This window comes from Natrix helvetica (genome assembly GCF_964273705.1).
Source record: "Natrix helvetica genome assembly, chromosome: 4".
Lineage (NCBI taxonomy): Eukaryota > Metazoa > Chordata > Lepidosauria > Squamata > Natricidae > Natrix > Natrix helvetica.
In genome coordinates, this window is record NC_138550.1 from 333796 (window position 1) to 402694 (window position 68899).

The 68899-nt window shown below is 50.2% G+C and overlaps 4 protein-coding genes across 7 annotated transcripts; 1 reads left to right on the plus strand and 3 right to left on the minus strand.

Annotated features, from left to right (window-relative positions):
• The first annotated feature begins 16252 nt into the window (after positions 1–16252).
• FHIP1B (FHF complex subunit HOOK interacting protein 1B) lies at positions 16253–31205 on the plus strand. 3 transcript variants are annotated; one of them, XM_081952862.1, is made up of 13 exons: positions 16253–16307; positions 16444–16488; positions 24864–25150; positions 25339–25950; positions 26963–27121; positions 27595–27681; positions 27789–27956; positions 28297–28376; positions 28596–28765; positions 28897–29814; positions 30163–30341; positions 30435–30597; positions 30783–31205. In XM_081952862.1, the coding sequence occupies exons 3-13, from the start codon at positions 25010–25012 to the stop codon at positions 31076–31078; spliced, it is 2973 nt and encodes a 990-aa protein (XP_081808988.1). In that variant the 5' UTR covers positions 16253–16307; positions 16444–16488; positions 24864–25009; the 3' UTR covers positions 31079–31205. The 3 variants fall into 3 exon arrangements, with proteins under 3 accessions (XP_081808988.1, XP_081808989.1, XP_081808990.1); XM_081952863.1 differs by lacking the exon at positions 16444–16488 and having other exon boundaries at positions 16289–16307; XM_081952864.1 differs by lacking the exons at positions 16253–16307; positions 16444–16488 and having other exon boundaries at positions 25007–25163.
• Positions 31206–31621: 416 nt separating this feature from the next.
• LOC309392155 (uncharacterized protein C11orf42) lies at positions 31622–35124 on the minus strand (the record flags this gene model as incomplete). Its single annotated transcript, XM_081953161.1, has 3 exons — positions 35050–35124; positions 32171–32876; positions 31622–31755 (listed from the first exon to the last, which is right to left on the minus strand). The coding sequence occupies exons 1-3, from the start codon at positions 35119–35121 to the stop codon at positions 31622–31624; spliced, it is 912 nt and encodes a 303-aa protein (XP_081809287.1). The 5' UTR covers positions 35122–35124.
• A 2595-nt stretch (positions 35125–37719) lies between these two features.
• Positions 37720–43985, minus strand: LOC309392150 (uncharacterized protein). Of its 2 annotated transcripts, none has more exons than XM_081953154.1 (3): positions 43455–43985; positions 42245–42483; positions 37720–41875 (listed from the first exon to the last, which is right to left on the minus strand). In XM_081953154.1, the coding sequence occupies exons 1-3, from the start codon at positions 43844–43846 to the stop codon at positions 39006–39008; spliced, it is 3501 nt and encodes a 1166-aa protein (XP_081809280.1). In that variant the 5' UTR covers positions 43847–43985; the 3' UTR covers positions 37720–39005. The 2 variants fall into 2 exon arrangements, with proteins under 2 accessions (XP_081809280.1, XP_081809281.1); XM_081953155.1 differs by lacking the exon at positions 43455–43985 and adding an exon at positions 42948–43193.
• A 1702-nt stretch (positions 43986–45687) lies between these two features.
• On the minus strand, positions 45688–47137 carry LOC309392161 (leukocyte cysteine proteinase inhibitor 1-like). Its single transcript, XM_081953167.1, has 3 exons — positions 46955–47137; positions 46621–46722; positions 45688–45918 (listed from the first exon to the last, which is right to left on the minus strand). The coding sequence occupies exons 1-3, from the start codon at positions 47018–47020 to the stop codon at positions 45784–45786; spliced, it is 303 nt and encodes a 100-aa protein (XP_081809293.1). The 5' UTR covers positions 47021–47137; the 3' UTR covers positions 45688–45783.
• Positions 47138–68899: the final 21762 nt, after the last annotated feature.

The following is a 68899-nucleotide window of genomic DNA, read 5'->3' on the forward strand; positions in this document are numbered from 1 at the left end:
GCATAACAATGTTTCATTAATCCCATCTTCTAATTTATTCATACATATATACTAGCCAACAGATTGATGCCGGTTATTCAAGAGATTATTCATCATGATCAAGCAGGATTTATTGAAGGCAGACATATGAAGGAGAATGTAAGGCAACTCATAGATTTAATTGACTATCTTGATAAGAATAAGCAGATCTCTGCAGTGCTGGTTTTCTTGGATGCAGAGAAGACCTTCGATCGAGTGAATTGGAACTTTCTAACCAAGACTTTGGAAAAGATGGATATGGGACCACGATTGCGGCAGGCGATTGGAGCAATTTATCAGCAACAAAATGCACAACTTATTATTAATGGAAATTTGTCAACAACTTTCGAGATACAAAAAGGCACAAGACAAGGTTGCCCATTATCCCCATTGTTATTTATTTTAACTTTGGAAGTCTTGTTGAACGCAATTCGGGACTCAAAATCCTTAGATGGCATAGCTATCAGGCAAAAGGAATACAGAACTAGAGCATTCGCCGATGATCTGGTTGTTACCCTTTCACATCCTTTGAAATCAATAATCCAGATGAAAAATATCATAATAGAATTTGGCATGGTGTCTGGGTTTAGACTAAATCAAAACAAAATGAAAATGATGGTTAAAAACATGACAGAGACTCAAAGAAAGAGACTTGTAAGTTTAGCAGGTTTTGAAATAGTTTCTAAAGTTAAATATTTAGGAATACAAATTTCAGAATCAAACACAAAACTTTTCTCAAATAACTATGAAGTGTTGTGGCAAAAGATACAGAAAGATCTTGAAGCGTGGAAAAAGTTACAATTGTCTTTGCTTGGAAGGATCTCAGCAATTAAAATGAACATTCTACCTAGATTTATCTTTCTATTCCAGGTGATTCCGGTGCTTAAGACAGATAAAACCTTGTTAAATTGGCAAACAACATTAAATAAATTTGTTTGGAAGGAGAAAAAACCGAGAGTAAAGATGAAGATTATGCAAGATACACGTGAAAGAGGCGGCCTCAGACTCCCAAACCTTCGATTGTATTATGAAGCTGCGGTATTAACGCATGTAGCAGATTGGTTCGGGAAAACAAAAATGGAATTGCTGAATATAGAAGGCCATGATCTTGTTCTGGGATGGCATGCATATCTTTTTTATGAAGACAGGGTGGATAAAGTGTTCAACAACCATGTTCTCCGTAGTGCCTTGATGAGAATATGGAAGAAGCACCGGCCCAATTGGGATTATAAAATACCGCTTTGGTTGGATCTTGCAGACACCATGGGGATTATGAATATTAAGTCACTCGGGGGTTGTTTATATAAAGATGTGCTTATTGCTGATGGGGCGAATGGAAGTTAAAAACTTTGGAACAGCTGTTGGAAGAAGGAATTACTTTAAATTGGTTACATTACATACAGCTACAGAAGAGATGGGAAGAAGATCGCAGGGTCGGTTTTATGGATAAAGAAGTGGAACTGATTAAGCAGATAAAAGAGACTGGTCCAAAACAAGTTAAAAGAATATATAATGTACTGTTAGAAAGAGACTCAGAAAGTGAATTGGTTAAGGATTGTATGATTAAATGGGCTCAGAATTTTGGTGAAGTGGTTATGTTGGAAACGTGGGAAAAAATATGGGTTCAGAATGTTAAATTTACAGAGTCACAGAATTTAAGGGAGAATTTTTATAAAATGTTTTACTGATGGTATTTAGATCCTAAAAAATTATCATGCATGTACCCAAATGTTCAACCAAAATGTTGGAGATGCGGGTGTCTAGATGCTACCTTTTTTCATGTATGGTGGACTTGTAACAAGGTTAAAGCTTTTTGGATAAAAATATGGTGGGTTATGCAGAATGTATTTAAGAAAAGAATACAATTCACTCCGCAAATGTTTTTATTGGGTATAGCTAAGGATTTTACCAAAGGGGAAACAAAATTGGCCTTGTATATGGTCACAGCAGCTAGGTTGTTGATTGCGCAACATTGGAAAAAAGATTTTTTACCGACAATTGATCAATGGATTCAGAAGCTGGCGGGGTTCGCTGAAATGGCAAAAATTTCAGCTTTCTTAAAAGCTCAGAAACAGGAGGATTACACACAGGAATGGGCAAAATGGATTGATTATATATAGAATAAATACCAGACTAGGAGTTATTATGTAGCCTTTAGGTAAGAATGTTTAGACCGATAGATGATCAGAGTAAATAGTATATGGGATGTTTGGAATTGTTAGAGTGGTACACAGCGGAAGTCAGGGGGGTGGGTTTGTGTGGGAGGTGGGGGAGGGTTAGGGTGTGTATATATAAGCCGGTCATTTTGAAATAAAATAAAATCACAATCTCAAGCACACTAATCCAGAATGTATTATTGCTATTTTGGTTTATAGATATATGATTCGCATGCCGTTATGCACGCAGGCCCCCACCTCTGTGACCTCTTTGTCTCTGTGACTCACCCCCCTTCTATCCAGCAAGCTCCAATCCCAGCTTCAGGAAGGTTCAAATGATATGGAGTTTAAGGGCCCCACCTCTGTGAGCTCTTTTTCTCTGTGACTCACCCCTCTTCTATCCAGCAAGCTCCAATCCCAGCTTCAGGAAGATTCAAATGATATCAGGAAGGTTCAAATGATTTTGTTGAATTAACATTAACTAAAAAGGTTTTTAAATTGGATTTTGAATAAATGTGCAATTCATTGTTATAGTTTTGAATTTTCCTGTTACAAACCGCCCAGTCACATAACCCCCCCTGCCACACCCACCAAGCCACGCCCACAGAACCAGTAGGAAAAAATTTAAATTCCACCACTGGGTGGGGGGCACTGAGGATCAGTTTGTAGCACCAAGGGGATGGTGGACTGAAAAAGTTTGGGAACCACTGGTCTATAATGAGACCGTTCAATTATACTTACCGGTATTAGTTTGCCTAAGGATCAACAAAGTAATTAGGGGGGGGGGATGCTAAGACTTTCGATCAAGTTAAGTGAAGTTGGGTTTTTCTTAGTCAACCTGCATAGGAATGTATTGTGCCATTCTGCTGTCAGTCGGGGGGGGGGGTGTCTTAATTAAAACCTATCTTTCCCTATTTGAGAATCTGTCTATTTTCCGGATTAATTTTCCTGTTTGTTTTTGAAACTTTTAAGCCACGGTCTGTGCTATGGGTTGCAAAAATGATACTAGGGGAAAAATGCTTTGGTTGCGATGACTAAGGGGAAAGTGGGAGAAAGGAAGAATCGCGCTGAAAGCGGAAGAGGATGGTCGCCAAATCCTCCTCTATATGGGCAGCGAACTGACTGAGTTAAATAAAGTTTTGATGGGTACTGATGAAAAAGGAATTTAAAAACTTTATGGACAGTTACTAGAGATTACGTTAGAAGAAAAACAAGTTAAAAAAAACTATGATAGCTTGGGGGGGAAATTTGGGCATGGGATTGAATTAGAGAAGTGGCAAAAATTGTGGTTTCAAAATTACAAAATGACAATGTCAACAGCATATAAAATTTATATAAGATGTTTTACAGGTGGCATCTACCCCCGACGAGAATAGCAAGAATGTTCAAGAATAAATCAGAAAAGTGTTGGAAATGTCATCAGATACCAGGTTCATATTACCATATGTGGTGGACTTGCGCAGAAGCTGAAAGATATTGGACTAAGATTCAAACGTGGTTGGAGAAAATGACACAAAAACATATAGACTTTAAACCAGAGACTTTTTAAATTGGGAATTATACCAGAAATATATAATAGAGACTTGAAATATTTGATTGTAAATGTTTTAACAGGAGCTAGAATTGTATTTGCCAAAAATTGGAAAAATTAGAAAATATCAATGCTGGAGGAAATTATTCAAAAAATTATGGAATGTGCAGAAATTAGTAAATTGACATTTGAAATTAGAGAACAAGAAGATGAACAATTTTACAAGGTTTGGGATTTGTTTTATCAATGGTTAAATTAAAAATCATGGTAATGGAAAAAGTGGGAGGACTTTTTATATTTTAAGAATAATAGACGAGGCCCCTTTGCCAGTGATCGTGAGGCAGCCCCCAGGCTGCTGAAACTGCTGACAGCTTCTACACGCAAGTGCAGGAGAGAAGCATGTCATTTTGGTGAGAGTTTTTAAATCTTTTTTTTCTATTGGCCAGAGAACATCCTAAATTTGGTAATTTAATTTAAAATAAAGGCTGACTAGAGAGAAAGCGGTGGATTTAAGATGGGACTTCCGGTTGTTTCACGAACGCCGCGGGCAGGCTTTTTCTGAGCTTGTCGAATCAATAGACTGTAGAGGTGTTTTTTTAAGATCGTTAACGCCTTGGACACTCCTAAATCCTTAGGAATTTAGGAGGGAGAGATACAGCTGTTGGGTAGAGCCACTTGTGTAGCCCCCCAGAAGGATTTATAGACTTTGGGGTGCGGGCAAGGAGAGCCCCCCTTTGCAGCTGTTGCGAAATGTTTTCTTCTTCCTAGGGGGGGCATGACAGAAAATAATTGAGAAGCACTGATCTACACCAACACCAGCAGATTTGGATGTCTTAGAGCAGAGGCTGTTTGAAAAAGAGTCAGAAGAACAAAGAAAGCAGACGCCAAAAGAGAAGGAAGTTCAGGGTGCTGTAGGTGGATCACGAGTGGACCCCTCTGGATCTCTGTTGAGCTCCTTCTTGGAAGAAGAACCGTCTAAGACCCTCATTGAAATGCCGCTACTTAAGCCTGTGGAACAACGTGTTACTAGATCCATGACTAGACAAATGCTAGAATCTCACAAGCAGGGGGACCCCCAAACACAATGTGCTAAGAAAGAAGCTAAGAAGCAAATTGGAGCCATGGGAGTAAGAGCAGGGCCGAAGATTAGTCTTGTGGAGAGAGATCTTCAGCAAATGCTTTCAACGCTCCAGATCAGACCCAAAGATGCTTAAGCTATTATCTTGGAATGTGAATGGATTGAACTCTCCACAAAAAAGGAAAAAATATTTTATTATTTGAAGCAATTTAATAATGATGTTGTTTGTCTTCAAGAGACTCATATTAGGCTGCAAGACCAGAAGTACTTAGTGAATTCAAAATTGGGAACATTGTATACTGCCTCCAATTTGGTAAAGAAAAATGGAGTGGCGATATATATAAACAAAAGATTCCCAACCAAGGTTATAGAGGCAGATGACAGTGGTAGATTGAATTTGAATTTATTAGCGCTTATAGACCGCCCCCTCTCCCGAAAGGGACTCGGGGCGGTGTACAGTCCATGTCAAAGAACAAAATTAAAACAATTAAAATTACTAAATGGACAATATATATATATACAAATATAAAATAGATGGATAAGAGGAGGATAAAAGATGTGCAGGACTGTATTGCTAATAAATAATTAAAATAAACAGACATTAAAATCCCAATACCCAATAAAATTAAGTCTACAGAATAATCCCCTTAAAAACCAGTAAAAATATAAATGCCAGGAGATAGGCGTTGAAATTATGCCAGGCCAGCCAGTCGGAACAGGTGAGTCTTTAGTTTCTGCCGGAAGGAGCGGAAGTCAGTGGTGGTTCTAATGTCGGGGGGGAGGTCATTCCAGAGGGTTGGGCCCATCACAGAGAAGGCCCTACTCCTTGGCGTCGCCCGCTGGCATTGCCTAGCGGACGGCACCAGGAGAAGCCCCTCCCTGTGAGAGCGAATTGGCCGCTGGGATGTATGTGGGAGGACGCGATCCCGCAGGTAACTGGGCCCTATGCCATGGAGCGCTTTAAAGATGGTGGTCAAAACCTTGAAACGCACCCGAAAGACCACAGGCAGCCAGTGCAGCTCGCGCAGGAGCGGTGTTACATGGGAGTACCTGGTACTCCCCATGACTGCCCGCGCGGCTGCGTTCTGGACTAGCTGCAGTCTTCGGGCGCATCCCAAGGGAAGCCCCATGTAGAGAGCATTACAGTAGTCCAGGCGAGACGTCACCAGTGCATGAGTGACCGTGCGTAGGGCATCTCGGTCCAGGATATATAGCAATTGAACTTAATACAGACTTTGGTGCTATTTTGGTTGTAGGAATTTACGTACCTAACCAACAACAAAAAAGTTTTTATAAGATGCCTCATTTAAAAATCTTAGATTGAAATTTTAAGAGTATTTTAATTATGGGATACTGGAATGGAGTGATCTCTCCAAGGATAGATAAGAGAACAACGACTAAACCCACTACTAAATTACCAAAGGCTTTTTTTGACTTACAAGATGACTTGAAATTAAAAGATGTTTGGAGGACACAACATCCAAATGAGATGGACTTTTCTTTCTACTCAGATAGACATAAATCCTTTTCAAGGATTGATTTTTTTTTGTTAACACCGGATTTACTTCCTAAAGCTAAGAAAACGAAGATATTCCCCAGGACACTAACTGACCATAGCCCGGTGTGGTTAGAAATTGAGTTAGTGAAGAGGCCAAGAAGGTCTTGGAGAGTAAATGAAAATTTATTTAGATATGAAAAAAATGTTGATGAACTTAAAAAACACATGAAGGAATTTTTCAGTTTTAATATGAATAAGGGTACTCCCATTGAAACAGTTTGGGATGCAAGTAAAGCTTACATGCATGTGGTCCTGATACATATGAATTTAAACATAAACAAATTAGACAGAAAAGGAGAATGGAACTGGAAGATGAAATAAAAAATAAGGAACAGTTACTTATATCAACCTCGAAAAATGAGGCGCTCCAGATGGCGATAAAGTTGTTGAAAGATCAATTTCAAATGCTTATAGCAGAACAAACAGCAACCAACCTACAATTTGCTAAACATAATACTTTTGCTAACGCTAATAAACCTGGTAGGTGGTTGGTTTATACCTTGAGAAAGAATACGAACGACAGAATTATTGATAGAATCGAGTATGGAGGGAAAATGGTATATCAACAAGATTTGATTAAAAAATCATTTGTGGACTATTATGCTAAGTTATATGTACAGGATAATATACAGAACAAGTCAGTAGATGATTTTTTGGAAGGAAAAAGGGTTACTAAAATATCTGTGCTTCAAAAGGCAAATTTGGAATGTCTGATAACTGCTGATGAGATTACTTTAGCTATAAATCAACTTAAACTAGCTAAGGCTCCAGGGACTGATGGCTTGACTGCAATGTATTATAAAACTTTACAACTGGAAATGATTGAATATCTTACACAACTATTTTGTAATATACAACAAGGAGGTAAAATACCCTCCTCATGGAAAGCGGCTTTTATCTCATTGATACCTAAAGATAAAGAGGGCCCTAAGAAACCAGAGGATTACAGACCGATATCTCTTCTGAACACAGATTATAAAATATTTGCTAAGGTACTAGCCAACAGATTGATGCCGGTTATCCAAGAGGTTATTCATCATGATCAAGCAGGATTTATTGAAGGCAGACACATGAAGGAGAATGTAAGGCAACTCATAGATTTAATTGACTATCTTGATAATAATAAGCAGATCTCCGCAGTGCTGGTTTTCTTGGATGCAGAGAAGGCCTTCGATCGAGTGAATTGGAATTTTCTAACCAAGACTTTGGAAAAGATGGATATGGGACCACGATTTCGGCAGGCGATTGGAGCAATTTATCAGCAACAAAATGCACAACTTATTATTAATGGAAATTTGTCAACAACTTTCGAGATACAAAAAGGTACAAGACAAGGTTGCCCATTATCTCCATTGTTATTCATTTTAACCTTAGAAGTCTTGTTGAATGCAATTCGGGACTCAAAATTCTTAGATGGCATAGCTATCAGGCAAAAGGAATACAGAACTAGAGCATTCGCCAATGATCTGGTTGTTACCCTCTCACATCCTTTGAACTCAATAATCCAGATGAAAAATATCATAGCAGAATTTGGCATGGTGTCCGGGTTTAGACTAAATCAAAACAAAATGAAAATGATGGTTAAAAACATGACAGAGACTCAAAGAAAGAGACTTGCAAGTTTAGCAGGTTTTGAAATAGTCTCCAAGGTCAAATATTTAGGAATACTAATCGCAGAATCAAATACAAAACTTTTCCTAAATAATTATGAAGTGTTGTGGCAAAAGATACAGAAAGAACTTCAGGTGTGGAAAAAGTTACAATTATCTTTGCTTGGAAGGATTTCAGCAATTAAAATGAACATTCTACCTAGATTCATCTTTTTATTCCAGATGATACCGGTGCTTAAATCAGATAAAACTTTATTAATATGGCAAGCAGCACTAAATAAATTTGTTTGGAAGGAGAAAAAACTGAGAGTAAAGATGAAGATTATACAAGATACTCGTGAAAGAGGCGGCCTCAGACTGCAAAACCTCCGATTGTATTATGAAGCTGCGGCATTAACCCATGTAGCAGATTGTTTTGGGAAAACAAAGACGGAATTGTTGAATATAGAAGGCCATGATCTTGTTCTGGGATGGCATGCATATCTTTTTTATGAAAACAGGGTGGACAAAGTGTTTAACAATCATGTTCTCCGAAGTGCCTTGATGAGAATATGGAAGAAGCACCGGCCCAATTGTGATTATAAAATACCGCTTTGGTTGGATCTTGCAGACACCATGGGGATTACGAATACTAAATCACTCGGGGGTTGTTTATATAAAGATGTGCTTATTGCTGATGGGGACGAATAGAAGTTAAAAACTTTGGAACAGCTGTTGGAAGAAGGAATTACTTTAAATTGGTTACATTACATACAGCTACAGAAGAGATGGGAAGAAGATCGCAGGGTCAGTTTTGTGGATAAAGAAGTGGAAGTGATCAAGCAGATAAAAGAGACTGGCCCAAAACAGGTTAAAAGAATATATAATGTACTGTTAGAAAGAGATTCAGAAAGTGAATTGGTTAAGGATTGTATGATTAAATGGGCTCAGAATTTTGGTGAAGTGGTTATGTTGGACACGTGGGAAAAAATATGGGTTCAGAATGTTAAATTTACACAGTCACAGAATTTAAGGGAGAACTTTTATAAAATGTTTTACAGATGGTATTTAGATCCTAAAACATTATCATGCATGTACCCAAATGTTCAACCAAAATGTTGGAGATGCGGGTGTCTAGATGCTACCTTTTTTCATGTATGGTGGACTTGTAAGAAGGTTAAAGCTTTTTGGATAAAAATATGGTGGGTTATGCAGAATGTATTTGAGAAAAGAATACAATTACTTCGCAAATGTTTTTACTGGGTATAACTAAGGACTTTACTAAAGGGGAAACAAAACTGGTTTTGTATATGGTTACAGCAGCTAGGTTGTTAATTGCGCAACATTGGAAAAAAGATTTTTTACCAACTATCGATCAATGGATTCAGAAGCTGGCGGGGTTTGCTGAAATGGCAAAAATTTCAGCTTTCCTAAAAGGTCAGAAGCAGGAGAATTATACACAGGAATGGGTAAAATGGATTGATTATATACAGAATAAATACCAGACTAGGAAGTACTATGTAGCCTTTAGGTAAGAATGTTTAGACTGATAGATGATCAGAGTAAATAATATATGGGACGCTTGGAATTGTTAGAGTGGTGTATAGCGGAAGTCAGGGGGGTGGGTTTGAGTGGGAGGTGGGAGAGGGTTAGGGTGGAGGGTGGGGTAATATATATGCATAATGAGAAGATGGGATCAATGAAATATTGTTACTTTAAGAGAAATTATATCATGATTTATATATGTTTAATTACTTTAGAAGATGGGATTAATGGGCTATTGCTACTCTAAGAGAAACTTATATTATGATTGGGTGGTGAGGGGTACAATATCTGAATGAGCAATTTACCTTAAGATGGGGGGAGGGGAGGGGGTACAGTATTTGGTACAATATTTGAATGAGGAAATTTTTTAAGTTGGGGGAGGGGAGGGGACATAGTATTTGTATGTGATTTACATTATATGGAGGGGGGGTAAAAAGGGGGAAAATTTGTTTGTATAAAACTTTTTCAATAAAAAAAAAGATGGCCAATTGAAGTTTTTCTTTTTTCCCCTTTTTATTTTCAGAAGCCAGGCTGGACTTTCAATCGCAATTCAATGTTCCCATTTTAAGCCCACATTTTGAGCCCATGATTGAAGATGGCAGGTGAGATCCTGCCGAAACGTTGCAAAGACATTACACGGGAAAAGACCCGAATACAACAAAACCAGCATACCTACACCCGTGAAAATCTACGAATATATATATATATATATATATATATATATATATATATATATATATGTGTGTGTGTGTGTGTGTGTGTGTGTGTGTGTGTGTGTGTGTGTATATGTGTATATATATGTGTATATATATATGTGTATATATATATATGCATATATATATGTGTATATATGTATATGTATATGTATATGTATATGTATATATATATATATATATAATGTTTTCGTAGATTTTCACGAGTGTAGGTTGCAAACGTTGCAAAGACAATCTCAACCTTACACGGGAAAAGACCCGAATACAACAAAACCAGCATATATATATATATATATATATAATAGTATATAATATTATATACTATTATTTCATGAAGATAGGTGAGGCTCTGCCTCCCTTGCCTCCCCTGACCGCACGTCACTGGCATACATGTTAAGGAAAAAACAAAAGTCTCGTACTATAGAGAAGGTTTAGATATGTGTAAGATGTTTTACAGGTGGCATTTACCCCCAACAAGAATTGCAAGAATGTCCAAGAATAAATCGGAAAAGTGTTGGAAATGTCATCAGACACTGGGTTCATATTACCACATGTGGTGGACTTGCATTGAAGCTAAAAGATACTGGACTAAGATTTACATGTGGTTGGAGAAAATGATACATAGACAAATAGACCTTAAACCAGAGATTTTTTTAATTGGGAATTGTACCAGAAATTTACAATAAAGACTTGAAATATTTGATTGTAAACATTTTAACAGCAGCTAGAATGGTATTTGCAAAAAATTGAAAAAATGAAACAATACCAAAACAGGAGGGAGTTATTCGAAAGATAATGGAGTGAGCTGAAATGAGTAAATTGACATTTGAAATTAGGGAACAAGAACATGAGCAATTTTATAAGATATGGGATTTGTTTTATCAGTGGCTGGACAAAAAAACCTGGAAATGAAAAATGTTTCATTTATGTTTTAATTGAAGGAGATAACTGATAATACAATAATGTTGTTACATAGATTAATAACGATACAATGAAAGACTGACATATATATGAATTGAATAATTTAGAATATTTTGTTTTAAAATGAAGGATAAGGATAATAATGAATCTATGTACATTTAATAGATGATTGGTGATATTATGCATAACTCTAAGTAGTGATGTATATTATAAAGATATCTTGTTGATAAATTAATAAGGAAGTAATGAAAGATTGGTATATTTATGAAGTGATTATTTAGAATACTTTGTTTAAAAATGAAGGAATAACATTTTTGTTTGAATGTATGATGTACAAGGACAACAATGAACATAAGCATACTTGATGGATGATTGGTGGGATTATGCATAATTGAAAGTAGTGAAGAAGCACCGGCCCAATTGGGATTATAAAATACCGCTTTGGTTGGATCTTGCAGACACCATGGGGATTATGAATATTAAGTCACTCGGGGGTTGTTTATATAAAGATGTGCTTATTGCTGATGGGGGCGAATGGAAGTTAAAAACTTTGGAACAGCTGTTGGAAGAAGGAATTACTTTAAATTGGTTACATTACATACAGCTACAGAAGAGATGGGAAGAAGATCGCAGGGTCGGTTTTATGGATAAAGAAGTGGAACTGATTAAGCAGATAAAAGAGACTGGTCCAAAACAAGTTAAAAGAATATATAATGTACTGTTAGAAAGAGACTCAGAAAGTGAATTGGTTAAGGATTGTATGATTAAATGGGCTCAGAATTTTGGTGAAGTGGTTATGTTGGAAACATGGGAAAAAATATGGGTTCAGAATGTTAAATTTACACAGTCACAGAATTTAAGGGAGAATTTTTATAAAATGTTTTACAGATGGTATTTAGATCCTAAAAAATTATCATGCATGTACCCAAATGTTCAACCAAAATGTTGGAGATGCGGGTGTCTAGATGCTACCTTTTTTCATGTATGGTGGACTTGTAACAAGGTTAAAGCTTTTTGGATAAAAATATGGTGGGTTATGCAGAATGTATTTAAGAAAAGAATACAATTCACTCCACAAATGTTTTTATTGGGTATAGCTAAGGATTTTACCAAAGGGGAAACAAAATTGTCCTTGTATATGGTCACAGCAGCTAGGTTGTTGATTGCGCAACATTGGAAAAAAGATTTTTTGCCGACAATTGATCAATGGATTCAGAAGGTGGCGGGGTTCGCTGAAATGGCAAAAATTTCAGCTTTCTTAAAAGCTCAGAAACAGGAGGATTACACACAGGAATGGGCAAAATGGATTGATTATATACAGAATAAATACCAGACTAGGAGTTATTATGTAGCCTTTAGGTAAGAATGTTTAGACCGATAGATGATCAGAGTAAATAGTATATGGGATGTTTGGAATTGTTAGAGTGGTACACAGCGGAAGTCAGGGGGGTGGGTTTGTGTGGGAGGTGGGGGAGGGTTAGGGTGGAGGGTGGGGCAATATATATGTATGAATAAATTAGAAGATGGGACTAATGAAACATTGTTAGGCTAGGAGAAATTTATATTAAGAGTTATAGATGTTAAATTAGCTTAGAAAATGGGATCAATGTGTTATTATTAATCTAAGAGAAATTTATATTGTGTTTGTTGGGAGGAGAGGGGTTACGAGTAATCTATTTTAAGATGGGGGGAGGGGAGGGGGCAAAGTATTTGGTATAATATTTGAAAGTGAATTTTTGTGGGGGGGTTGGGGGGTATAGCATTTGTATGAGATTTATATTGTATGGCGGGGTGTGTGTGAAAAGGGGGAAAATCTGTTTGTACAAAACTCTTTTAATAAAAAAAGAAAAAAAGAAAGTAGTGATGTATAAACATAAACAGTGGTAAATTCTTTTACACTGTAAAAATAATCAGAATGAGGTAAGTGATTACATAAAGGTATATTGTTATTAAATAGACAGTCTAGAATGCAAGGGAATTAGGTTCGCTGAAAGGAAAGAAATATTAACCGTAATTGAATACATGATGTACAATGAAAGTGAGGTATTTAGTTAATATTAGATGGAAAATTTGTGACTGTATACGTAATTGAAAATATGGATGCACAAAAGCTTGTAACCAAATGCTGTATGTAATGGATGAGAATTTTTTATGTTGTCTCTTATGTTTAAAAATAAAAAAAAAATTATATAAAAAAAGAATAATAGAATGATATATGCAATACTATAAGGGTTTAGCACTGTTAAACAGATTAGAATGATGTAATGGAATGATGTTGCATGTATGATTTCAATATATAAAATATTTTGTTTAAAATGTAGGAATAATAATTGGAGTTGAACTATTGATGCAAAATTATATTGTATGTATGGATTCAATATTTAGAATATCTTGTTTAAAATTAAGGAATAATAATTACAGTTGAAAAATTGACATATAACAATAATGTACTTGTCTAATGAACAATTTGTGTTTCGATATATAATTGTAAGTGGTGACCATGGAAAGGACGCTCAAAATCTTGTAACCAAACGACATGCTATATGAAATGGAAGAAGGTTGGAAATTTTATTAAATGAAATTCGGAAGGACCAGGGAATAAAAGGTTTAAGACTCAAAAATGAAGAATATAAGGGCCAAGCCTATGCCGATGACTTAGTATTTGTTCTAGAGGACCCATTAGAATCCAGCCTGAAATTAATTCAAAAATTAGAAGAATATGGCGAAGTGGCAGGACTAAAGATCAATAAAAACAAAACAAAAATGATAACCAAGAACATGACAAAAAAAACAAAAAGAGGAACTGGAAATAACAACCAGAATGCAAATAACTAAGAAAGTGAAATACTTGGGAATTTGGATGTCGGCAAAATGTTCCTCAATTAAAGACAATAATTATAATAAATTAGTGATACAAATAGATATAGAAAATTGGAAAAATATTCAACTATCACTCATGGGATGTATAGTGACAATTAAAATGAATATTTTACCAAGAATCTTATTCCTGTTGCAAGCCGCACCTATTAATCAGGGTAAAAAATTCTTTCAAGAATTAAACAAAATAACCGCTAGGTTTATTTGGCAGGGACGAAAAGCGAGGATTAAACTAAAGTCAATGCAAGACAGCAAGGAGAGGGGAGGTTTAGCATTACCAAATTGGGATCTATGCGCATCAGCAGTATCAATAACATGGGTGAAGGATTGGATAGAGCTAAAGAATAAAAGAATTTTGACCGTGGAAGGCCATGATTTGCAAGCAGGCTGGCATACATTCCTATGGGATGATAAAAATAAAACACACAAATACTTTCAAAATCATTTAATTAGAAGAACATTATTGCAAAAATGGCTCAAAATAAAAAAAAATCCACTATGTGAAAATTCCGAATTGGCTATCACCGACAGAAAGGACGACCCATCCAAATTTTATAGATTTGAACAAAATACTAAGATATAGAGACTTAGTTGATAGACAAGGAAACTTAAAAACAATTGAAGAATTGGCAGAACAGAACATGAAAGTTGACTGGCTAACTTACCTTCAAATCAAAACTAAATACAATAAAGATACCAAATTATATGACATTGAAACAGAACCACACGAATTGGATAGAATTATTCAAAGCTCAGATAGAAAGATGATAGGGAGAATATATAAATTTCTCCTGAAGTATAAAATGGAAGAGGAAATTATGATAAAATGGGCACAGAACTTTGGCTAAAATATTGAATTAGACAAATGGGAAAAATTTTGGGGAACAAAGTTAAAAATGGCATTATCAGTTGCATACAAGGAAAACCAGTACAAAATGTTTTATAGATGGCACCTGGCACCAACAAGGTTAGCTAAAATCTCAACAAATACCTCCCCAAAATGTTGGAAATGTGAATAGATACACGGAACATATTACCATTTATGGTGGACCTGTGAGGAGGCTAAAAAATTCTGGGAAAAGATCAAAAATTGGCTGGAGGCAATAACGGGGGTTAAAATAGAATGGAAACCTGAATTTTTAAAATTAGGAATAATGTCTGCGAAATACAAAAAAGAAATCCAGTATTTAATACTATATATAATTACGGCGGCAAGGATTGCCTTTGCCCAGAAATGGAAAAACAAACTAACTGCAAGTGAAGATGAAATAATAAGAAAGGATATGGACTGTGCTGAAATGGACAAACTAACTAAAGAAATTCAGGGAAAATAAGAATCAGAATTCTATCAGAAATGGGATAAATGGTATAGGTGGATGGAGGAAAGAAACAAGAATCAATGAAGGAATATAACAAAACTCAAAAATAATAGTTATGAGTAAAATAAGAGAGTTAAGAATGGTGAAATCCGAATGAAATACAATAGAAGGGGAAATAATATAAGGTGAGCGCTATCGATTGATAATTGCTACTAGAAAGAACAGGAAGCTCCTGTTTGTATTGCATTGTGTAAATGTGTTGTACGTCTAAGTTTTATGTGTGTGTATTTTACATGTTTGTTAATAAAATTGAAAAATTGAAAGAAAAGAAATGGAAGAAGGTTGTATGTGGTTTTTATTTTTGTTTTTTTTAAAATAATTAAAAAAAAACAACGACCCCCCACCCCTCGCGTGGAACCTCGTGACACACGCAGTTAAGAACGACCCCCCCCCTCTTAAGGCTGGGTGGATCCAGCTCCCTCGCCTTGCTTAAGAAAGGTGGCTTCCCGTGAGGGTCGTGTGAGGCTGGGCTGTGTCTGCCACTCTCCAGAGCAGTAACCGGCGGAGCCCCCACCCCCCACCCAGACTCCAGACCAGGCACACAACCCACGCGGCACCCGAAGGCGCCCACAAAACCAGGCAACGGGGACCCCGGAGACAGACCCGGATTTCCAGCCTCTGCCCAAGATCCGCGCTCCAGCTTCGCCGCGTGGAGTGTGGACCTCGCGGGAGAGGAAGGAGGCCGAGCAAGACCCGGGACCCCTCCGGGCAGCAAGAACCCGAGCGCCGCCTTCGGGCCCCGCAAAGCCACCGGCTGAGTGGCGGAGGCCCCCGGGAGGCTCGGAGGGTCCCGGGGCGCCTGCAGAGGGCCGAGGGCGGGGCCTGCAGGTGGGGGCGGGCCGAGGCGGAGACTGCGGCGGGAGGGCTCCTCCTGGCGGGCGGGGCCTGCGCGGGCGGCGGCGCGGGGAAAATGGCGGCGGCGGCAGCGGCGGCGGCAGCCAGGTAAGGCCGCCCGCTGCGCCCGTGGAGGGGCTTGGGGAGCCCCGGCCGCCCCCTCCCCTCCCCTCCCCTCCGCCTCAGGGCCGGGCCTGCGAGCGGGAGCCCAGCTGACCGGCCTCTCTCCCCTTCCCGCCCCCAGTTGCAGCGCCAGCGGGACAGGAGCTCCGCCGGCCCCCCCAGACGGGTAAGCGCGGGCGCTGGGCCGGGGGCGCTGCCGCTCCTGGAGGAGCCCGCCGAGGGTCCCGGGGGGCGGAGGGCCTGCAGAGCGGGGGGCTGGCACGGCGTCGCCCCACCCGCTGCCCCTGCCGGGCTGGGCTGGGCTGGAGGGGCGGCCGTGGCTAAGCGGGCGGCCGTGGCGGCTCTGCTCCGCTGGGGCCCCGGGCTCGCCTCCGCCCTGCCGCAAAGGGGCAGCCCGGTCCTTCGCGGGTGCGCCTGCGGCCTGCTTGCCGCCCGATCGTGGCGGGACAGGGCGGCGGAGGGAAGCCGGGACCCGGGGCTGCCTGCGCCCGAGCAGCGGGGCTGATGGGCGGCTGGGGGGCGTCCGCGTTGGCTCCGGAGCTGCGGGTCCCCCGGGAGGGGAGCCCCTGTGCACCCCGGCTAGGCTTTGGGGCGGGGGGCTTCCGCGACGGGCCGTCTTGGCCGGGGGTCCCTGACCCCGCGGGTGGGTCTCGGCGAGGCTCGCTCCGGGGGCGGCTGAGCCGAGGGGCTGCGGGGGCCTCGGGCGCTCGGCAGGGCGGCGTCTCTCTGCCGACGGGGCTCCCGAGGGGCCGCCGGCTCCGGTGGCGCGGCAGCTGCCCTCATCGGGCTGCGATCAGGCGGCCGCTGCCAGGCAACCGCCGCTGCCCGGGTATCGCCTCTCGGGTGCGTCCATCTGGCCGCAGAGCCTTCCGCAGTCGGCCGGGCATCCTCTTGGCCGCAGAGGGAGCTTTCCGCCTGGGGAGGCCTCTGGGGGGGCTGCGCTGCTTCCGGAAGGGGGGAGGAGGGTCCGTCCAGCGCTTGGGTTGCTGCGCCCAGCCTGCCTGGACATGCCCTGGCTGGCCACTCAGGTGAGGGGGGAGACCTCCAATACCTGCCCCCATGGGTGGCTGTGCTTGGGGGGTCAGGGGAGTTATGCCTTGCCCTCTTTTGGGCCCCCCCCTGGAGGCCAGAGAGCAGCCAGGTCGGGTGGGGGTCTTCTCCAAATCAGAGGGTCAGAAACAGGATGGGGGCTGCTCTGGGGAGGCAGCGTGGAGGATGGGGGGATTGAGGTCATGCCAGAAAACCCCCAAAGTGAAGGCCACTCTCCCTGGACTGAAGGCTTCCTTAGGAGCAGGGCTCTCTTCCCCCTCTTTCCTGGGGGGATTGTCTGCTCCTGACCCCCCTCCAGCACTGCCGGTGCCTCTGTCCGTCCCCGTCCCCCGGTGCCTCTGTCCGTCCCCATCCCCCGTTGCTCCTTCCAAGGTCAGCCAGCCCCTCCGGCAAGCGCCTTGCAAAAGCAGCTAAATTTAGCCCAGAGGCTGTGAAAATGCAGCTCCTCCTTGGCTCAGCAGGTGGGTGGATCCAGGATGGGGGCTGCTGTGCCCCCCCCCCCAGGCTGGAGGTCGAGTTGCTCTCCCTGCCCTCCTGGTGGGCCCCTCCAGGCGGTGTGGAGGGTGCAGGCAGGGCCCTTCTGAGGAGCCGAAGGGCAGCTATCTGTCCCCTACTCTCCCTCAAGCCCTCCTGGGGTTGCCCCTTCTGTTCTGCCCATCTGGTGCAGGGGAAGCCCAAGATTGGAAGGGTGGGCTGTAGGCTCCTGTCTGAGTGGAGCAGCGGTGTGTGTGTGTGTGTGTGGTGGTGCCCTGGAAGCCCCTAGTTGCAGAGTCCGGTGAAGGACTTGCTCAGTGGCTGGGCTTCTCTCTTGCCCCTCCCCTCCCCAACTTGTGGACTTCCTCTTTCTTGGAGTCCTTTTATCACTAGGCGACATCTGTGGGTCACTTGCCCTCGAGTGGGGCCTTGGCAGACCTTCCCCTCTGCTCTCCTCCCCACAGTGTATTTCTGGCTGAGGAGGAGGTTTTTTTTTGGGGGGGGGGACTCCTCCTGCCCTCCTCCCCAGCAAAATAGCTGCAGGCTCTGACTTTCCTCAGCCCCAAATTCACCGCAGGCTGTGGGGCGGGAGCTGCTCCACTCCCAGGGACACCTGTAAGTTCGGCACCACCAAACTTGTGGGGCTGATGGTTTGCACGGAGGAAGTGGGGGGGGGGGAATGGCCTCTAGACTGTCCCTTCCCCCCTAAATATGGGGAAGTGTGGATCACCTGTGCCTTCAGTTGAGAGCCTTCATGCTGCAGTGAAGGGTGGGCTTACCAGGGTGGGGGCCGGGCTACTCCTGCTACCCACCCACAGATAGGGGCCCTCTGAGCATCCTGACTGGCAGCCAAGGGTGGGGGTCTTGTAGAAAGCTCCTCTTTCTGCCCCTCAGCTTCTGCCTGGGGGAACCTGAGGTGACTTGTGCCAAAAGTGGAACCTGGCAATTTTGGGAGGAGAGCTGCAGTTGGCAGGAAGGCAGCCAGGCTAGGCCTGCTGGTTTTCTGCTGGATCTGGGGGAGAGGGAGAACCCATTTGGGGGTGGGGGTGGGGCTGCTGCCAGCATTTGCCCCCCGCCTCATGGGATTCTCTCTGCCCTCCCGCTCCCAGCCTGGCCTTGTGCATCTGGGAGCCTCTGCTGCCCCTTCCAAAAATGAAAGAGCCGCAGTGATGCCACTGTTTGTGTGTCTGTGTCTGTGTGCGTTGCTGCAGTCTCCAGGTGGTTCTGCTGGCCAGTCAGAGGGATCAGGTCCAGAGGGGGCCGGGGCTGCTCTGGAGAACGGCTGCCCACTAGTGAGGCCAAGCTGACCTGGAGGATAGAAGGGGAGGGGGCTGGGGGGGGTCTGCATCTTTTGTGCCCCAGAATTGGGTTGCTCCCAACAGAGGGGTTCATCTGGGGAAGTAACAGGAAGCCCACAAAGACCAACCTGGCATCGTTCTGGCTGCCCTGTCCTGCCGGGTGCCAGCCTCTCCCAGCAAAGTCCCGTTTGAGAGACAGGAGCCACCTGGCAGGGGGAACCCAAGTCCCCAAGGAGGGATATTGGGGTGCTTTCAGGCACTCCCTCCTTGCCCCGCTTTGCTTTGCATGGGGAAGGTCTCCTGGCCTTGAAGGTATCTCGGAGATCATCTAGTCCGACCCACATCAAACAGCATCCCCCCCCAACGGCGCCCTTCCAGGCTCGGTTCGGATGCGGGCAGGGCAGCTCCCTCGTGTGCAATGGGGCTTCCTTGAGCCTCCTGCTGGGTCCCCTCGGACCCTGGGCAATCGTTTTGGAGGCCTCCCCCTCTGCCCCGGCTCCCTCCCTGAGGGGACCTCGGATCGCCTGGGTCCCTCCTCACATGCGCTCCCAGGCCTGGTCCAAGCAGCAGCAGCAGCAGCAGCAGCAGCAGCAGAGGAGAGGAAGGAAGGAGGCTTAGGTCAACCTTTGGTGAGCCACCAAAAGGGCCACGTCCTCTGCATCCTTGCCTCGTGGAAACCCCGCTCCCACCTCTGTTGCTTCCCATGTGAACCCGGTCTTCCTTGAGCCATCGGCCGAGAGCTGGGCATTCTGGAAAAGCGGCCGCTGTTTATCGGCTTGTTTCAGGTTTCCTTTCCCTCTGGGGCACCACGAGGCCCCCCGCGCAGCCTCCCTGCACAACAGCCCTGCGGAGTAGACTGAAGCCCGACTGTCTGGAGCCACTTCCTCCGCCAGGCCAAGGGATGGGGATCCCTTGACCTGATCCTTGACCTGGGATCCCTTGATCCCAGGTCAAGGGGATTCCAGCCCCCAAACGAGCTTAGTTTCTTCAACCCTGTGGGGTATTTCCTTGGCAACCCCCCCCCTCCCTTTGCTCCGACGCCTGGAATGAAGGGAGTCCAGGCATGATTATAGCTCCCCTCCCCCTCATGGGAAGAACTGCAGCCCCATCTGTGGTGGTGCTGACTCAGGGGGGGGGGTTCCCTTGCCTTGCAATGCTGGGCGGGGGGGAACCAAAGGAGAGCAGCTGGAATAGTAGAGGAGGGGGGAGGGGTGGGTGGGTCAGCCCTGGAGGAGGGGGGTCTTCCTGCTGATCCTGGCTGGTCTCTGGAGCAGCCCCAAAGGCGGCCTCAGCAGGCGGGGGGGGGGGGACGGGGCTGCCTGACCGGCAGCAACACAGCAGCCGCTTTTGCATGGGGGGGCAGGGGGGAGTGGGAGCGGTTGGGGGCCACGAGGGAGGGAGGGAGGGAGGGAGGGAGGGAGGCCTCCATGGGCTCAGAGATCCCCATCTTGGGAAGGGGGCCGTTTAGTTGCCGGGGAACCCAACCGCCCCACTAGTGAACCATCACTTCGTGTGCAGGTCAGCATCACTAACTACCCATCCTAGAAGCCACAGCCGAGGGAGGGGCTGATGGGGCTGAGTGGAAGGAAGTGGGCACCACCAGGTACATTTTCCCATCCACCGCAACGAGGCTTTGGTTGGAGGCCCAGTGTTGACTGGCCTTTCTGATTGGGGGCTGATGCCGGGCAGGGCCCCCTTCTGGCCCACTGCCTGGGTGTCCGTCCCCCCCGTCCCCCCCGCCCTTGTCAAGAGCTCCCCGCCTGCCCACCCGGCTGGTTCAGACCGAGATCGGCTGGTGGGCTTCAGTGGTCGGTGTGGGAAGGCCTGGGGCTCGGCTGGGGTTAAGCAGAGATTGGGGGGCTTGGGGAAAGGGCTGCTGCTGCTGAACGTCCGGCCGTTGCAGGGCAGCTGATGGCTCTTGCGGGAGAGGCCGATTCTTCCTTGGAGAGGGCACGGGGGGGGGGGGCGGCTCAGCCACAGTTCGCTGGAGCATCCCTGCAAGGCCAGAAAGCAGGTGCCCCCCACCCCCCCATGAAGGGGCTCTCTTTCTGCCCCTTCATGTCCAGTCAGACGGGGGGGGGGGGGCTTGGAGGGAGGCCATTCTCCTGTCTTGGGCTGCTCCAGCCTCCTTGGGGCTCCTGGCAGTGCCCAGAAGGGGCAAAGTCCACAGATACAGCCAAGCGGCTGCTTCCGCCTTCTCGTCCTGGCCATGGGTGAGTGTGCATAGGGGACGCCTGCCCCATGTTGGGGAGGAGGAGGTAGTCTTGGAAGGGGGGGGCGGTCGGCCCCCTCCATAGGCCTCTGCTGGTGAGGGACGGGGTCTGTCCCAGGGGTGGGAAGGCCCCTGGCCCTGGAAGGAGGTGCAGGGGAGTGGCAGGAGGGCTGGGGATCTTGTGGCACCTTCAGGTGGAGCCCGGCTGTTGGGGGGATGGGGAGAGGCTCCGGGGTGCTGGTGCTGCTGCTGCCCCCACTCAGCACCCCTTGGCCCAGCCCCTCTTTCTCGTGGCCTGGCAGATTCCGGGACGGCCTCTGTCCCTCCCCACAGAGGGGAGGAGTGCCCCTCCTTGGCTGCTGTGCGTGAGCTCTGGGCCGCCCTGCCCTTGCCCAGCGGATAGGGGGCTTCGCTCCCACTGGCTATTGGATGTCTTGCTGGGAGCAAACCCCCCCGCCCCTTCAGCCCTGTGTTTACATCCAGATGGCAGTAGAAGCTGGCCTTGGTGGTAAGGTGGGGGGAGGTCCTGCCAATCCTCCCTCCCTCCTGCTGTGGTGGGATGTGGTTTGGGTCTGGCTCCTTGGGATAATGGGGAGGGGGGTTCAAAACAAGAGGTCCTTTTAAGGGAAGGGGGGGCGCTTTGGTGTTCTCAGCTTGAGCTTAGTTGAATCTTACATTTGTGGCCGTTTTTGGTGCATATGAGAAGCTTTCATGATCCAGCGATCCAAGGCCAACACCCCCCCCCCCCCCGGTCTCCTTTGCGGGGGATGTTTTGTGTTTATTGTGGGGGGGGGGGCTGGTTAAGGATTGGATGCTGGAACAGGGACTCCTACAAGCAGCCTTTACCTCCCGCCTCCATTTCAAGCTTGTGTTTCTACAGGTGTCCTTGAACATTGCAGCTTGTCGTTAAAAGTTACCATACTTAGATATTCCATTGGTCATGCTTTGCAATGGGACCTTTTTTGAAACGCCCTCCTGGGTCAGCTTGAAATCATGCCGCTTTCTGGGTCTTACCTGGAGCTGAGAGGGGCAGCCAATTGGTCTGGCTCAAAGGGCATCTCCCTGCCGGCATCCTTGTGCCAGCTGCCCCCCTCGCCCGCCTGCTGGAGCCGGGGTCCTGAGCCTGGGCAGGCCAAAGAATTGAGATGTAATTGGGATCGGGGCCCGTAAGGCGGGGCTCAGCTTCTCCCATAACTGGGCACACTTGGGCGGGGGGGGGGGGGCAGGCTGGGTGCAGCGGGAGGGCCTTTTGAGGGGGCCTTGCAGGAAGCCCATCCCTGGGGTGGGTGAGGGGAACTCAGGGAATCCCAAGCCGAGCGGAAGGTTCCAGCCTAACCCCCCTGCTTTGAAGCCCCCTGCCTCTCCTCCTTGGGCACGCTTGAAGGGGGCCATGTGCTGAAACATCATCGGTTGGGAAAAAAACACGGCTCACTAGGTCGCCACGATGTAAAAAAGACGTGGAGACTCTAGAAAGAGTGCAGAGAAGAGCAACAAAGAGGATTAGGGGACTGGAGGCTAAAACATATGAAGAACGGTTGCAGGAACTGGGTATGTTTAGCTTAAGAGAAAGAAGGACTAGGGGAGACATGATAGCAGTCTTCCAATATCTCAGGGGTTGCCACAAAGAAGAGGGAGTCAAACTATTCTCCAAGGCACCTGAGGGTAGAACAAGAAGCAATGGGTGGAAACTAATCAAGGAGAGAAGCCACTTAGAACTGAGGAGAAACTTCCTGACAGTGAGAACAATTAATCAGTGGAACAGAAGTTGCCTCCAGAAGTTGTGAATGCCCCAACACTGGAAGTCTTTAAGAAGATGTTGGATAGCCATCTGTCTAAAACGGTATAGAGTTTCCTGCCTAGGCAGGGGGTTGGACTAGAAGACCTCCAAGGTCCCTTCCAACTCTACTATTGTATTGTATCACTAGAAGCCAAGGGAAACACAGGAGTGCAAAGCCAGGACTGAAATTCGCCTGCAAAACCCCAAGTGAAAATGTTTCCCCCCTTAGGCTCCCCCCCCACCGTCCAATCAATTTCGAAGAAGAGGCTTTGGAAACGGCCGCCCTGACTGTCAGCTGGCTGGCATCCGCATTCCTCTCCACCTGGATCGGCCGTGAAACGCTGTGTGGGGCAGGCAGCTCCACTTTCTAAACTTTCCCCTTCCCCCCAAGTGCTCCCCCTCCCTCTCTCCCTCCCCCGAGGGTTCTTGGCAGACTGGCACCGAAGGTCCTGACCCAGATCTGACACCAGATGCTGCATTTTTGCCGTCCTCCTTGGCCCATTGAGTGTGCCCCTGCCCTGCCTGTCCCTTGGCCTGGGTTGGCAGATGTGGGTCATGCCACTTACAGCACCCTCTCAGTGGCACCGCTCTGGGAAGCAGGTCTTGGTTTTTGGCTCCTCTTGCTGCCCTCGTAGTTGGTGGTGCCCTCCTGTCCAGGCCCCCTCCCCATGCCCTCCCCAACCTTGTGGGGAGAAGAGCTGACTGGAGCCAAGGCCAGCCTGCTCTCTTCCCCGCTGCAGCAGCTGAGGGCCTATGGGGCTGAGTCCACATAGGTCCTCTGCTGGCGGTGGCTGCCGATCTTTGCAAACGGGCCACGCTTGCCTCTGAAGGAGCCGAGAGCGTCTGCCTGGCAGGTCCAGATCTCTGCCAGAGCAGCAATGGGGGGATGTTGGCTGGCAGGTCAGGTGGTCCTCTCGGTTCAGGAAGCCCAGCTGGCCCCGGAGGCCGCCTGGCTCCTGGGCACGGTCCCTCGCCTGCACCCATGTGTGGAGGGGCTCCATTTCAGGTCTTGGGAGCAAATCCCTTCCTGCTTCTCTGGGGAGGTTTTGTGGGCAGGGAGGGCCTCTGCCTTGTCAGGACCAGGGACCAGGTTGTGGTGTGCCCTGAGCGAGGGAAGGAGCCCTTCCAGCTGGGCTGAGGCCATTTCAAAGCTTGGCACCAACTGTCAGTAAACCCCGGCCCTGCCCGTTGCCAGAATGACGTTCAGGAAGTGGTTTCTGAGCCTCAGTTCAGCTTGTGATGACAGAACGCGCAGAAGCATTGAAGGGGCCCTTCTTGTGCCATGGGCGCCCAGATGGCAGCTGCCCATCATGTGGCTTTGCTTCCTCCTCCAGCCCTCCCCCCTTCCCTTGGTACCCGAGGAGACCCGGGTGCTCCTTAACAGCAGGCAGCCTTGGGCAGGCCAAAGGGCTGGGGGGGGGGGGGGGGGCTGAGCGCCTTGGGAAAGGCCTGTCTGAGAAACTGGGCTTCCCCAGGGAGGAGAGTCCCAGCCTAGGAAAGCTGGGCTGGGACCGTCTCCCCCACTTCCCCCGCTCGAGGGTCTCTTCTACTCTCCCGAAGGGTTAGGGTCAGCGAAGGCTTGGCGGGGCCTCCCTCCACTCCCGGGGTTAGGAGCAGCTGGTGCTCACCTGCAAAGGTGCCCGAATCATTTGCCTGCCAGTGTGTCTGTCCCCTGCCTTGCTTGCCCCTCAGCTCCCTCACAGCCCTCTTTCTGTCTCTTGTGTCTGCAGCTTGGAACTGCGCCTGTAGCGACATGGATGCCCCAGCCGGGAGACTGGAGGCTTGCCCTCACCTGCTCTTCCTCACGTGAGGCCACCTTTGACCTGCCTGCAGCCCCCAACCCTCCCTGCTGTTCTGATCTGGGAGGCCCCTCCCCATGGAAAAGATGAGCTGGCTGAGCAAACTGAATCCCCGAGCGGCAGCTGGGCCGAGGGCGACCCGGGGGGCCAGCCTGCAGGGCCCGGTGATGGCGGACCCCGAAACCTGCCTGATGGTCTTCAGGAACCACTGGGCTCAGGTGAGTGACTCAGGTGAGTGGCCCAGGTGAGGGGCTTGGGGCAGCCAGGGGCAGCGCGAAGGGCAGCGGAGCACGGGGACCCACAGCCAGCGTGTGTGTGGAGCAGATCGGACGGCTGTGCAAGAGACCCCAACTCAGGGGACCCAGCAGGGGAGGGATCCAGCCCTATACATTCCCTCTCCTGGTAGGTGCTGAGGATCCTGGAGAAGCGTGGGCCCCACGTGGCCCCGGGGGCCACAGATGACCTAAGTGCCGTGCGCAACAACACCTACCAGATGGTGACCCTGCTGGCGGAGGAGCGCCCGTGTGGCGAGCCGGCGATGGGGCCCATCCTGGAGTTTGCGGTCTCGGAGAACGTGCTGGAGCACCTGCTGGGCTGGCACCTGCAGCGGGAGGTGCCCGAGGAGCGCAAGGTGGAGCTGCTGAAGCTGTTCGAGATGCTGATCAGCCAGGCCCACCAGCCGCTGCTGCACCAGAAGGCCGTGGTGGCCCCCCTGCTGCGGCTGCTGGCCCTCTGCGCCGAGCCGACCTCACCCCTGCTGGAGACCAACTTGGTGCTGTTGCTGAATCAGCTCTGCGTCTCCGTGGCCCGGGATCCCCCGCTGCTGGAGCTCTTCTTCCACAGCCCCTCCGAGCAGGGACCCCCCGACCTGCTGCTCTTCTCCCTCCTCATCCCCTTCATCCACCACGAGGGGGTCGTGGGCCAGCAGGCGCGGGATGCGCTGCTCCTGCTCATGGCCGTGTCGTCCGGCAGCCGGACCGTCGCACGCTACATCACCGAACACTCCTACTTCTGTCCGGTAAGGCCGCGGAAATCAGCTTCCGGGTATTTTTTCCCTGCCAGCCCAGGGGACGCATCGGCACCCGTCGCCCTGCTGGTTCGGTTGGGACCCAGCTGCCTTTTGGAGCCTCTCTTGGCTTTCGTTCCCAACCCAACGCCCGCCTGGCGGCCTCCTGTTTCCATTCTTCTTTTGAACAGCTGTCCTCAAGCGGTGCTCTCACCCCCGTTGTTTTTTCAGGCTTCTGCCTTGTTTTGAGCTGAGGTTTTGGTTCTATTTGTTACCCTGTTGCTAGAGAGTGGTGAGCCGGTTTTAGAAGCAAATGTGGGCACCCAGAATTGCAGGCTGTGGAGGGAGGAGAAGAGACTGAAAATGTCAGGCCAGAAATAGCAGAGACGCTGCTCCTTGTCTCGGGCTGCGCTTCCTCCGTGGGCTCCTTCGGCTGACCCTCGTCTGCGGCAGGGCCGGCCAGCAGGCTTGCTGGCTCTGCGCTGGCCTGACTGTGCCCACCTGTCAGCTGCTGCTCAGACTGTGGAGGTGCTTCCCGCACGGAGCCCAGCCGGTTCCAGCAGTCAGCCCACACGGGCATTGGAGGGGTGGGGGCTTGACTGCCCATTTGCCTACCCCCCACTGGGAAAGGCTGCCTGCCCCCTCCCCCTTCCCCAGATGAGTGCAAAGGAGGCAGCTTGGCCCTGCTGGTCCCTGGGCAGCTTCTTGTCCCTGGGCAGGCACCAGGACACTTGGAACGCTTGAGCTGTGTGTGGGGGGTGGGGTGGGTGGGGGGGTGGTAGCAGCTCCCATCAGCATCCTGGATGGAAGTGGAGAGACTCTCTTTGCTGCCTGGGGAGTTTTAGGAGCTGAAGGTCCAGGCGTCTTCATCAGGGGGCCGAGGGTGAGAAAGGCCTCATGGCAAGGCAGGCCTCAGGGAAGCCAAAACTGCTTCACAGAGCAATAGGGCAGCTGTCTGCACTGGGGGAGATGTTCCGTCTCCCCCTCCCCCCCCATCATGACAGCTTCTTCAACCCCCACCTAGGTCCTGGCCACGGGGCTGAGCGCCCTCTACTCCTCACTGCCCCGCAAACTTGAAGTCCGCGGGGACGATTGGCACTTCCTGCGCCGGGAGGACTGGATTGGGGTCCCGTCACTGGTCCTCTTCATGAACTCCCTGGAGTTTTGCAATGCGGTCATCCAGGTAAGGCCTCTGTCCAGTGGGGTGGAGGGGAGAGAAGGCATCCAGGAGCCGCCTCAGCCCCCCAGTGGACCTGGCCCAGAAGGTCTCGCCTGGAGAGCTGAGCGGAGTCTTGGCCTTCAGCTCTTGCGGAATCTGGAGGAACGTGGGAGGAGCCCAGAGGGAGGGTGGGGGGGGTGGGGTCTCTCTTGCTCTCCACGTGCAAACAGGGCTAGCCTTCACTCATAGGTTGGTCTCTGTGGATCCTGCCCCTCCCACGTTTCACGCAGGGCCCCTGTCCACCTTTCTTGAACACCCCCCCCCCTTGCAGGTAGAACCTCAGGCCATTCTTTATGAGCCCCCCTCCCTGATGTATGGGGGGGAGAGGTTGTGGGAGAGACATTTTGTGGGTCTTCCCAGCAGCTCTGAGCTGCTGCTCCTCCTCTCGTGGGTCCTGGCTGGGCAGCCCTTCGGATTCCTGCCCCTTTTTCTGGCAGGTGGCTCACCCGCTGGTCCAGAAGCAGCTGGTGGATTACATCCACAACGGGTTCCTGGTTCCAGTGATGGGCCCGGCTTTGCACAAGGTGAGGGTGAAAGGGGGGCGACGCCCCTGGGAAAACTGCCTCGCTTGTGCTTTGATTCCTGGGCCCTCCAGCTGCGGGGCCTTTGCTGAGCTCCCTCTGTCCGCCAGACGTCCATCGAGGAGATGATCGCCAGCACGGCCTACCTGGACCTCTTCCTGCGCAGCGTCAGCGAGACGCCCCTGCTGAAGACCTTCCTGCGCTTCCTGCTGCTCCACCACCACGACAGCACCACCATTCTGGACACGCTGGTGGCACGCATCGCCAGCAACTCCCGGGTGAGGCGGCCAGCCTGGCAGGGGCACTGGGGGTGGGGGGGTGGGGAGCACGCTGCTTTCCCACGAGGGAGGCCGGGGGGAACAGGGGAAGGCTGAAAACAGGCATTGCTCCCCCGCAAGCCAGTGTCCAGAAGAGGGAGACCCCCATCACACACAGCCCCCCTCCAGGAGCAGCAGCTCAGCTTGCCAGGAGGGCTTCGTGGCTCAGGGTTGCAGAAAGTGTGTGTGTGTGTTGGGGGGGGGGGGGGCTTGTGACCTTTACCTAGTTCAGGTGGGGGGAGGAACTCGGGGGGGGGGGGGCTGCTTCCTCTAATTCTGCCCCTTCTCCTTGTCCCCCCAGCTCTGCATGGTCTCCCTCAGCCTCTTCCGGACGCTGATTGGCCTGCACTGCGAGGACGTCCTGCTGCAGCTGGTGCTGAGGTAGTGGGGGCTCCTTGCAGGGGATAATGAGGGGCTTGCTTTGCCCAGGAGGCAGGAGCTGTTGCCCAAGAAGGGTGGGGCAGCAAGGGAAGGGAATGGCTCCCCAGCCGTGCTGAAGAGGAAGAGGAGCTCCCCCTGGTGGGCCCCTAAGCACCCTGCAGGTGGTGCCACAGCTCTTCAGACACCAGCTTCTCTCCACCCCCCACCCCCCACCCCCAGGTACCTGGTCCCCTGCAGCCATGTCATGCTGAGCCAGAAGAGAGCGGTCAAGGAGCTGGACCTGTATGGCAAGGCTGCTGCCAAGTTCCTCTCGCTCATCCCTCGCTGCTGCAGCCCAGAGAGCCTGCCCGGCCCCGACCAGGAGGAGGAACGGGCAGCCTGGTCCAAGGGTGAGGCTGGGGGCGGGTAGCGAGAGCCCACCCGAAAGGCCTCCCTCCCGGGGCGCCTCTTCCTGCGCATGCAGAGCCCCTCCTGTGGAGGCTTTCTGGCCTTGGTTGACCTTCCTCCTCCATGTCCCCAGGCCAAGGCAGCCCCAGCGTGGACTCTTCCTCCGTGGTGACCGTCCCCAGGCCCTCCACGCCATCTCGCATCTCCTTCTTCACCCGCCAGTCCAGCTTCAGCACGGAGGCCCCCAGTCCCACCCCCCGCTCTCCAGAGACGCCCACGGGAAGCCCCGGTCACCGTCCCGGCAGGTGGGATGAAGTCTCGGAGCTGGAAGGGAATTACCTGGAATACCTGCGGGATGCACGGCTCAACATCGACCTCTGTGTCCAGGCCTGTCACGTCTGGTCAGCTCCCTACGATGGGGAGGAGCCCAATGCCATCAGCTTAGCTCTGCCTCCGGGTGCCTCCTCAGCAGCCAACATGTCCGTCCATCCCAGGGGCCCCCTGCCAGACCCTGCACCTGCCTCCCCCCGGACTAAAAAGAGGGGGGCAAGCCTGGAAGGGGCTTCTGCCAGCCTGCCGCCCAGCACTGCCCCACCAGCGGACACCAAAGACAAGCACCCTCTGCTTAACGGGGCCCACGTGGACACTGGCATCAAGAAGGGCCGCTGGTGCCCCCCCGAGGGCCCCTTGGAGAACGGGTCAGTCCCGTCCCCCAACCTTTGGGAAGGCGCCTCCTACCTGGACTTGCTCGCGGATGAGGGGTTGAGCCAGGCCCCTCTGGAGAATGGGGCGTCGCTGACGGCGGAGGAGTTCCACCAGGAACTGTGTCAGCTGCAGGACGAGATGGCTAACGGGGGCCGAGCCGAGGAAGACCCTGGCGTGGATCCCCCACCTGAGCCTGAACCGCTTTCCCGGGAGGAAGAGGAAGCCTACCACTGCTTTTCCTCCTGCCCCGAGGGCTCGGCCCCCGCCCCACCTGCCGACCCCTTGTCCCAGATCATCATCAGCCCCCCCCGGGCCTCGGGGCAGCCTCCCAGCCAGCCATTCACCGGTGAGTTTCTTCCTTCCCACCTCAGACAGTTGGCATTCCAGGGAAGGATCTGGCAAAACTTTGGAAAGTCTGTTTCTGAAACGGCCCTTGTGATGGAAGCTGCTGCCTGGTCATTTGGCCGGGGGGCAAGATGGGGTCTTCTGGATTGCTGCCAATGAGCAGGTTGAGGGCGGTTCCAGGCCCATGTGGGGGAGCGGAGGAGTCCTTCCCGTCTCAGGCTGGCTCTCGGGTCCAGTGTAGGCCAGCCAAGAGGCTGGATAGCTCCCCTTCCTAGTCCTGGGCAGCAGCCCAGGGCCTGGCGTTGCCCACATCTTGGTCCACCCGCCTGATGGCCTTCTGTGTCCGCAGGACCCTTCCTGGCCATCCTGCTGGCCAAGCTGGAGAACATGCTGCAGAACTCGCTCTATGTCAACTTCCTGCTGACGGGGCTGCTGGCTCAGCTCGCCTGCTACCCGCAGCCCCTCCTGCGCTCCTTCCTCCTCAACACCAACATGGTCTTCCAGCCCAGCGTCAAGTCCCTACTCCAGGTAGCGCTGCAGCTAGGGGGGAGGGGGAGGGGCGCCCCCGCCCTCCCCTGCGGAGGGTGGCTGAGGGCCTGGCTGCTTCTCCCCCTCCGGCAGGTCCTGGGCTCCGTGAAGAACAAAATTGAGGGCTTCGCGGACAGCCAGGAGGACTTCCCCTCGCTGCTCTTCAAGGCCAGGAAGTACCTCATTGCCCGGGCCAGGCCGGACGCCCCGGATGCCACCAACCCCCTTCCCCCCTTACGCCGTCCTGAGGCCCTCGGTGAGCAACGCTGGGCATGGCTGGGGATCTGCCCATGGGCACTGGGCAAGGAGGAGGAAGGGCACCTGGGGGTCGCTGGGTGTGGGTGTGAGGGGCTCCCCCGGGACAGTTGCCTTGGGGAGGCTCAGCCTTTGTCCACTGGCCCTAAGGCTGCCGATCCTGACCCCTGCTCACTCTCCCGCCAGTGAAGAGCCGGAAGCCCACCATCGGGGAGCTGATCATGCGCCACACCAACAGCCCCACGCGGGCCCGCCAGGCCGCCCAGCTGGCCCTGCAGCATGTGCGCGAAGGCCAGGTGCTGCAGGCACTCTCGGGGGGCTCCCTCTTCCGCGGCTCTGCCGAGAAGCAGAGCGAAGCGCTGCGGGTGAAGAACGCCGTCTACTGCGCGGTCATCTTCAGCGAGTTCCTCAAGGAGCTGGCGGCCATCGCCCAGGCCCACGCGGTCACCTCACCCTTCCTGCTGGAGCCTCCCCTGGAGTGACACGCCCACCACCTCTCCTGCCCGTTGGGGGGGGCACCCGCAGGGAGGCCCCTCCCTTTTTAAAACTCCATACCAGGAAATGGACCTTTTTAATTTATTGGGAATGAATGCTTTTTTCTGGAAAAAATTGTTTGTTGCAATATATATATATATATATTGCCACCTCCCGCCCATCCCGATGGGGGCCTTGGGTGAGGACGTCTCCATGGCCAGCCCTCTGTCCAGCCCTTCTCCCTCTCTCTGCCCCCTGACCTCTGGGAGGGGGGGGCACCTCAAGTTCCCTAACCAGGCTTTGGGCAGCCGTGCTATGGAAGCCCCTTCCCTAGGGCCAGGTTGCCAAGGATCCATGCTGGGCCCCCTCACAGGGCTGGGCTTCCTTGCCCTCTGGGGGCCGGAGGGGCCCTGCTGTCCCCCATGAAGAAAATGCCCTGCCTGTCTGGACAACAGGCCCCACCCCGAGCCAGGCCAGAGTTTGGGCATTGCTACGTGCGAAAAAAGGCCATTTATTGCTGGGTGAGGGGTGGGGTGGGGCTGCCGTCCAGGTCACTCTTCCGTGTCGCTCTCGGCGGCCGCGATGCTCTGCAGGAGGGGCAGGGACATGCAGTGCCTCTCGGGGTCAGCCAGGCTGCCGCAGGAGAAGCCCAGCTTGGGCCGTCGCTGCTTGAAGGGCCATTTCCCTGTGGGGACGCAGAACAAGGAGGGGGGTCGTGGCAGGAGTCCCCCAGGGAAAAAAAGCCCCTACTACTGCTACTACTGCTACTACTACTACTACTACTTGCAGAGGGGTAGGCGGGTGTCTCTCCGGGGCAGGGAATGAGCGAGCAGGGAGGCCTTGCCCTCCAGCCAAGCTAGAAGAGGCTCCTTGGGCTCCAGGGAGACCACCCAGTGGGAGGGAGGGGGGCCCTTTGCCCGGCACCCCACAGGGGGAGAACCTGCTGGGAAGGCCAGCTGAAGCCCCCCTGGGTTCTCTGGAGAAACTGGCCCTCCTGGGTTTGGTTTTCTGGGGAGCGGGGCGGGGTGGGTGGGGGAAGCCCAGGGACTCCATCCCTGCCTTGAGGGAGAAGGCAGCGTCCGTCCCCCCCGTTTCCTCACCTGCCACCGTCCGCAGGGGCCTGCCCAGGGCCCTCCACCGCTTGCGCAGGGCCGTGCTCTCTCTGGGCAGGGGGGCCTCCAGAGCCCTGGCTGGGGAAGAAGCCTCCAGGATGGCCATCCTCACCCAGGCTGCCCTGGCGGGCAGGCTGTGGCCAATGGGCTTCTGGGAGCCCAGCACGCCTTTGTGGCTGAGGGCGAACTTGAGGCAGGAGAAGGCCACGGGGAGGGGCTGCTCCTGGACAAAGTGCTGGTGCTCAGCCTCCTGGGTGACGGCCAGCGAGAGGCTGCCGGCGTAGAAGACCTCGTGCACCACGTAGAGGCTGCTCTGGGAGCGCAGCCAGGGCAGGTCGGGGCGCAGGGCCACCGTCCCTGGACGCAGGGCCAAGAAGGCCACCTTCTTATGGACGCCGGCCATGCAGAGGCGGATGTGGCGCAGGGCTCCATCCACCAGCCGTGTCTCCTCGTAGCGGGACTCGCCCCTCACCCGAGCGCTGTACTCGCGGGTGCAGTGGGTCAGCTCCCTGGGGGCAGGCCCCCCGGGCAGCAGGCTTTCCAGGGTCCCGATGGGCACCAGGCAGCTCTGCCTGCGCAGGAGACTCTGCCCCAGCTGGGCCTTCTTGATCAGCACTGTCAGGAGGTCGTAGGAGGCGGCGTCTTCCAGGAAGGGCACCGGCACCACGGTGGGCCCGAAGCGCTCCTCAATGACCTGCGGGGAGACACGGGGAGAGTAGGCCTCCCTGCCTTTGGGAGCAGACGTGTCACTCCACCTCCCCTGCTTCCCCGCTGGAAGAGAAGGGCCAGGTATGGGAGGGAGGGGGCCACAAAGGTTAGGGGTGGGAGGGGCAATGGAAGGATGCCACCGCTCAGCCTGTTTCAAGAGAAAATGAAACCTGGGACCCAAACCATCCGGGGGAGCCAGTGGACCCCCTCCCCTGTTTCTCAGCAGGAAGAGGGATGCTGGGACTCTGCTTCTCCCTCTCCCGCTGGCTGGGAAGTGGGGCGCTTGTGGCCTGTCCTCGGCGGAGCTTTAGAACCTCCTCACAGACCAGCCAAGCGGGTTTTCCAAGTGATGTTTGGGCTCTTGAGATCTCGCATGATTTCCCGAGAGAAAGCTCCCTCCTCTGCTCCATCCAGATCTTCTCAACCACCTCCGGATAAGGACCCCTTCTCCCGGGGCTCTTACCTGGACCCGTGTGCCCAGAGGCCAGGATACATGCTGGCATTTCTGTGCCCTTGTATGGAGGGTTTGGCATCCCTAGGAGACGCAACCGGACTCTTCTCGTCCTGTATAGACATGGCTGCCTCTGGGCGCCTCCACCCTTGTCCCAGCCCTTGGTCTCCTGCTCTTCCCCAGCTCCCTTCTCTCTCTGCTGCCGGATTCAGCTCGGAGCCTTCCCAGTTCCCACCAGGCACAAACCTCCCTTGCCAGGTGCTGGGTCCCATCCTTTGGGAATAGCCCCCTCCCCCATATTTCCAGTCCTCCCTCTCCTGCCCAGCCCTTCATCACCCCTGGCAGGGTCTCCAAGGCATGCCCCTCCCTGGGAGGATCAGCAGGGCAGTGCCTCCTTCGTCTTCAAAGGCTCCTGTCTCACCTGATAGGCCAGCCTTTCTCAGCCTTGGAGACTGGGGACTTCAATTCCCAGAATTCTGCAGCCAGCAGGGATTCTGGGAGTTGAAGTCCTTCAAGTGACAGAGCTTAAGCACCTTGATAGGCGGTCTGGGGGGGTGGTTGCCCGGAGGAGACTCAAGCCCCCAGCCCCTCCCCTCCTGGTTTTCTCCTCCGAATGGAAGGCGGCACATCGGCTGCAGGAGCCAAGAGCAGCTCCCTCCCTCGGCCGCCCCCTCCTCCTTGGCGGCAGCAGCAGCAGCACTGGGTCCCCTTGGAGCCCTGCCAAGTCCTTCCGGTCTGCTCTTCCATTCAATTGTGCTCCTGCTACTTGTGGAGAGCCTGTTCTCCAGTACGTGTCCTCCCCCCATCCCCCCCCCCCCGGTGAACATCTCTTGCCTAATCTGGCTTTAATGGTGCCAACACATCTACCCAGTTTTCTTGGTAACAATGCCAGTCTGGAGGCGGCTTCCTTTTGTCTTAGTCCAGGCGGGATTTGGCATTTTCCCTCTTGGGTGGATCATCCCCCCTGCAGAATCCCCCCCCCCCCGGGCTAAGGCTGAGCCCTGGGCCGCTTCCTGCTGGTTGGGATTGAAAGTCCTCCCCTATTGATCAGGGACCCAAACTGGCGATCAGGCAGAAGACCAGCTTGAGCCAAACCGGATGTTAGTTTGGCCTGGAGAAGTGATCTTTCTGCAGGATCCAATCTGGGTTGATCACCAGGACCGGAACTTTAGGCTTCCGAGTTTTGGGCCTCCTGCTGGAGCCCATCCGGAGGGAGCTTCTCTCCAGCAGAGGGGGGGGGGGGGCTTTGGGCTGTTCTGGGCATTTACTTGGTACTTAGCAGTGGGTGGCTTTTTAGGTGTTGATTGGAAAGCCCCACACAAGAGGCACCACGTAAACACATGCACAGAACATCCGAAAGCACCTCCCTTCTGCTAGAGAGAGATTCCCTCTGGAGGGGCTCCAGCAGGAGTCCGAAAGCTGGGAAGCCTGAAGACTGACCCAGATTGGATCCCGCAACATTATCCCGGGACACATAGATTCAATTTCATTCGTGAATGACCTTCCTCTTGCTCCCAGGATCTTATTCATTCGGCTGCCATCGTTTCAGATTGCAAGTGCATCTCTCCCCCCTCCTCCTCTTGCAAATTGATGGATTTTGGAGCCATCTCCACCAATCAAGAGAACCGTTGGCTCCTGCTGCTGCCCCTGACTCACATCCAGGCTGGACCCAGAGCCCTCCCCGGTGCCAGCTCTTCCCTGCTCTCACCTTGTCCCGGATCAGTTCCCAGTTGGCATCTGCCTCGCTGATCTTGAGACTCGGGGTCCCTCCGCTGTCCATCTTGCCTGCTGCAGGGCTGGCCCGCAAGGGCTCTGTGGCAGGGTGGGCCATGAGGGGAGCCAGGAGAGACAGGGGAGCCAGTTGGGGAGCTCCGGAGGAGGGTTTTCCCCCAGGGTCCTGGAGGCAGCAGGGCCAGGGCACCAGCACAGAAGGCCACCTGGTCTGTGAAGTCACAAAGGGGGCTCTGCTTGCATCACCTGGGTGAGAGGAGGAGGAGGAAGCAGCGCCCTTCCTCTGCCGTGTATGTGTGTGTGTGTGTGTGTGTGTCTGCAGCCACAAATTCTGGGAACTGGCGCAGAGGGAGAGCCAGCCCTGTGAGGTAGGACGAATGAGAAAACTGACTCCCCAAGACCGGGTGAAACTATTGTTATTGGCTTCAGTAACAGGATCTTGAAGGCCTGACTGCATTGGCCCCTCCCTCCCTGCCTCTTCAGTGTGTGTGTGGGGTGTTCCTTGCAGGGTTTCCACGCGGCGGCAACCACACCTGATCACAAACAAGCAAGATTTAACCATCCCCAGGAGGCAGCTGATCAGACTCTACGGTAAGAACTGCTACGCCAAGGAATCCCTTTCAGTTCATCCCAGAGAGGAGTTCTGGTCACCTTCCTAAATCCCAGCAAATCCAGGGAAAAGGAGATGCTCCCCCAGTCTCTCCCACTCCCTTCCCTAACCCCTCCCCTCTCCCACTCTGTATGTGTGTGTGAAAGAGGGGGGGGGGCTCAATCTGCTCAGGAAGCCTCCAAGATTCCTGTCGATGGTTCTGATGGGGGAATCCTGAGGGATCCCCTCTTCCCAATCACGTTGGCTGGGAAGAAACCTTTGGGAGCAGCCCCTTCTATAGGTAGGGAGCTGCCAACTATCAGGCTTTAAATGTGGCACCCAGAGTGCCATTCATTGCAAGTGGCACCTCTGGGAAGTGAGGCTTGCTTGAGCTGCTACCATCTGGATCAGCTGCAGCTCCAGAATGGCCTTCAAGGGCAGCCCCACCTAGAGTGCCTGGTGCTAGTCCAGACAGACAGAGACAGTCTAGATGTGATAAGGCACGACGGGTGTGAATGGCCTGGTCAGGTTGGCCAGTTGAGTTGCGCCCATGCATGTCCAGGTGAGCTGTCCTATGCTCTCCCCTGGGCCTCCTTCCCTGGCACACCAGGGGCCGCTCTGTGGTGCTGTCAATTCAGCCATGCCAGGACCAGCTGGTGCAGCTGCTGTAGAGCTTGTGGGAGCCCAGCTTGCCCCACTGCTGCAGAAGAGAGCTTCTTGGGCACAGCTGCAGTGAGAGCTGGCTGCCCTCCAGCAGGCTGCATGGCTGGCATAACGGAGGCTGCTGCCACTCTTCTCTGGTTGCACCCGCTGGCAGCTCTCAAGCCATCTGTTGGCAGCCTCGGAGCCCCACTGCTGACAGGGCTGGATCTGGAAACGGCTGCCCTGCTCGCCCCCAGACGGCCTGGGCTCCCCTGGGCCCTCAGTAGCACCAGCCTGGGAGCCTTTGGCTAAAGGAAGGGCTCCCACCCTCCTGCCCAGGGCCTAGAGGGAGGGAGGGACCCGGGCACCACCCTGGCAAGGCTGTTCCTTGCTCTGCCCTCCAGGATGCTCTTTGTCCTGGTTTTGCCCTCCCCTGTTGTTCCTGGCTATCCCTGTGGAGATTCTCCTCCACGCATGGTTGACCCAAAGGCACTTTTCCCAGAGGCCCAGATTTTCTTTGCTTTTCCTGGAAGACGTTTTGCTTCTGAAGCAGCTTCTCGGATGAGAGGCGAAAACGCCTCCCAGGGAAGAAAGAAAATCTGGGCATCTGGAAAAAGCACTTCTGCGATATCCCCCTTGGGTTGCCCAGAGGCCGGCTAAGAACTGTTCCACGTTCAGCCTGCAATCACCAAAATCGCCCTCCGTCCACCCAAGTACACATCCAGGGGGGCTGAAGCAGTTTAGGGGGTCCCAGGCAAAAGGCAAATGGGGGTGGGGTGGGGGAAGGGACTCCCACTGAGTAAAGAGCCCCCGAGCTTCTAGACCCCACGAAGTTTTCAGCTCAACTGTTGTGTAACAAAACAGTGCAAAGCCCGGCTTCCTCCTCCTCCATGGCGGCCATGCTTGTCCCGGCTAGAATGAAAGCAGCAGGAACTCTACGCGGGACAGCGGGAAGCTTTAAAAGGCAGCAGGCGATGGCCCAGCAGGGCCTGGGTAACTGGGTGGGGGAGTGGCCTCCTGCAGGAAACCCAAGTCCGCCATCTGTCAGGTTTCCTAAAATTGCTGGAAGGGATCCTGAAGGTCACCTGGCCTGACCCCGTGTCCAGTCAAGCGCTTGATCCACCTTTCTGGCGGAGGACCGTCCGGCCTCAATCCAGTGGCCTTTGGCAGGAAAACAGCCAACCAAAGCTTCACAGAGCAGCTGGCTGCATCTCCCAGCCAGGATGGCCCGCCTGACCCCTGGCCTGGAGTAGCTTCTTTGCGCCTTTCAGCTCCAGGCTGGACCCCAGGATGGGACCCTGCCCACCAGACTCCCAGGCACAGAGGGGCCGTGTCCTCCCATCTTCCCCACCCCACTCGGGTCCTCCTCCTTCACCCGCAAGGACCCCCGACAGACAATGCGACAGAAACACCAGAGTCGGCTGAATCTTTATTGAGTTCTGCTCCTCCACCTCCCTGTGCAGTGAAATGGCCCCCTTCCCTGCCACCCCTCCCCCCAGCCAGGCAGAAGGAGAGGGTCTCATTGGGAGCAGCAGGCGGGGTGGCCAAGAGCGCCCAAGGGCAGGGCCCTCCCTGGCAGTGCTGGTGCCAGGCTCTCCCAAACTCACTCAGGCGCTGCTCTCCCAAAAGGCAAAGTGCGAACAGTGCCCAGCCCAAGTAGGGGGGCAGGCAGGACACCCCCTCCCCCGAGCAGTGGATGCTGTGGGGACGTTCTTATGGGCTACCCACCCCGAAGGCTCTGCTGCCTCCCCAGAACCTGGCCTGGGCATGGAGATAGGCAAGATCAGGCATCGAGGCTTTTCTTCCCCTTGGGCACCCCCCCATAATTTCCACCCAGCGGAGCCCCAAGTGGCCGACCCGCTGTGATGGGAGCTGCTTCCCCACATTTGGAGATTGCTTGGGCAGAAGGAGCTTCTCCCCCATCCCCTTTGGATTATCCGACCTGGAGGGAGTCAAGTTTAAGGGCCCCAGAGAGCCCAGGGACACAGCAGGTCTCTGTCTGGCTCCCTTTCCACACGCTGGAGAAGGAATGCCCCAGGGGGCCCCTCCGTTTCCTTCCTTCCCAGCAGACGCTCAAAGACGACCCAGGCCAGAGTCAGCAGCTGAATTCACACGAGGCCACAGATGAGTGTAAAAGGCCTGGGTGGTGCATGATCCAGTGCATTGTTCGAATAAGGCCATCCTCTTAACCCGTAATGGTGGTTCTTTTGTGCATAGAGGTTGTGCGCATGCAGGCACTGTGTGGTGCGCCAGGTTCATGCTTAGCCTATGTGCAGGAAGCCAGCCAGGGCCTGGTTGCCTCTTTGTACTGGCAGCTGGGTGTCACTGGCCCCCTTTCCTGGGGAGGCTCTCAGTTGCTCTGAGGAAAACCAGCCCCCCCCCCACTGCCATGGAGCAGGTGATGCCTCGGACACCACTCTGGCACCTCTGCCCCCCTTTCCAAAGCTGGAGCGGGTCTTGGGGTGGGCACCGGGGGTTCTAAAGTGGCCCCCCTCAGCATTCCGAGCCTTCAGTGCCAAAACCCTCCGCGCTGAGGACTGCGCCTCTTGCCGACCAGCCAGGCCTGCCTTGCCCTGGTGCCTGCAGATTGCCCCCCACCCCCAAATCAAAGGGGAGTTTCCTGCTTGTACTGATAGCCGCAAGTGGGGCCCTCGAACTGCAGCTTGATGGCTGCCTTCCGGTGCAAGTGGGGGGCCAGCGTGTCAATGGAGATCAGCCCCCCCCCGGGGTCCCTTGCTAGGCTTGTCCTGAGCTGGAGCCGGCAGAAGGGCCAAGGGGCCTGGCTGGGGCCAATGGGGTGGGGATCCCCGGGGCATCTCCTGTGCCCCAGAGAGTGGGTTTAGGGGAACTACTTGGGGGGAGTGGAAAGGGGACGTTGGGGCTGAAGAGCTGCGGAAGGCCTGCGTATCGTCGGTGGGACCCAGCCAGGCCGCAGCAGAGTTCCCTTGAGGGACAAGGCTGCTGGCCGAACCACTGGAAGAGCCCAGCTGGAGAGAGGTCGGCCCTGGCTGGGCCCTGGAACCCTTCATCAGCCTCAGCACGGCCTGTTGGCCCTGCTTGGCTGCCAGCCACCTTGGGGTGCGGCCTGCCTTGTCCCGGACATCGGGGCTGGCCCCGTGCTCCAGCAAAACCCTCACCACCTCAGCCCAGCCTTCCTGCGCGGCCACGCCCAGAGGAGTGGCTCCTTGGCTGCAACTGCGGTCAGGCCATGCCCCCCTCGCCAGCAACAGGTGCGCGATGCTCCCGTGGCCCTGCCAGGCAGCCAGGTGCAAGGCCGAGCGGCATTCCTTGTCGAGGGCATCCACATCCGCCCCATAGCTCAGCAGCAACTGGGTGGCCTCCACCTGCCCCTGCCAGCAGGTGACATGCAAGGCCGTGCGGCCCTGGGCATCCCGCCCCTCCAACCTGGCCCCATGCACCAGTAACAATTCGGCCATCTCCACACAGCCCTCCAGCATCAGAAGGTAGAGCATGGGCCGACCCTTGGAGTCAGCCAGGTTCACCTCTGCCCCCTTGCGCAAAAGCAACTCGGCGGTGGTGTGGTGTCTGCCCAGCATAGCCAGAGACAGGGCCGAGAGCCCATCGTAGCCCTGGTGGTCGATGGGGGAGCGGTACTCGAGCAGGAGCTGCACAGCCTCCGTGTGTCCTTCCTGGGCTGCCAGCATCAGTGGGATGCGGCCATCCCGGTTGGGCTCGCGTACGCGGGCTCCAGCCTCCACAAGAGCTGCGCACGTCCTGGGGTGGCCCTGCCAGGCCGCCAAGTGCAGTGGGGCCCAGCCCAGCCTGTCTGGGTGGTTTCCATCCAAGCCCCGCTTGAGCAGAGCCTGGACGACGGCTTCCCTGCCTTGTCCAGCTGCAACTCCAAGAGCCGTCCGGCCTTCACTGTCTAGAATATCAACGGCTGCCCCCCAAAGCAGCAACGTTTCTACTGCTGCCCGATGGCCCATGGCAGAAGCAGCCAAAAGTGGGGTGCAGCCTCTGGAATCAGCCTGGTCCACTTCAGCCCCAGCTTCCAGCAAGAGCTCCATGACCTCCACGTGGCCTTCGTAGGCAGCTGCCAGCAAGGGAGTCACGTTGTCCCGGTCGGCACATCCTGGAGAAGCCCCGTGATCCAAGAGAAGCTCTACGACCTTGGCACAGCCATGGCTCACTGGAATGCACAAAGCGGCCACTGAGAGGGCTGTCCGTCCATCCACATCAGCGTGGTCAACACGAGCCCCGTGGCTCAGCAACAGAGCCACAATCCCTCCGTGGCCCATGTAGGCAGCAGCAATGAGTGGCGTGCGCCCCTCAGAATCAGCCCGGTTGATATCTGCTCCGTGCTCCAACAGAGTGGCCACAATGTCCTCGTGGCCACCCCAGGCGGCGGCCCTCAGTGCCGTTCTCCCCTCAGTATCGGCGAAATCCACATGGGCACCAGCTTGCAGCAGAACGCCAACGGCCTCGCTGTGACCGCCCCAGGCGGCCGCACGCAGCGCGGTCCAACCTTTGTGATCTGCACAATTGACCTTGCCCCCATGCGCCAGCAGGCAAAGCAAGGCCTTGGTGTGTCCTTGGCGAGCAGCCATAGTCATGGGGGTCTGTCCGTGGTGATCGGGGGCCTCTGGCTGTGCACCGCGAGTCAAGAGCAGCCCCACCACTTCATGGTTGCCGCTGTGGGCGGCACTGGCCAGCCACGTGCGCCCATCCACATCCTGCTGGTTAACGCTGGTGCCATTTTCTAGTAGCAGTCGCACAGAATCCTCCCGCTCTAAGGCATGGTACAGGGAGGGGGCTGGTCCGCGTTCCCCCAGGCGAGCGCCTGCCAGCACCAGCAGCTCCAGCACTACCGGCTCCAAGGGCCCCAGCAGCTCCGTCCCCAAGCAGCTCTCCACAGGCACCCTGCACCACACCAGCCACAGCGCCAGCTGCCAGGCCTCAAGGCCGAGCTCGGAAGCCAGCAAATGCCGGGCCATGTCAATCACCTCCTCTGGGCTTAGTTCTGGTGCTCGGCAGGAGGCGCTCATGGCAAGCAGGGCGTGCCCTCGGGCTGGGCAGCAGTGGTACTTCCACGTACATTGCTTGATGTCACAAAGCCACTCGGCAAAACTGTCGTGGAAGAACATGCAGGTACCCGCTGGGCTCTTTTGAAGGAGCCCCGCCAAGGTTGCCAGGTGGTCCTGAAAGCCCTCCCAGAGCACCGGATGGCACGTCCAGATGGCCGTGTGCAGCTCATGAGGCGTCAGTGGGCGAGGGGCTGCCAGCAGGGCCTCCAGCAGAGGGCGGATCATGGCAAACTGGTTGTGTGGGAAGAGGCGCCGGCAGAGCCACAGGTACAGTCCAGACAGCGTCCCTGGGATTTGACGGACGTCTTGTGGGGGGACCAACTCTTCCCCCACCCTGTCTAACACCTGTTCCAGGTACAGCAGGCAGCCATTGCTCTTCAGGTGCAGCTGGGCCAGGGCTCCGGTCATATCCTGGGTGAAGCGCCACTGCAGCGCCTCCTCCCGCTCCAGCCGGGCGAGGATGTAGTGTTGCAGATCACAGATGACGGGTTCCCTCTGGAGGTCATCGAGGCACAGCTGTCGGAATCCTGTGGGGGAAGAAGCTGGATGAGACAATGGCCTGCCCCACACTGGCTCCCTCTCACGGGGGCAGAGCGCCACAGGCCTTAGCAAGCAAAGCGCCCAGCATCAACATGCCAACTCTTTGGCGCCTGTTCTTAAGGGAGCGGCTGCTCCCGTGTCACAGGCAGCTGCTTGGCAAAATGCACTGGGGTTAGTTTGACAGGTGTCACATCTGGGCCCAGAGATCTCTTCTGTTTGCTCTTCCGTCCCCCTCCCCTGGGACTGAATGGTCAAGGACCCCTCCATGGAAAGCTGTGCCCGGAAGGCGGCCTGGGAGAGCTCCAGCAGCTCTGGGCAAGAGCCTCTCCCTTCCCCCACCCTAGGGCCCTGCTCACCAGGAAAGAGACGCAGCACTCCCTGGCTGTGCGAGCGGGCGCTGCAGACCAGGAGCAGCCAGGGGGGCAGCAGCCGCAGGTGGCTTCCAAGAAGTTGGGCAATGGACTTGCTGGGTCCTCTTCCCTCCTCCTCCTCCTCCTCCTCCTGGCGGTCTCTCTTGGCCGCATCCAAAGCATCCACCACGATCAGCAGAGGCTTTGGGGGGGCTGGCAGGTCCAGCAGGGGCAGCAGCACTGCTCTGGGGGAGAAGGGGGACAGTTGACAAGGGGGTTAGGGAGCCCCCAGAGCTCTGCAGCCAGGCCAGGCGCCCTTCGCAGCTGCAGGTGGGAATATATGGCATCTGTAAATGTAAAGCTACCTTTGGCGAAAGGAAGCAGCGTTTGGACAGAGTCCGCACAGGTGGCTCAAAAGGCAATCGAAAGCAAAGAGCGGGACTGGATAAAAGTTAAAGCATCCGTCATTTATTGGAAGCACTGATTGACGTGTCTCAATCTGCCTTCTGACAAAGCCCTCCCAGCAGACCCGCTGTAGAACTGGGGCGCTGCTGCGTTCTGCAGCCCCTGGCAGCTTCCTTAAAGAGGTGGGCAGCCTTCACTGCTGGGGCCAGAGACCCAGCCTGCTTCTCCCAGCATCATCCCTGCTTTGGCCACTGGCCCACGGCCCCTTTTGCCAACAGGCTTCCCAGACGTGGCAGAGGCTGACCTGAGCAGGCAGGAAAAGCGCATCCGGCCCAGGAATGCGGATGGAAACAGAGGCAGGAAATGTGCCTGCATCGTCTTGTCCAGGAAACGCAGCAGCAGCCGCATTGATCAGGCTGGGGTCCTTCAACACAACAACCCCTCCCCCCCCAGCCAAAGTTTCAAGCCAAGCTATCCCAGGCTGGTGGTCTTCCTGTTCCTCGCAGTGGCCAACGGCACCGGCTGGCCTCGCAGGGTCAGGATGCCCCACATTCCCTGAAACTGCGCCTCCCCCCAATTCCCAGACTGCCGGCAGGGCAGCCGAGGAAGCCTCCGAATGCCAGGCCTCCAAACAGTCTCGATGGCCGCGTGTGCCCTACGAAGCAGCCCGTCAGATCCGAGGGAGGGGGGGGGGCGACACCTAGCCTCCGCCCCAATGTGCCCGAGAAGGCCGGCCAGGAGCTGGCGGGAAATGGCTGCAACCGGACTTCGCTTCCTCGGGCATCGCCTCGAGGGACAGGGGGCCGCTTACCTGCGGAAGAGCTCGTCCGGATCCTTGCAGGAGGTCGATTCCAGCGGCTGGGGGGCGCCGGTCCGGCGGAGGCGCTCCCGGTAATCGGGCAGCAGCGGGCAGCGCTCGACCTGCCGGACCAGCCGCAGCAGGAAGCCGCGCGGGGTGCAGGTGGCGCGGGCGTCGTGCGCCTGGCAGAAGTGCCAGGCCAGGGCCGACTCGCCCAGCGCCACCCGCAGGCCCGGCGCGGAGGTGGGCCACAGCGCCTCGGTGCACAGCGCCGTCTTGCCGCTGCCCGGGCCGCCGGTGACCAGCACGCCGCCGCCCCCCTCCAGGCTCAGCGCCAGCCGGCCCAGCGCCCACTCGCGCCCGTAGAAGGGCTTGCCCCGCAGGCGGCTCCCGGCAGGCTCCATGCGGCCGGCAGAGGCTCACCTGCGGGAGGGCGGGCGGGGCTACGCGCCGGGAAGCAGCCCCGCCCTCCGTCCCGCCGCCAATCCGCGGCCCCCGGGCGAGCCTCCCTCGGGCGGCCCGGCGCGGCTCAGGGCGGCGTCCGGGCGGGGACCGCAGCGGACGCGCCCAGCCAGCGCCAGCGGCTGTTCATTCATCCGCCCTCCTGCCCGGAGGCCGCGCGGTCCTGGCCCTGCGGGAGTCCCCGGGAGGCCGGGCCCCCTCTCCTCTGCCGGCAGCCGGGCGGACAGGACGCGTCTCCCCCGCCTGGCGCCACGTGGCGGCGCCCGGGAGAACCGGCGCAACCCGGACGTCTTGCTCGCCCCGCCGTGCCTCCTCGGGCAGGAGGCGGAGGAGCCCAGCGACGCGCCCATCTGCGGGTCAAGCCTGCCCTGGGCGGGAGCTCGGCGCGAGGGGGAGGGCAACGCCCGGTGCTGCTGGGCTGCCCGAGAGCGGCTCCCCTGCGCGACGGGGGCGGCTCGGCGTCCCGGCTCGGCGCGGGCGGCGGCCAGAGGCGATCGCTGAGGCCGGAGATTGTGGCGCCGGGCGGGTGGGCGTGCGAGTCCCGCCTGGGCTCCTAGGAGAGGCGGCCGCTTCTTGCGAGTCAGAGCGGAGGGTCTGCGAAGGGGAGCCGGGCGGCCGGGGAGGACGGACCGCGGCAGGACTCCAAGAAGCCCCCCGTGGCTTTGGCCGTTTGCTGGGCTAGAAGCCGGCGGGTTCCTGGGTGCGGATGTGATTGCGGCCATGCGTCGCCCCTCTGCTCCGTGCAGCAAAAGCAGCAGACGATTGTTTGAGGGCCATTTGGGGATCAGTAGAGCGACCGTAAAGAGGCGGCTCCCCTCTGGTGAATCTCTCCCATGTGGAACGAAGCTATCCCCCCCCCTCCAACCCTCTATTCAGGCTGACCCCCCTCCCTTTCCTTCCTCCTAGGACCATGTCTGTAAGCCTGCCCAGCGCAGTCCTTGCCCGCCCCTCAATGAAGGCCAATAGGGGAGATGGGATGGCCGTCCCAGAAACTCTCGGCTGGTGTTGCATAGTAGTAGCCCAAATCCCCCACCACCACAAGAGTGGAGAAGAGGAGGGGGCTGTGTCTCCCACTCCTTGCACCCTCCTTTATAGGACCTGGGGGGAGTCCCATTCCCCAGTGAGTACCTTATGAAACAGGGGTGGAGAACTAGGGCCTCTTTACGAACAGTGGACAGTGTGGAAGTCCCTGAGTCATGAAAGGGCCATGGTTCCCCCCCCCCATTAGACCCCCCCCCGCAATCTTTAGCTCTTAGTCAGCAGCTGGTGGCCTTTCCTGCATCCCTTCTTTGTTCCTGAAAGTCACTTGTAAGCCACTTGTTTCCCCCTTCCCTGGACCTTTCCCTCTTTGGCTGCCTGCTGTGTCTGGCAACAGAGAGAGGGGTTACATGTCAACAAGCCTCAACGCAGCTTTTAAAATCTGGATGATGCAGCCGACTGAAGTCTTTGCCCCCCCCCCCCCCCCGTTCCTCCTGCAGAGAAGAGGCAGGTGCCCCTCTGGATTCCCTGGAGCGTCTGACTACAGGTAGTCTTCGACTTACGACCACAATTGAGCCCAACACTTCTGTTTTTGAGACCGTTGTTAAGCAAATTTTGTCCCATTTTACGACCTTTCCTGCCACCGTTGTTAAGTGAATCACTGCAGCTGTTAAGTTAGTAACACGGTTGTTAAGTGAATCTGGCTTCCCCATTGACTTTGCTTGACGGGGGGTCACTAATGAACAGTCATAAGCCGAGGACACTAATTCCGACCAACTTAGTTTATACCAAAGGTCCATGAGCATTTTTGGACAAATGTGTTTATTCTGTTCGGAAGCTTCCCTGGCTCAGTGAACGCTTCTCCCACGGCTTTCCTCCAAGCGGAAACAGACGGCTGCCCCTAGAAGTAGGTGATGGGGTCATCCTTGGTCTTGTCCAGCTGGAAGCCGGAGAGTTCGGTCTGTCCACCTTGACCTGGCAGGGCCTGGAAGATCCTCAGGTGGACGTAATCCTTCTCCTTGACTCCACACCGCATCTGTGAGGGGGGGGGAGCAGCAGGGCATCAGGCGCATGGCCCCTTTGACCTGGGTGGGGTTCATCAGAACAAGGGCTGAGCGGGGCCAACAGCCACGTCCCCAAAGGCCGGGTGACGGGGTGACTGAATCCGGGTCAGACTAAGCAGCCACAGATCAGGCCATCTTCTCCAGACTGATGCCTACAACAAGTGAAGAGCCCTCCCATCCTTCCCAATGCTGGCTGAAGACCCCATTGGCTCCCGAGGTTCAGGCAGGTCTTTCCTAGCCCAGGTGGGAGGGTTGGGTCAGGGACCTGATACTTGCCGATTTGGCTAAAGCCCAAAGCAGAAGCCCGTCCTCCTTGCAACTCTGAAAGAGCAGTAAAGAGCCCTTCCAAGCCAGCAGCCTTTGCCAAGAGGGGCTGCTGGGGGGAGAGAAGGGCTTGGAGGAAGGTCATCAGCTCCAGCAGGTCCGGTGGCTGAGTTGGCACTGACCCTCCCCCCCCGGGCACTGAGTGGGGAGGGCTGGCAGAAGAGGTCACAGGAAGCAAGCAGACATTGAAGCTAGAAGCAAGGTGGGCAGATGCAGGGGCCACGTCAGCAACTGGGCTGCTGCCTTTTGAGGAGAGAAGCGGGTGCCAAAACATCTCACGGATGGGTGGTAAGGGCTGATTCCCCCTCCCCCGCTTGGGGTTGGGTGCGTCCTGTGTTTCAGCCACTGACCTTGATGAAGTAGTTCATGCCAGCGACCACCTGCGCACAGTACAAAACAGCCTCGTAGATGGCAAATCTCTTGTTGGTCGCCTCCTTCAGCTTGTTTTCCACCTGGTAACAGAAGGGACGTGGTCAAGGCAATGGGCAGCAAGAGGGGCACACAAGAGGGGAGCTGCCAGGAGCGGCCTTGCCACTCACAGCTCCTTGCTGGGCTGGCCAGATGATGGGGGCTCGGGGGCTGCCTGCTTTTTGGGCTCCTTGCTCAGGCATCTGGGGCATCTCTTGGCAAAGCAGGGAAGGGAACCAGATGAAGCCCTTGGGATGGGTTGGCTGGATGACCTACCTGGTTAGCAATTGCTTGGATTTCAGGGGTGGCCGGTTCCGGAGGAGAAAGTCCCCCAATATTCATGGTGCTCAAGTTCTTGGAGAAGCAGCTGGCAGAACTGGGTGGTTGTCTGACTGAGGAGCCTCTGGGGGCAGCCCAGATGTTGGCCTTTTATGGCAAGTTGCGATCATGTGAGGCCATCCATGCAGCTGGCGGAGCGGTTCCATCCGTGGCCCTGCCCTCCTGGATGACGGAAGGAGCAGAACCAGCCCAAGCCTGTTGGGGCCCTTTCGCAAGCAGGACGGGTGGGGCTGGGCGCCAGAGAGTGAGTCAGTGCCTGCAAGAGCAGAGGTTGACAGGAAAGCAGCTGATCTCTGGTGGGCCAACCCCCCCTCCCTCCTTCCCTCCTGGTTCATCCTCAACTGGGGCAAAGGTGGGGCTTCTCCCGCATCTTCTCAGTTCCAGTCCACCCCCTCCCTCCTCTGCCTGTGGCCTTTGGTGGCATCTTGCACCTCTCTGAGCTTGGATGTTTTCTTGTAGACATTTCATGACCCAACTAGGGAACACCATCAATGCTAGAAGGGAGGAGGCTTGCAGAATGAAGGAAAAGGGGAAGAGGAGGAAGGGAGGAGGAGGACTGGGGGTGGGTTGCGGTATGTCCCGGGTCTCCTCTGGGGGTGACCGCATCAAGGCGGGTTCACTCAGGGGGAATGAAGACAAACGCACGGTTTTTCCTCGGAGCGAGTGGACCCCCCTTTTATTAGCAGCGTATGCGGAAACAAAAGCGTTCTAAACTATCATTGGTTTCATACAATACATTTGCCTGTAGCTCAAGCGGTGCTTTTGGTGTTAGTATCTTATCAGCTTGGACTATGTGTTCCCTAGGCTGCTTTAGCCTGGAAAGTCTCCGTTGTGCATTGTTCTGCAAGCTGTTATTTTGCAGACACAGCTTTCTAGATGGGGTCCTCCCAGTGGGCATCCAGCTCAACCTGCATTCAATACTCAATTTATTTCAGTCCCAAATTCCGTATATGTGTTCCAATCAGGGAAACTGATCTGCACATGTACCATGGCGACCTCATTCCCACATCTCCTCCGTTTTTGTTTTATTAGAAACGATCCTCTTGTTCAGAGTCACTGCCTGAAGTACAAGGATGCTTGAAGGAGGGGATGCTGCCAGAGGCTTGCTTATTATGATGTTTTCTTCATGGTTGGCTAATATGTGTGTCATCATAGCAAATAAAGCAGGAATATATTGAGTAATACAATGTACAGAAATAAGCAAAGCAATGATCATGAGTATAGTACACAATATGTTTTTCAGCCATCCTGTTCCTGGTAACCAGGAACACAGGCCTGCCCATATGTCCAAGAAGCTGAGGTGTTCAGGGTGCTGACGCACAGGACCGCTGGAGACCATGGTTCGCACCCTCAGGGCAGGTGCCAGGCAGTGGAAGGGTCTTTGTGCAGGGTCTGTAATGCCCGAGAGCTTCCTTGTGGCAGAATTATTCCGTTTGATGCACAATTCTGCAGGAAGTGAGATTGTTCAAGCAATTGTCCGGGTGATATGACAGCTGCTGATGCCAAAGTACAGTTATTATCAATCAAGCACAAACAGATTATGACTAAGAAAGTTGCAATTAAAGCCGCAAAAATGAAAACCGCAAAAATGGCAGCACGCAAATTCTCGGGTGCGCTTCGGCGGTTAAATTCTTCACATCTCCCCATGTCACTGGATGACTGGCATGACGGGATCGGGGTGGTGTAGAGTCATCGTTGTCATCTCTGGGATAGGAATTGGGTTGGTGACACGACATCTTTGGCTGGATCCTGTAGATGTAAACACAGCAGCCTAGCCCCACCCCCAAGTAATTAAAGGAATCAGTGTTTTGTCTGGTAATGCTGTAAATATACCAGAGGTAGAGGCAAATTTGTTTTTTGTTGAAAATGCCTCTGATAAGTGGTCGAATTAGAAATTGAAAAATTCAAGTGGTCGAATTAGAAATTGAAAAATTCAATTGATTCAAAGTAAATAAACAAGGATTGAGTTTGTTTTGCATGGCTGGGAGGCCGAGGCATTTTTCCTCTTTTGATTTATTCAGGGCATGTTTGTAAGTTTAATTAGCTTGCTCCGCAATTCCCTGGCCATGAGAACCGCAGGGCAAGCCAATTGTGTGTGTGTTGGACCACTTGTCACAAAGGTCTGCAAAGGCAGTACAGATGTAAACAGGGCCATTGTCTGTTTTCAGTTCAATTGGGCGTTCCAACATTGCAAAGGTACGAATGCAGTGGTTGATCACATGTGTGGTGGCCTCACCCCTTTGCAGGGTGCCATAATAAATCGTGAATAAATATCCATGGAAATGTGCAAATATTTCCATGGGGCAAAGAAAAGGTATTGAATCATCCGTTTGCCAGGTTTCACAAGTCCTCACATACACAAGTCCTCACATATTCATCTTTATGTTCCGTCTTCAAAAACATATCTCTGACTTTCTGAAAAAACATATCTCTTCTCACTTTCTGAAATCCTTTCTTCCAATGACCAGTTGCTGTACAAAATGCACATTGATTTGGTCCCAAAATGACCTCACCAACTGCCAAAGTTAACATCTCAATCTTCAACTATCCTTAGCAACCTGCTTTTTTTCTTCTTCCTCTCTTTTGTTTCCAGTACCTTCCAATCAACAAAGCACATATTGTTCTTTTTCCCACGTCCATTCTGACTTCCAAATTAGGTCAGATGCCTTTTACCACATTCTCTTCCCATCTATATACAAAGTAACCTTTTTCAGCTCCAATATCTGATCGTCCCTCTAAATGTCCGTGTGAACTGAGCTGGATTCTAGCAAAAATGTTACTCATTGTTTCTGACTGCATTTTGTATTTTTTAGGTCATCTCTGTAAAAATTCTAAAGGGGACAGCAACCAGCGCTGCCGACAAACAAACAGACAAGCAAACAACAGACCAACAAACAATTGAACAAACAGACGTGACATTGTTAAGCATACAAAGTGCGCGCAAACATACAAACATAAAAGAGAAAAAACACAGCTTCAAAAATAAAACAATTTAGATAAGATAATTTGAGTATACTCTGAAATATAATTGGATATGAAAAAATCCAAATTTTCCAGAAGGCAAAGTTGCATTGAAACTGCAAATGCAGGCATCAAATATCACCCTTTACACCGCCTTTCTGAGGCTGGCAGGGAGAGAAAAGAAAAAAAATGGTGAAAAGAACACAGCCCCCCTCCTCCTGCCTTCTCACCAGGGGCAAAGAGGGGGGTGAGAGGAAAGGAAAAAATTTGTTGCTAAAACGACAGGCTCCCTTTTCTGGGAAGACAGGGAAAAAATAGATTCTCAGCATTTATCCAAAACACCTCTTTTAGCACAACACACGCTCTGCTTTTTCAGCCAACAAACCTTACATTTCAAGCATCCAATACTGACTACATACACACACATTCACACCTGTAGTTACATTTCTTTTGCAATAAATCAGTCATTAAATTTATTTCAATGAACTAGCTTACCCCCAAAGCAGTGAAAACCCAGGCAGTAGTTTTAATCACAAAAGTGATATAGGGCACTGAACAACTACCTGTGTTGCACTGCCTCAAGGCGAAAGCACATTCATTTTGCTGGCCAGCAATTAATTAATTAAATCACATTAATTTTACACACTATCATTATAGATGCTAAGAGGGTATAACAAAAACAGTTAAGAAGTGTCGGGAAGGGGAGAAGTAGGAGCAGGCTTTTCATGGTCCTTACAGGAGGGTTGCTTTGCCAGGTAAGGATGAACATGTCGACCAGGGACCCACAGGGTGGAATCGGGGAGTGCTAGAGCAGCGTAGCCACACCCCCAGATGATGAGATGAGCGGGTCCTCTCCAGGTGGGATCTGGCAGACAGCGATAATAGACAAGAGGGCGTTGGTCCACAGGAACAGGTGAGGTGGCAAAATGGTGAGCAGCAGCACAGCTGGGTGGTTGACCCGTCAGGTTCAAGAAATTGAGAGTATAGAGACAAAGATTGAGAGTGTCTTGGACAGCTGGGAGGCTAGGGGATCCTTTCCCCTTTTGTTCAATGTGTCTGTCGAGAGCATTTTTCAGGGTCTGATTTGCTCTTTCCACTACTGCTTGGCCTTGACTGTTGTACGGAATGCCAAACTTATGTTCTATTCCCCATTTTACACAAAAATCAGCAAAGGCGCTGCTAGTGTAAGCAGGCCCATTGTCAGTTTTTAACTGTTTTGGGCGTCCCAGCGATGCAAAGGTGCGAATACAATGATTGATAACGTGTTTAGTGGCTTCTCCCCTTTGAGGGGTAGCCATGATGAACCCAGAATAAGTATCAATGGATACGTGAATGAACTTCCATGGGGAAAAGGAAGCATATTGGGTAACATCCATTTGCCAAATTTGGTTGCACTCTGTCCCTCTGGGGTTAACTCCCATGGGCACAGAGTGCGCTTGTTTGCTACAGGTGGGGCATTGTTGCAAAATTGCGGCGGCCTCTGTAGCAGAAATTTTGAACTGTTTGATGAGCGCCTTTTTATTCTGATGAAAATATGAATGACTTTCCCACGGGGTGGGAGAGGAAAGGGTAAGAGGCAGCCGCGGTATCGGCCACATCATTCCCTTCTTGGAGGAAGCCAGGAAGTGGTTGATGACTACGAATGTGTGTGACATGGAAAGGATGAATCCTTTGAGAAATGAGGTGTTGTAAGGACAGAAACAAAGATAAAAGGGTTGGTTCAATGGAGGGAGATAGATATGCCTGATAAATGGAAGAAATGATTTGAGAAACATAAAGGCTGTCAAGAATGAGATTGAGAGGTTGATGAGGGAAAGCCTCGAAAGCAAGAATAGAAGCATAAAGTTCTTCCCGCTGGGCAGAGGATTGCGGAGGAGTAATTTTGGTGTGCCATTAGCTATTGATTTGCCAGGCACAAGCGCCAAATTTTTTGCTTCCGTCAGCAAAGACAGTGACTGCATTGTGAATGGGGAAAGGGGACATAGGAGTTTGCCAAGTGAAAGGAGTGGTTTTGAGAAGTTGTATTCGAGGGTCTGGTGGTGGATGACAGGAGACAGTGCCAGGCCAGTCAGCGAGGGCAAACTGAAGGTGATCGCTGACAGCCAGCAATGATTCCCACATGGAAAGAGAACAAGGAAGATAAATAACAGAAGGTTCAATACCAGCAAGGGCTTTGGACTGCAGCCTACCCTTGGTGATAAGAGAAGCAAATAAGGCAGGTTTGATAGTGAGTGTCGTACGAGGCGTGTGGGATAGGTGGATCCATTCAAGAATTAATAAAGAAGAGGTGACTTGAGCTACTGCTGCAGTGGGCAGCGTGGTGGTGTTAAAGATTAGCAATACAAAAGGTATATTGGCTACCATTCGGTCCACCCATTTTGTGAGCAGGGCCTGATTGATGAGGTGCAATACTTCCAATTGATCCTTTTGCAAAGGAATTATGTTGGATGGTTGTTTGCCCTTGGTGAGGGCAGTAAACAAGGGTGACAATTGTGCGGTGGAAAGGCCTAAATAGGGTCTGATCCAATTAATGGATCCCAAATATTGTTGTAATTGCAAAAGTGAAGGTTTGGGTGCAATTTAGTGTGAGGTACATTAGGTGAAGCGTGAGATGCAAGCATTTTATGTCCAATGTATTGAAAGGGGGGGAAACCTGTACCTTGTCTGGAGCAATATGAAGTCCCTCCTGTTGTAACAAGTGTCTAAGATGAGACAATGTTTTGAAGGCGGTGCCTTCAGGGCCTGGGGCTGCCACCAGAATGTCATAACCAGGAAAGTTGGATGACTGTCCCTGTATGGTTGTAATACCCGAGAGACATAATATTGGCACATGGTGGGGCTATTGAGCATGCCTTGAGGTAAAACTTTCCACTGACAGCGAGCAGTGGGCTGGGCGTTGTTGGGCTCAGGAATGGTAAAGGCAAAAATATGCCTGTCTTTGGGATGCAAAGGTATTGAAAAGAAACAGTCTTTTAGATCAATGACCATCATGTCATAATTTTGAGGAATTAAATTTGGATTTGGGTGGCCACATTGTAGTGCCCCCATTGGCTTTACAACAGCATTCACGCCCCTCAGATCGTGTAAAAATCTCCATTTACCATTTTTCTTTTTGATAACAAAAACTGGGGTATTATAAGGGCTTAGCGAGGGTTCTAAATGCCCTTTTTCCAATTGCTCATTTACCAATCGCTTTAGTATAGTGAGTTTTTCCATGGTGAGAGGCCATTGATCTATCCAGAGAGGAGTTTGAGACTGCAGTTCTAATCGTAAGACAAAGGAAGCAGTCATTATTGCAACACAAGTTTAGCTTGAAGTTGAGACATTAAATCCCGTCCCCACAAGTTAGTATGCAAAGGTAGGACAACAGGTTTAATAAAGGCGGTAACAGAACTTGTAGGTGACGTAACAGCAATCCAATTACTGCTGATTTGAGCAGTTTGTATTTGTATTTGTATTTATTAGACTTGTTAGCTGCTCCCTCTCCACAAAGGGACTCCACAGAGGGTTTGAATCCCTCCTACCACTCTGACGGACGGGGCGGGATCAGTGGGCCAATTGGCGGGCCAGTCGGCAGAGCAGATGACAGAGACGTCAGCGCTGGTATCTAGAAGACCGGAAAAAGAACGTCCATTGAGTTTGAACTCTGCCGTCGGCCGGGTGTTTTTTACAGAGTGCTCTAGAGCAAAAACGTCCATAGGATCTTCTAATAAAATCATTGTGGCCACAACCGTTCCTTTATTTACTGTTACAGGGGAGTTGATCATGATAGCTAGTGCCAGGTCGGAAAAGGAGTCTGCGCTACGCAAGAAAGGGGCTGCAATGACTCCTTGAGCAGTGAGATCAAGAGTGGGAAGAACAAGGACAGGTAAAGAGGGAGGAAGCGTAAGAGGCACGTGCGGGGAAATAAAGAGAGGATACACATGAGCAGGCAAAGAGTAAGTAACGGTCTCATCAGCAACCATTTCAAATGACCTGGAAAGTACTTTATCATTGGGTGGTTCAACCTTTGTGGAGGGGCTGGTTGAATGCCCCGCAATTAGTTTCCCGAATTTTGGGCATTGAATCGCTGGTTGGTGGGGCGAGGTTGAGAGGCTGAGGGGCACTGATTGGCCCAGTGGAAACCTTGACGGCATTTTGGGCAAACAGTTTTTGGTTTGGGGGAGGAATTAGAACTTGATCGGTGGGCACCCCCTCCCGGTGCTCTGCATTGTGATTTAAAATGGCCTGGCTTCTTGCAATTGAAGCAATTGCCAACAGGGCGTGTCACCGGAAATGCGTCCGATGGCACAGGAGGAGAAGAAGGCGGAAGCAAAGAGGAGGTTATGGCGAAGGCTAAAGTGGCCATATTGTGAGTGTTAGTACCAACTATCCGACATGCTTTAAGAAATTCAGCCAAAGTAACGCCGGGTTTGTTAGCAATGGGTTGGAGAACCTTTTGGCAATCAGGATTTGCATTTTCATAAGCCAAGAATAGCATAGGGATCTTGTGTACCGCTCCATTGTGCTTTACAACACTCTTTGAGTGGTTTACAAATGTCAGCTTGCTGCCCTCAACAACCTGGATCCTCATTTTGCCCATTTTGGAAGGATGGAAGGTTGAGTTAACCTTGAGCTGTTCAGGATCAAACTCCTGGCAATGGGACCAGTTAGCCTGCAATGTTGCATCTAACCACTGCACCACCATAGCTCCACAACCTCTGGAGGGAAACATTTTGGCTTGCCTCTACAGTAGAAGTTGGTGGAGGCTTCATCACGGGAGGTTTTCAAGAAAAGGCTGAACAAGAGGAGGATTGGGCCTGCCCAATTGGGAACTATACTACCAGGCTGCAAGGTTTTTTTTTTTAATTGAAAAAGTTTTATACAAACAAATTTTCCCCCTTTTAACCCCCCCACCATACAATGTAAATCTCATACAGATGCTATGCCCCCTCCCCTCCCCCCAACCCCCCAAAAAATTCTCATTCAAATATTATACTAAATACTTTACCCCCTCCACTCCCCCATCTTAAAATAGATTACTCATTCACATATTATACCCCCTCACCTCCCAACAAACATAATATAAGTTTCTCTTAAAGTAACAATAGCTCATTAATCCCATCTTCTAAGTTAGTTGAACATATATAAATCATAATATAAATTCCTCTTAAAATAACAATATTTCATTAATCCCATCTTCTAGTTTAATTATGCATATATATTACCCCACCCTCCACCCTAACCCACCCCCACCTCCCACTCAACCCCCCCCCTGACTTCCGCTGTACACCACTCTGACAATTCCAAGCAGCCCATGTGTTATTTACTCGAATCATCTATCAGTTTAAACATTCTTACCTAAAGGCTACATAATACCTCCTAGTCTGGTATTTATTCTGTATGTAATCAATCCATTTTACCCATTCCTGTGTATAATTCTCCTGCTTCTGAGCTTTTAAGAAAGGCTGCAGGTTTGATGTGGGTTAAAGAATGGATAACACTAAGGAATACCAGATTATGGACTCTTGAAGGACATGATCTTTTGTTGGGATGGCATGCCTTTTTATGGTACAAGGGAACTAAAACACAGGGGTATTTTAGAAGACATTACCTAAGGGAGGCTTTGCTACTAAATTGGGAGAAGATTAAAAGACAATATTATTTAAAAATTCCAGTCTGGCTATCAACGATTGAAGCTTTTTCATATGCAATAATATACAAAAAGGAACAAACAGTTAGATATGGTGAGATATTGAATGCAGAGGGTGAACTTGAATCTATGCAAGAATTGGAAAAGGAAGGTATAAAGATGAATTGGTTTTCATATGTGCAAATACAAGCTAGATATGACAAGGATTGTAAAGAGGAAGGTTTTTATGATAAAATGACAGAGTTAGATAAAATTTTGATGGGTACTGATGAAAAGGTAATTCAAAAACTATTGGCACTTACTAGAGGTTATGTTAGAAGAAGAACAGGTTAAAGGATCTATGATAGCCTGGGGGGGAAATTTTGGGCATGGGATTGAACTAGAAAAGTAGCAGAAACTGTGGTCTCAAAACTACAAATGACAATGTCAACAGCATATAAAGAAAATTTGATAAATAAGTAGAACGTTGTAGCTGCTTATAGAATGTTTTTGTTTTTAAAATGTTTATTCGTTAACAGATAACTCATCATGACATTTATTATAATATAAATATAAATGATTCTAGACAAAAGTACGTTCAAACAAATATAGTTAAATGAGAATGTTGGTATATTGATGGTATAAAGATTTTTGATTTAGAATGTACAATTCAATATGAATGAAATATAAAGAATGATTGTAGTAACGTACGAAATTTAATTGTAACCAATCGACATGCTTTCTGGAAGATGTAATGAAGAATGTTTTTGTGTGTGTTTTTTGTTTAATTAAAACAATAAAAAATAAATAAAAGAAAAAAAATTTGTATAAGATGTTTTACAGGTGGCATCTACCCCCGACGAGAATAGCAAGAATGTTCAAGAACAAATCGGAAAAGTGTTGGAAATGTCATCAAATACCGGGTTCAAATTATCATATGTGGTGGACTTGCGCAGAAGCTAAAAGATATGGGACTAAGAGTCACACCTGGTTGGAGAAAATAACACAGAAACATATAGACTTAAAACCAGAGACTTTTTTTATTGGAAATTATGCCAGAAATATGCAACAAGGATTTGAAATATTTGATTGTAAATGTTTTAACAGCAGCTAGAATTGTATTTGCAAAAAAATTGGAAAAATGAGAAAATACCAATGCAGGAGGAAATTATCCAAAAATAATGGAATGTGTGGAAATGAGTAAATTGACATTTGAAATTAGAGAACAAGAAGATGAATAATTTTAGAAGGTTTGGGATTTGTTTTATCAATGGTTAGGTAAAAAAATCATGGTAACGGAAAATATTGAAGATTTTTATTTTATTTTAAGAATAGAATGATATATGCAATACTATAAGGGTTTAGCACTGTTAAACAGATTCGAATGATGTAATGGAATGATGTTGTATGCATGAATTCAATATTTAGAATATTCTATTTAAAATTAAGGAATAATAATTGATATATAACAAGGTACTTATGTTTATCTATTGAACAATTTGTGATTTGATATATAATTGTAAGTGGTGACCATGGAAAGGACGCACAAAGTTTTGTAACCAAACGACACACTATATGAAATGGCAAAAGGTTGTATATGTTTATGTTTGTCTTTGTCTGTTTAAAAATTTAAAAAAACTTTTGAAAAGAAAAGAAAAGGCTGGACCGCCATTTGTCCGGAATAGTAGAGGGTCTCCTGCTTGAGCAGTGGGTTGGACTAGAAGACCTCCAAGGCCCCTTCCAACTCTTGTTATTCTGTTATGGCTGGGGTCCTGCAACGTCTCTGCACTGAGGAGTTTCTCTTCATTTAGTCTTTTATTTTTGGGAAGGGGGGGGATGCACCATTTCACCCCCTCCATTGCTGTGTTCGATGGGCTACCCGCCACAGCGTCATTCTGCTTTCTCTAGCAGTGCTGCTACTAAGAGGCTGGGGGCCTCTTTCGGCCAATGGCCCTCTGGCTTCGCTGGGCATCCCTGCTCCTCCTTCAGCCTGACTGGCAACCGTGGGCAGCAGGAAGATGCGGCAAACTCAGAAAAGAGTCCTCCTGCGCACCTGACACAGCGGGCCAAGTCTGCCAGCTGTAGCACCCACCTACACCAGCCTAGCCCAGCCTGCCCCACCCATGTGGGAACCGGGGCAAAGGGGGAGGATGGCCCAGCCCTGGAGCCAAGGAAGCAACTGTGAAGGAGGAAGCAGGAGGAGGCCAAGTACAGAGACACCCAGCAGCATGCTGCAACCAAGAGGCGGCTCCCCACTTGGGAGTCTTCCCTCGGGACGAGGGGAGAGTTGACCTTCTAACTCAGGAGGGTGAATGCAATGCAGGCGGTGTCCCTGAAGCTTAGAGTGCTCAGACCATCCCAGGCTCATGTCAGAACTGGCTTTGAAAAGCTGCAGTGATGGAGCCTTGTAACTCCAGGAGGCAGGAGGTCCTGCTGCTTTTGTAGCTTCCACAGGATGTCCCTCCTTACTGCAAATCTGGATGATCCTTCATCAAGCATTCAACCATAATACTTCCCACCCAAGCCTACAGAGTAAATCATCTTCCCTTCAGCATTGCTGGCTGGGGAATTCTGGAACTTGAAGTCCACAAGGCTGGACCTGCCTGCTTTCGGTTCATCGTCCCCAGTTCTTTTAACCATTCCTCCTGGGACTGAGTCTCCAAGCCCTCCACCATCTTTGTCACGTCTTCCTGTACTGCGGACTCAACACCTTTTTTTATGGTGGTGAGCAGAATTGGACATGGTAGTCCGGATGCGGCTGAGCCAGTGCAGCGTAGAGTGGAGCTATCATTCCCTGATTCCACGTTGATGCCGCCCATAGATGTTGATGCAGTCTATGGTCTATCAAGGCACCAGACCCCTCGTGCTAGCACTACCTTTTAAAAATAGTATTTTTTTTTAAAAAAAAGTAGTGCTGGCAAGAAGGATCTGGGTCTCCTCTGGAGACTTCTTGGGACCCAGAAATTGACTCCAGGATCAGCCAGGCCAGCTAAGCGCAGGGGCGGCTGTGTCCTAGAGTGCTCCAGAAACACGACATCTCTACTTCCACAAATCTGAAAGTCTGCAGAGCTGCGCTCTATGTGACGGGAGTCCTGGATTCTGCACCAAAGGCTCGTTAAATGCCTGGAGAAATCTCACAGGAACACGCTCAGCTCCATCCTCTGCGTCTTTGGGCAGGACCGTGCCAACAGTCTGGAGGTTTTGGATCACGTGGAGTCCACTGTCATTGAGTCCCTGGTTATCAGAGGGCAGATAAGAAGGTGGGAGAGGTTATCAGAAGGGACACAATGCCGCCTTGCCAGTTGCTCCACAGAGCAAGGGAGACTGGGAAGAGCGCAAGGTTGGCCACGTAAGCAGACAGAGATGTTGGGAAAGAAACACACACCGCTCTGACCTTCAGCCAAGTGAGTCAGAAGACGCGGCTGCTGGCGGAAGCTGCTGCTGAGCCCTATGGAGCCCCCCCCCCGTGTCGGCAGATTGTCGATGCTGCTAGCCAAAGGATTTCAGCTGGCAGGATCCAGGAGAGGAGGCTTCTCTGACATGGCCCCCACCCTCCTATGTTTCACGAGAGCTGGCTCTGCCAGATGCCTTGGAGGCCTCCTGGGGGAGGTTTCCCTAGAGACGGTTGACCAATTAAAACCTAATCCCCCTCCCACCTCCTGGGTGTCCGGCTCCTTCCTTTGCCCTCTGGTCCTAATGCTTTTACTTGTCCATGATTCTGTCCACTGGGTTCAATGACAGCTTTAATATTTTTTTGAAATGTTTTTATGCTGTAAGCTGCCCAGAATAGCTGGATAAGAGATGGGTGGGAAATAAATTTCATGAATAAATAAATGATTGAGCTTGCATGGCTTTGAGGACGGTCTCTTCCAAAAAGAAAGAGAACCGTGAATGGCCTCATGCAGTGAGACCCCCAATTACAGCCACATGGGCTTCTGGTGCCCTGGGCAAAGCCACTTCCATGTCCATGGATGGACTGCCCAACGGCATCTCTTCTTTTCAACTTCTGCCAGGTCTCCTCCTAGCTCTGCTGCCCTTGGCATGGGCCCTGCCATGAAGGGTGGGGAGGGGGGCATGAAGGGGTGAATACTTCGGGAAATGAAGATGCTGAATTTGGAGATGCTGCCTCAAGAAGGAGGGGGCGGCATACCAAACCACGCTTGGACTGACGGTTAGGAAAACCTCCTGCCTGAATCTGACAGGTTACACCAAGGGGAGCAATGAGAGACAATTAAGGGATGGGAGAGGATAACTTAGGGATTTTGGTGTGCGATTCTCAGTTGTTGCCTCTTAGGAGTGAAGCACAAGCAAGCATAAAGATCATAACAAAACTTAGGGATTTTTTTTTGGGGGGGGAGGACAGGAAGCTGACATCGCTGTGATACGACGGACATTCTCGGGGCTCTGAGAACACCGCCAAAATTCCAGCCGCAGGACGGTCCAACTGGACCTAAACCATCCCAAAGAGATGGTGATAGGAAGGGGCGTATCCTGCTGATCCCAAAGACACCCACAAAGTCTCTGGTGACCCAGGAATAGCCCTTTTGCCAGCAGCTAGGAAGCAGCCATTAAGGCTGTTGAAACGGCTGACAGCTTCAGAAGTGAAAGTGCAGGAGAAAGCGTGTCGTCCTTGGTGAGATTTCTACTTTTTTTTTTTTTTTGCTGATTTATGAGAACATCCTAAATGAAGAGAACTAATTTAAAATAAACAACTGATGAGAGAAAGTAAGCGGCGAATATAAAGCCACAGTCAAAGTGAAAGGTTTTTTTTCACTTTTTTTTCTTCGTTTTATCGTCGGAAGCTTGACTGGACTTTCTAGCTAGCGCTGTGTTAAATGGGATGGCTTTTCTTTTCTGTTTCTGTTTGTCTTTTATCTTTTATCTTTTGGACTGTTTGATCACTAAGTTTTATTGGTTAAGAACTCTTTTAATATTTAGCTGTTTTAAGTACATCACACTATTTCTTTTTCCACATTCGGTTTTTTTTATTTTTTTCTAACAAGGCAGAGAACGTAATACAGAGAGGGAAGTTTTGGATAAGCAACACTGCCACCTAGAGGCTTTGAAATTTGGTTGCTATTTTTTCTGTGAATGAATGTTTTGAAAAAGGTTCCTCTCCAAGGTTACTAGCTCAGCCAGGACGGATAGGAGAGGAGTTATTTATACAGGTGGTTATTCTGAAATCCTCAGTCCTTGAAATTTTGCCTGGAGAGAATAGATAATAACTGCAGAAGCAAGCCTGCAGTAATCTTGTAAGGCTTTCATTCTATCAAAGTTTTTGAAATTATTTCTCTTTGCTTAGAGAACTTTTGTCTTGCAAGAAGCCTTGAAACTACTTTTCTTTCTCTTTTTTTCTACTGGTGGCAGTGTTTACTTCTTTTGGTTGTGAAGTTGGGTCCCTTATCTGGTTGTTTTCAATTTTTGGCTTTTTCAATTGGATTATGGCATAGAAAAGATTGAAGATTTTTATTCTATTTTGGGGGGTTCTTTTTTCTTCTTACATTTTTGATAGTAGACTCTTTTTATCTTTTTTCTACCTTGGACCATTCTATGCTTTCTTCTTTTTACCTTTGACCACTCTATGGTCACTTTGGATTATAATTGACTTTTTCTTTTCTTTTTCCTTTTTATTTCTGACTACTCCATGGTCACTTTGGACTAAAATTGACTTTTTTCTTTTTTCTTTTTACCTTTGACCATTCCATTGGATTATAATTTATTCTTTTTTCCTTCTATTTTGGACCAGCCAGTCATTTTGGATTATAATTGAGTTCTATACCAAATGGATTACAATTAGAAGAAACTGGAGATGAGCAAAAGAATAATAACCACTGGCTCTGCAACAACAACACCTTCCTCCTCACCAGCAGGAGGACAAAGATCAATACAGACAACGTTGCAACAGGAAAAGGAAAAGGGAGAGAAGGCAGTTACCTTGGAGATGATTATGTAAGGAATTCAGAACCTACAAACAAAAACAGACACCATTGAAAAGAGGACAGAAAACATGGAAAAAAGAATTGAAAGTATAGAACAACAAATGGAAAATAGGGAATAAAAAGCAGTTAAAGCTGATGAAAAAATTGATAATATTCAACAAATGTTGAAGAAAATTGAAGAAAAAGATGACCAAAGAGAGAAGAAAATTGGAGAGATTGTTATTATTATTATTATTTATTAGATTTGTTAGCCGCTCCCATCTCCACGAAGGATAACAGACTAAGCCTGATGGAAAAGGATAATATTGGAATACTGAATTGGGAGATCGAAAGGTCAGAATTCTTTTTAAGATTTCAAAATATAGAAGAAGAAAAAGGTGAAAACCTGTTACAAATAACAATAGAAATTTTGATAAATGTCCTTGAGTTAACCCAAGAGAAGATGGGCGATGCTATAGATGAAGCATTTCAAGTTTATACAAGATATGCAGCGAGAAATCAACTGCCAAGGGAAGTTCAGGTAAGATTTACCAAGAAAGCAATTAGGATGCAAATACTTCAAAAAGCAAGAGATAGAAAACTGGAGTACAAAGGTAAGGAGATCGTAGTTTTGAAACAAATACCAAGAAAAGTGAGAGAATCGAGAAGAGAGTATCAATTTTTGACTAAAATTCTACTCAAAAAAGGTGTTAATTACAGATGGTTGCTACCAGAAGGTTTAATGTTTGTATGGCAAGGACAAAGATGCATAATAGATTTAATTGAAAAAGCAGAAGCATTCTTTGGAGAACATCTCAGAGGGAAGGCCGAGGAGACTGGACATAAGGAATCAGTGACAGAACTATGAGTGGTGTCTTCAGCCTCGACTGAAAAAGAAGAAAGAGCTGTAGTCGGGATTGAGATAGAAGAAGGTGCTGTAGGTGGCGTGGACTTTAGAGAACCATGGGAACCTAGAGCCACCAGAGTAATAAATCCTATTTATAAAACATAAACATGGAATAGAAGAAAATGATTTCAATTAATATAAATGGACTCAATTCATCAAATAAAAGAAAGAAAATATTTCACAAATTAGGGAAACTAAAATTGGATATAATTTGTCTACAAGAAGTGCATATTCAAAAGCAACATGAACATTTATTAAGGCAACCAAAGCTGGGGAAAATATTTACTTCATTGGCAAACTGTAAGAAAAGAGGAGTGATTCTTTACATTAAAGATGCAATCCCAGTGGAACAAATCTATAAGGATGATGATGGAAGAATCTTGATGGTGGAAATTATGGACAATAATAAGAAAATGCTACTAATAGCAATCTATGCACCTAACAATAAGATGAAGATTCATTCACAAGATGAATTTTACAGAAAACTACACAGGAAAATAATAGATTTGGATTACTCAAATATTTGCATGATGGGAGACTTCAATGGAATTGTAGATAAGAACATGGAATATAACTCACAAAAAACGCAAAAGTTAAATAGAAAGATACTCCCGAAATCCTTTTTTAAAATGATCGATGAGACGGGTTTAAAAGATGTTTGGAGAGAGAGAAACCCTACTAAAAAACAATATACTTTTTACTCAAACAGACATTTATCTTATTCCAGAATCGATATGATTTGGGTAGTGACTGAACCGGCCTACAATATACAGGAAATTGAGATTGAAACAAGTACTTGGGCAGATCACAATCCAATGACAATTGAATGGAGAGGACAAAGAAAAAGATCTAGGTGGACACTAAATAATGCCATATTAAAAGAGAAAGACTGTACAGAAAACTGAAAAGGAATTGGCCTTATTCTTTAAAGAAAATAGGAAAGAGGAGACATCAATGCAGAACCTCTGGGATACAATGAAGGCCTGTACTAGAGGCCTAATAATTGACTATACAAGGAAGAGAAATATAAGGAAAAGACAAACACTTAAAGAACTTGACAATGAATATAAGGGTCTTGAGAAAGAACTCCAGAATTCCCCAAAAAAGAAGGATATTAAAGTAAGAATGGATGTGATTAAACACAAAATTGAGTTAATGGAAAAGGAGGAATTAGCCCAAAAAATTAGGCGTGCTAAGCAGAATTATTTTGAAAATGCCAATAAGCCAGGCAGATGGTTGGCATACAAATAGAGAAAAGAGAGAGACTCAAAGAAGATACTCTGCAGTTAATGGACGATCAAGGGAAAACCTGTTATGGGAATGAAGAGAAGAAAAAAATTATACAAGACTACTACGGCAAACTATATGATCATGAGAACATAGAAGAGGCAGGAGTGAAACAATATTTACAGGAAGCCAATTTACCCCACAGATACCCAAAGAAACTGCAATAATGCTAGAAGACAAAATAACTATGATGGAGCTAACCGAAGCACTTAAAAAACAAAAGAACGGGAAGGCCCCGGGCCCGGATGGGCTACCAGCAGAATTTTATAAGACCCTGGAGGAATCGTTGTCCCTTCCATTATTAGAAGTTATGAATGAGGTGATGTCAGAGAGGAGAATACCCAAATCATGGTCTGAAGCATATATTACACTTTTACCAAAGGTGGAGGCCGATTTACTACAAATTAAGAATTACAGACCAATCTCCCTGTTAAATTCAGATTATGTTGTTTAATTCAATATTGGCAGAACGACTTAAAAAACACTTAAGCAGTTTTATTCACTCTGATCAAAATGGGTTTCTGCCAAAGAGACAAATTAAAGATAATATGAGGATAATCTTAGATACTTTGGATTATGAGGCACATCCTGGAAAACAATTGGCATTGATGTTTTTGGATGCTCAGAAGGCATTTGACAACGTGAATTGGCACTTTATGCTGTTACAACTGGAACAAATGGGCTTTGGTGAGAAATTTACTCAAGCCATACAAACTATATATTATAAACAAACAGCTGAGATAATGATAAATGGAGATTTGATAGAGTCTATTGAAATAAAGAAAGGGACGAGACAAGGCTGCCCACTATCAGCATTACTTTTTGTCTTAACGTTAGAAGTCTTAAATAGAAATGTCAGAGAAGGAAAAGAAATAAAGGGAATGAAAATCAAAAAGGGAGAATGCAAGCTACAAGCATTCGCAGATGACTTGGTCTTCATCCTAGAGGATCCATTAGAAACAGTACCTAGATTGATAGAAAGAATAGAAGAATATGGAAAAGTAGCAGGATTAAAAATAAATAATGACAAAACGAAGATCTTGACAAAGAATATGCCAACAAGACAAAAAGAAGAGTTGGCGGAAACATTGGAAATGCAAATTACGAACAAGGTTAAATATTTGGGGATATATTTAACAGCAAGATGCAGCGCTCTTAAAGACAACAACCACTATAAACTCAAACAACAGATCGCGATGGATCTGAAGAAATGGGAAAATCTACAACTTTCAATGATAGGGAGAATATCTACAATTAAAATGAACATTCTACCTAGAATTTTATATCTGTTCCAGACGATTCCAATTAGACTAGGGAAGGAATATTTTGATGACTTAAATAAAATAGTGGCAGGGGAAAAAAGCAAGAATAAAACTAAAATTGTTACAAGATGCAAGAACAAGAGGAGGATTGGGCCTGCCCAATTGGGAACTATATCCAGGCAGTGGGTTAAAGAATGGATAACACTAAGGAATACCAGATTATGGACTCTTGAAGGACAGATGGCATGCCTTTTTATAGTACAAGGGAACTAAAACACAGGGGTATTTTAGAAGACATTGCCTATGGGAGGCCTTGCTATTAAATTGGGAGAAGGTTAAAAGACAATATTGTTTAAAAATTCCAGTCTGGCTATCAACGATTGAAGCTTTTTCATACGCAATAATATACAAAAAGGAACAAACAGTTAGATATGGTGAGATATTGAATGCAGAGGGTGAACTTGAATCTATGCAAGAATTGGAAAAGAAAGGTATAAAGATGAATTGGTTTTCATATAAGCAAATACAAGCTAGATATGACAAGGATTGTAAAGAGGAAGGTTTTTATGATAAAATGACAGAGTTAGATAAAATTTTGATGGGTACTGATGAAAAAGTAATTCAAAAACTATTGGCACTTACTAGAGGTTTTGTTAGAAGAAGAACAGGTTAAAGGATCTATGATAGCCTGGGGGGAAAATTTTGGGCATGGGATTGAACTAGAGAAGTGGCAGAAACTGTGGTCTCAAAACTACAAATGACAATGTCAACAGCATATAAAGAAAATTTGTATAAGATGTTTTACAGGTGGCATCTACCCCCGACGAGAATAGCAAGAAAGAGGGGGAGGTGAGCTGTCTGGCATAGGGTAGAGGCCCCCAGTGGCCCCAGAAGCAATTCTGTGGCGTGAAGGGTGTGAACTCCCCAGGAAGCCTGACAATCTCCTCATCTCGGGACACTTCTGCCTTTGCAGAAACAAAAGGCAGCATCCACCCCTGCTTTTTCAACGCTTATTCTACATCTGAACAAGACGCAGGCAGAGCAAACCAGGAGGTCAATATATCGCAAGTACAAGCCTTAACTCCGTAGATTATATCTCCTTCTGTAAACTTAAAGGGAACTTTAAAAAAAAGATGGCGCTGGAATAATAAAGGGTGTGGTGAAAACGAAAGTGAAGCGGAAAGCTGATTAGCACTTGTTAAGTGCTCGTTAGTGCTGCTGCAAGACTTGAGAAAATAGGTGGATTTTCTGGACTGAACAAATTGGTTGCTTAAAAGCTTGATTTGAATACTTTGAAATGGCTTCAAAGCAGGCAAAATTCAATGTTTCAAAAAGTGCTGGTAGTTCGCCAGCACAGTCACAAAAGTTGCAGTCTTTACTACCTCCGGTGGAAACACAAACACAAACCCTGACACTGGAGGCTCTACAAAATAATTTTCAAAATGCATTAAAAGAACAGGCAGTTGTCTTGGAGGGGAAAATTGCAAGTGCCTTTAAAGATGTCTCTGATGAAATATCTGGAATTAAGGATTTAATCCGAACACATAACCAAGAGATAAGGGAGGATATAGTCGTGTTGCAGAAAAATGACAGGCTTAGACTTCTCAGGATACAGGAAAAGTTTATTTGGCAGCCAGGTTCAGAAAGCTAGCACATAGCTAGCATTGGAAATTCTGAACAATCTTTATTATCGAAGCATGCATTCTTATACATTCTCAAAGACAGTGTAACACGGAAACACTTAACTCATTTCTTATTGGTTACCTTGGGGAAAAAGCCTTATAAGGAGATGGGGGTCTTACTTCTCCTTTGGTTACAGGTATGGACTACGTGCCATTAACAAACTTTAATTGAACCTTGTGGTTTTGGACTTTTGACGTAGGGACGTTTGCTGGAACATGTTGTGGTTGAAGGCTGATGACATTTCCCTGTCCCTTTAAGCAAGTTTCCAACTGTCCCTTTTATGCCACGTCTTCATTCTTATATTTTTAATCCATATTTTATTCCACTTTATTTTCCCCCTTCTAGACTCTATTAAGGCCCACAATTGAGTCTAGCCCAGTGATGGCGAACCTGTGGCACCCGGAGCCATTTGTCAGGGCACGCGAGGCGCTGCCCTGTCAACTGGCCAGCGCGCATGCGCGCGCTGGCCAGCTGAGTTCACCTTTTTAAAAGCTATTTTTCGCTTTCCCCATGCTCCAGAGCCTGGGAGCCTTATAGGAGCCTGGGGAGGGCGAAAAGAGCCTCCCCCCCACCCAGAGGCTTCAGGGACCGTCCGGAGGCTTCCCTGAAGCCTTCGGAACGCTTAAAACCACCCTCCGAGCAAACCGGAAGTGACTTCCAGTTTGCTCGGAGGGTGGTTTTAAGCGTTCCGAAGGCTTCAGGGAAGCCTCCGGACAGTCCCTGAAGTCTCCAGAGGGCCTCCGGGGGGGGCGGGATATAAAACCTCTGGAGCCTGGGGAGGGCGAAAAAAGCATGTAAAAATGGGGGGCGTGTTGTGCGCACATGCGCACTGGGGGATCGCGTGTTGCATTATGGGTGCAGCACGCCCGCACAGGACCCCCCTGCGCTCCCCCCACTTGTGGCACGCGAGCCAAAAAAGGTTCGCCATCGCTGGTCTAGCCTATTAGATTAACAATATAAGCATGCAGAATACAGAATAGCAGAAAAAGCAAGGATACAAGAATACACATCTTAGGGCTTATCTTCCAAAATCACTTTCTCTACTTCTAAGAGGGCAATTTGAATATAAGAACTAGTATCTGAAACTTCATCTTCCTTGAGGGTATGTGGAATTAGGCTTTCCATTAACATTAATTACTTTTCACCCTGTGTTTCCTTTACAGACCTCATAGTTGTTTAAGCAAGGGTATTATGCAGGGGAGGAAGGCTAAACTTGCAATCCACATAATAAAAGAAACAGCATTTGCTTGATAAAACCTGTTCCCGATAGCCAAGAGAACCACACACCTGTTCCTTGTACTTTTTTGACCAATAGAGGAATCTCAAACTAGTTCTTGGACCATCCTCCAGACTTTCCCTGATCTATTCATATGGAAACAGCAAGGTTTTCTCACATAAGAAGAAGACTCCATTTTCCCCTACACACACTCCTATGTTCATAGAAAAGGCATGGGCTCACAGGTTCTTTTCATTAGTCCAGACCTGTAAGGTTCCTGCCAAGTACATACCAGTTAGAGGCTGTAATGGAACTTCTTGGTTAGGGTCCATTTGCCTATCCCTGAGAACTGGTCCTTTAAAGAGATAGTGAGAACTGGTGTTTCCAAGGGGAAAATGAACACAAAATCCCATGGTGGATTGTATTGAAAGCCAAACGGGAAGTCGGGGTGGCTGGAATGGCCTTGGGGCAGCTTCCAGTGGTCAGATTCCCCTCCCATCAATTAAAAACAAGTGGAGGTTGGAGCGAGAAAGTGACCCTCTTTTGGAAGAGCTTGTGAGCAGAGGGAGACATGCTGTGAGTCAATTTCACATCTACAAGGGTTTTCCTGGGGGCAAGGTACATTTCAGATGGGCATTGTTCCTCTGATAGTCACCTCACAGGAATGCCAGGTTCTTGATATCGTTTGATGTACAAGAACTATCTTAAGCTTTCTTCTTCTTGTTGTTGTTGTTTTCAAAGATCTTGCTCAACTGAAACAGCATGATAAGGTAAAGATCCAGCAGACAGACACAACCAGTATTTTTGACCCAGGGCAGGATCAGACTGATTGATTAAACTTTGACCTAATTCCAGCACTTTTTTCCTGTTCCCCTTTTCTCAATTGTTGCAGGGGTCTGTTTTCCCTATGTTTTGCCCTTTTTCTTACAGGGTTTGTCAAATAATTGACTTTAGGTGTTGGGATTGGCTTATGGTTCTGTCCCCAAACATAAATGATGCATCGTTGGCGGAAGCAGACCTGTACCACATCCTGTAAC

What these genes read in the sequence shown, in the direction of transcription:
- FHIP1B (XM_081952862.1), top strand. Translation starts at nt 25,010, where the DNA reads ATGGAAAAGATGAGCTGGCTGAGCAAACTGAATCCCCGAGCGGCAGCT. An exon ending in TTTGCAATGCGGTCATCCAG is followed by an intron (nt 27,122 to 27,594) that starts GTAAGGCCTCTG and finishes TTTTTCTGGCAG; the next exon opens with GTGGCTCACCCGCTGGTCCA. An exon ending in CTGCTGCAGCTGGTGCTGAG is followed by an intron (nt 28,377 to 28,595) that starts GTAGTGGGGGCT and finishes CCCCACCCCCAG; the next exon opens with GTACCTGGTCCCCTGCAGCC.
- LOC309392161 (XM_081953167.1), bottom strand. Translation starts at nt 47,020, where the DNA reads ATGAATATTGGGGGACTTTCTCCTCCGGAACCGGCCACCCCTGAAATC. An exon ending in TCCAAGCAATTGCTAACCAG is followed by an intron (nt 46,723 to 46,954) that starts GTAGGTCATCCA and finishes TTCTGTTACCAG; the next exon opens with GTGGAAAACAAGCTGAAGGA. An exon ending in GCATGAACTACTTCATCAAG is followed by an intron (nt 45,919 to 46,620) that starts GTCAGTGGCTGA and finishes CCCCCCTCACAG; the next exon opens with ATGCGGTGTGGAGTCAAGGA.
- LOC309392150 (XM_081953154.1), bottom strand. Translation starts at nt 43,846, where the DNA reads ATGGAGCCTGCCGGGAGCCGCCTGCGGGGCAAGCCCTTCTACGGGCGC. An exon ending in CCGGACGAGCTCTTCCGCAG is followed by an intron (nt 42,484 to 43,454) that starts GTAAGCGGCCCC and finishes CTTCTCCCCCAG; the next exon opens with AGCAGTGCTGCTGCCCCTGC. An exon ending in AGTGCTGCGTCTCTTTCCTG is followed by an intron (nt 41,876 to 42,244) that starts GTGAGCAGGGCC and finishes CTTCCCCCACAG; the next exon opens with GATTCCGACAGCTGTGCCTC.